This window comes from Arvicanthis niloticus, chromosome 12, assembly GCF_011762505.2.
Source record: "Arvicanthis niloticus isolate mArvNil1 chromosome 12, mArvNil1.pat.X, whole genome shotgun sequence".
NCBI classification, from domain to species: Eukaryota; Metazoa; Chordata; class Mammalia; order Rodentia; family Muridae; genus Arvicanthis; species Arvicanthis niloticus.
The window spans coordinates 33807286-33878511 of NC_047669.1; the positions used below are offsets into that span (position 1 = coordinate 33807286).

The window sequence follows — 71226 nt, forward strand, 5'->3', positions numbered from 1 at the left end:
TTGATCCTTCAGCCTCAGCCTTCCTGTAACCAAAATTACAGGCACATGCCGTCAGCTCATGTTGCAATTCGTATTTGTAATGGAAGATACCAGATAGAAAGAAGAAAATACCAAAACTCCCTGAATTTAGAATGGCTTATTAGTTACATCAAGTAATTTCTTTCTTAGCCGAAATTCTGTTGAATATATCACGTAGGCTTCACTGGACATTTGAAAACATTTGTATATTCAAAATATTAAGTTCAGTGTGGCGGTACATGCCTGTGGTTGAGTATTCATCAGGCAGAAGTAGAATAGAAAGATCAAAGCCAGCCTGGGCTCAACAGTGACACTGTGTCTCAAAAAACACTTTCCTTTTCCTTTCTTTGTTTCTTTCTTTGTTTCTTTTTTAATCCCCCTGAGGGGAATTAAGCCTAAGGCTTTCTTTCCACGTGCTGGGTAAGCACTTTAAGCACTTTACCACTAAACTACAATTCTATCCCCCAAATTCTGTTTTCATATGTAGCCCAACCATTGTTCATTTTTATATTCATTCTCTCATTATCCTACAGAGTGCCATTTGGGGAAAAGGGAAGAATAGTCTTTTTTTTTTTTTAAATCTTCATTTCCTTTATATGTTCATATTGTTCTGAATATAAGCACCATTACTTGTAATTTAAAGGAATGTAGAATACTTTCCAGACAACTGGCTTTTCCCTTTTGTTTCCATTTTAATTGTACTGCAGTTAAAGTCTGTAATGGGAGAAGAACTGCATCCTTTAGCCAAATCGCTCACAGGAAAGATGGGCACTGGAGTGGAAGCCTGGAAAAGTGCGTGAAAGTCACAAAGCAAGTGTGCAGCGCACTTGCTTGGATTGGCTGTTTGGTTTTAACTAAACGCAGAATCATGGGTGATGTCGGAAAGAGGGATAAAGAAGAAGGAACAAAGAAAACACACACACACACACACACACACAGAGGAAAAGACTGAGGTTTTCAGAACAATCCACAGACCCAGAGAGGCTAAGTAACAAAGAGAGCTCAAGGGCAGATGCATGGATCTCCCTGGGAATGGGAAATAGATCTTACAGGTGGATTGGGGGCAGTGGGAATCAGAACAGGAGAAATGAGGGTGTGAAGGGAGACTACTGGGATAATGTAGCATGGAGGGAGAGTACTGGGAGGCACAACTGAAATGGGAGGGGTGCATTTTTAGGGTAGAAATCTAGTGCAGTGGAAACTTCCTGGAATCTACAAGAGTGGTCCTAGCAAAGACTCCTAGTAATGGGGGATATAGAGCTTGCACCGACCATCTTTGGGACTGGGACATCAACCCAGCCACAAAACCTTTGGCCTACAATCTGTCCTGCCTGCAAGATGTGCTGGGAATAGCGGTGGTGCAGAGCTTGTGGAAGTGTCCAACCAATGACTGGCCCAACTTCTTGACGGCCATGCAATGAGAAGGACCCCATGTCTGACACTGCCTGGATGATCAGCAACCAGATGATCAACAGCCCAGAGACCCAGAATAGAATCAAACACAAATGGAAAAAAAAAAAGTCAGCATGATATTCTGTTATACTCAGAGATCCATGCCTAGCCCAATAATCATCAGAGAGGTATCACCCAGCCTCTGGATGGAAGCAGATGCAGAGACCCACAACCAAACACTATGCAGAGCCAGAGAACCTCAAAGCACCAGTCAGGAATCAGGGAACCTGTGTGAGTCTGAGCTAGATCCTCTGTGTATACATTATGGCTATGTAGCTTGGTATTCTTGTAGGACTCCTAACAGTGGAAGTGGGAGGGTGGGGGGTGACATTTTTGCTTGTTTGGGGGACCCTTTTCCTCCTGCTGGGTTGGCTTATCCAGCTTTAATATGAAGGTTTGTGCCTAGTTTTATTGTAAATTTGCTATCCTGTATTTGGTTGATATTCCTGGGAGGCCTGCTTTTTTCTTTTTTCTTTTTTTCTTTTTTTTTTTTCTTTTTTCTTTTTTTAAGGGAAACAGGGGAAGAATGAACTTGGGAGAGGGTGGATGATGGGGGGCATGGAGGAGAAGGGAGTGGAGAGAGAGGACACTGCAGTTGGGATATATGAGAAATGTATGAGAAAAAAAGGATTTTAATTACCATGTAACTCCTTAATGCTCCCCCCCCCTAAAAAAAAACTGGTAAAAATGGTAAAACCCTCCCATCTGCACAAGTGTGTGTCATCCCCTATCTTGCTTTTTATCAACTCTAAATTCGCCTGCTGTTCTTCGTGTCTAAGAGGAACCACTAGGCCTTATTCCCATTTAGAAAGAGACAATTAGAGACTTACAGGGCAAAATCAGTTAACCACAGCAATTTATCACATATCACAAGAGAAATAAAAGGCAGAAAGGCTGTATGGTTAATGCTATCTAAGGAAATAAGAACTACAGTGAAAATTGTAACAGGGCCCAGACCTAAGTAGACCCCCAAACCTTAGCACAACTGACTCCATGATGAAAATACCATCGAGTCATAAAACTCAGCATGTAGACAGTACCATCTTGTAAGAGGAAAACAAAGAGCTATTCCATCAAACTCCACAGTTCTAGGAAAGTCTCTGAATGTACTAATCTTGCTTTTTGGCTTCTATACTTTTGCTTCTGGTTAACTGTTTTTTGTTACTAAAGTATTTCAGCCCAGAACATGGTTTTTGTGGTTAGAAGCTCATCCTGAAAAAGTCTGTAGGCTACACCAGAATCCCAAACACCCAATATGGTCTCTGGCAATCAAATAAAGATTCTTTATTGGCTTAAACCCATATCCAGGTACTCTTCTCTGGTGAATAACCCACAAGAAAAATGGCTTTTGTTTTGTTTTAAAGGTTTATTTATTTTTATTTTATGTGTATGGATGCTTGCCTGCATGTATGTGTGTATGTGCATCACATGTGTGCCTGATATCCTATGAGGACAGAAGAGGGTATCAAGGTTCTTGGAACTGGAGTTACAGAAAGCCATAAGCTACCACATAGAGGCTGGAAACTGAACCTGGGTCCTCAGCTACAGCAGTAAGTGCTCTTAATCACTGAGGAATCTCTCAAACCTGTCTTCTGTTTTTAATGTGATATAATTTACAACTCAATATGGCTAAACAGATCATAAAATGTCAAACCATTGTAATATATGCAACATAGTCTCTCTCTCTCTTTCTCTGTGTGTTAATTTTGGGTTGTTTGATTATGTTTTGTTCTTGTTTGGGGGAGTTGTTTGTTTTGTTGTTGTTTTGAGAGTGTCTCTTTATGTAGCCCCAGCTGTCCTAGTGCTCTCTGTGTAGACCAGGCTGGCCATGAAATCACAGAGATCACCTGCCTCTGTCTCCCAAGCAAGAATTAAATGTATGTGCCACCATATCTGGTTCAACATGCGCTTTCCATATCAAGAAAGCGGTAGGACATTAAGACTTGGTAAGAAATCAGTAGAATATGCTTTGACTAGGAAAAGCTAATTGGCATCCAGCTTCAAGTTCTTAGGAACTGAGCCCACACTGCCAGACCTTTAGCTTTCAGTAAGAAACACTGGGAGACAGAACAGATGGACTTGAAAAGGGCAGAAGTTCTGTTCATTTTTAATGAGAAGTTGTGATGACCTTGTAAATTACAGGCAGTTCAACTTTGCTTGGAGCCCTGGAAGAGCTGGATTTATTCTTCATGTTATCACTGCAACAAAACAAGACCGAGCGTGGGAGAATGTTCCCTGCGGCTCTGGGAACTGCTGTTTCATCAGACCCAATGACTCCTCCATGTCAGCCTTCTCAGACAGAAGAAGACTTGAAAGCAACATTTCAATCTGTGACTTGGGATTTTTCTCATGCACAAAATGGTTGTAGCATAGCATCTGTAAACCTTCGTAATCACCATATCCAAAGTATTCAAGAGCTTAACAACTCAGTTTTGCCATCGACGTGTAAAAGAATAGCCCATTTATTTCTTTCAGTTTTTGTTTTGCTTTCCCTGTTTGCATTCTGGAGCAGTGCTGAACTCTAAAAGGTATCCTTGGATGCAGCCCCTTCATCATGTCTCTGGATCCCTTGCCTTGCCTTGTTTTTCTATATGATGTTAGAGGTTATAATTTTTCTCATTTCAACCGCTTTGCACTAGGATACAGTTTCCAGCACAGGTCTTTCTGTCTGTTCATTGTGATATCACCTGCACCTGTCATGCCTAATTAATCATGAGAGTGTTTAGTAAACACTTAATGAAAGAAGAAATGTATCAGACCAAAAGACACAGTGGAGACAAACAAAATGAGTGTTGAGGGGACAGAGGAAGATGTCCTTGTTATCAAAAGGTTGTAAATGATCCTTACCGTGATAACCAAAGTCAGGAAGCAGTCACTTAGGACTCCTTGTCCTTGACATTGATCTGAGCCTCACTTGAAGGCACCAAAGTCTCCCGTCTTCTTTCTCCATCGGTTCTCCTCTTTGCTCTACTTGAATAGCTAACACCCAGACCATTGCTAAAGCAGTGTGCCAAGTTTACCCTCTACTGATGTGCTGCTCAACAAGTCTGGGAAACCCACATGAACTGGGCACAGGGGATCTACTCCTTATGACCTAAAAGCAGTATTCTGGTTAGAAGTGCACCAGTGGAAGAGGGTGCTGAGAATGTATGAGGCTCTGGATTCACTAATCTGATGCACTCCACAATGGACGTGGAAATGTGCACGTATCAAACACACACACAGAGGGTGGGAAAGACAGACAGAGGAGGAAGGGAGAGGGAAGGGGGAAGAGAGACAGACAGAATGAATATGGGGCAGATTTCCAGGACATTTCCACATCTAAAAGGTCCAACTCCAAACAAGTTCCCTCCTCCCCCAGGGGAAGAGGGGAAAGCAACAGAAAAGTTATCCCCATGGTTTGTGTCTTGGGTGTTTCCACAGTGAAGTCGTTATCACACTGGCCTAACTAAGGTTTGAGTCAGCCATTCTAGAATGCAAGGTGTCCTCTACTAAGAAGGATGTACATTTTCTCTATTTTACCAACACAAATTTTCTTGATTGCCTTCCATCTTAAAATTAAAAAAAAGAAAAATAAGAACCTTTTCCTTGTCCTCCCAACTCACCCAGTATCTTGCGTTTCTCTCACAAGCATTTTGGTAACATGCCCAAGTCACCTGTCTCACTTGCTTTATCCAAATTCCATTGCTTCAGCTGGCTTCTGTCCAGTCTTCCCCAATGCAGTTCCGATCTTACTGAGCTCTCTGAAGGGAGCTGACCCTTCACCTTTTCCTCACACCCTTTTCGTCATGCCCCTTTATGGACAATGGTGTTGTCTACTTTCCAAACTTCTAGAATTCATGACTGCGGCTCAAATCACTCTGCGCATGGTCAACTACACCTAGGTCACTCCTACATGAGCCATAATTAAATGTGCAAAGTAAGCAAAGATATGAACAGGCATTTCTCAAATAAAGACATGCAAAGGGCCTACAAATAAATGAAAAATAAATAAATAAATAAATAAATAAATAAATAAATAATGAATGAATGTTCTCCATTCCTACTTAAGACCACAGTGAGCCTGTGGGGATCATAACACCCAGCAACTGCGTACAGGTAGACCAGACTGTCCTCAACTCACAGGGATCCACCTGCCTCTACCCTCCAAGTGCTGTGACGACAACTACATGCCACCATGCCCTGCTGAGTTAATATTCTTAATGCTAAACTTCTTACCACTTGTCTTACTTCTCAAACTGTCTGGTATATCTCTGTTCCTGTTTCAGCCTACTTATCCTCATTAATGCAAATTATTCACTCTAGTCACTACTGTGAACTCATAACACTAGAACTTAGTCCTTCTGTCTAACAAGAACCTTGTATCTACTGACCCATCTCTCCTCGTCCCTTTCTTCACTGTTTAAGATCAGTGTGTGTGTGTGTGTATGTGAGAGAGAGAGAGAGAGAGAGAGAGAGAGAGAGAGAGAGAGAGAGAGAGAGAGTCTGTACGTCTGTGTGTGTGTCTGTATCTAAACACAGAGTGTTTGCAGTCTGCCCTAGTGTTCAGTTTTGTGCTAAAATTTCACATTTGCACACTGTTTGTTCCCTGTCCTAACCAGAGCAAGCTCCAGCCCTGAAAGCTACATCATGGCAGGCTGGTAAGTGCCTTGTACAAGGAACCAGGTGTTTGGTGAGGGGGAGTTGTTCTGACTTTGTGTGGTTTTAGTTTTTGTCTTTTTCTTTTTCTACAGTCTGTTTACATTTTTGTTTTTTGTTGTTGCTCTTGTAGACCCAAAAAGGCCTCAAACTCACTCATAATAATCCTCCTGCCTGAACCTCCCAAAAGCTGGGATTTTACGTGTGTACCACCATGACTGGCTATTATTACAAGTGTGTATGTCTTGCCTCAACCCCTTCACACACACCTGTTTAGTTTTTCTAAAAATGTTTCTAGGTTTCTTTTCTATTTTTTAAAAGTTGTTTGTTCAAAGCTAAACTACAAACAAGCACACATCAGCCAAGGCCTCACAGGGTCAGAATAATCAATATTACTGTCCACATCTTGCCCTGCTGGAGAGCCCCAGGGGCAGAAACACACTCGGAGTTGTCATCCCCATAATAGCAATGTTTTCTGGAATATCTCCTAAAAGGCCTGCCTGGGGCTGACTAGTCAGGTTTTTTTGTAAGTGAAAGGAATTCATAAAATAACAGTAGAAAGTATGGTTAATACAGTAAATGCATAGAGAGTGACACATTGACATTATGAAGCACTGTTTACCATCTGGTTTTTATCATACTTTGATTTTTATCATACTTTGATGAGACTGGAAGCACAGGAGCTCAATCACACCATCACCACAAGCAACACTAGGGCATAGCACTGTAATGTATGATTACTATACTTTCACTGGGAATGAACAACTATCAGCTCCATCCTCACTACATGATGCAACTGTCTTGAATGTGCCTTGTTGTGGGGAGCCAATAGAAGGCGGCTATCATCCGAGCAGCCATCTTGAGCCATATACCCTGACAAGAGACTTGATTACAATAGCCTACAATAGCTGAGCATAATCTGATAACATCTTGTTTTAGATACCCAGGATTATCCCTTAGGTGTGTGAGACTTAAAGGTGTGTGACTTAAGGGCATGATTTAGAGATCAGATTTAGAAACAAGACCTAAGGGCATGACTTAAAGGCATGGCTTAGAAGTGAGATATATAAAAGGCGAGAGGCAGACAGAAGAAGTTATTATTAAGTATTAGGCATTGGGCCGGGTGGTGGTGGCGCATGCCTTTAATCCCAGCACTTGGGAGGCAGAGGCAGGCGGATTTCTGAGTTCAAGGCCAGCCTGGTCTACAGAGTGAGTTCCAGGACAGCCAGGGCTACACAGAGAAACTCGAGACAGGCAACTAGGATTAGACACTTGTACTTGGGTGAGACTCGAGACTAGAACTTGGAACTTGGAACTTGGAGGCACTAGGGACTAGGAACTAGGGACTAGGAACTCAAGACTTGGGACTTGGACTAGGAAGAGAGACTGAAGAATAAACAGGATTGAATCACACTGTCTAGTCTCCATTCCTCATGTCCGTCCTCACTCTCTCTCTTGCTGAACCCCGACCCGCTGACCGGAGCAGCTTGGGGCAGTATGGGCTCTAACAATTTAGCCCCCAAGGCTTTTGGCAGTGCGGATTCCAACATTGACAGAGCTGTCCAGACATTTTGGCCCTCAAGTGTGGGGTAGTGTGGTTCTTTACATTTTTGGCACCTAATGTGAGGCAGCTCGGGACACAACACCTCATGGTTGATCCAAACATTGTTATAGAAGCCAAGTGTTATGTCTCATGCCTTTAATCCCAGCACCTGGAGGGCAGTGGTGGAAAGATCAGAAGGTCACAACTATCCTTGCCTACATAGCAAAACAAGTTAGGCTGAAATACATGAAACGCTCTTTCAAAAAAAAAAAAATCATCTTTGTCATGGTACTTCCTGATGCCTGTGTCAAGATGAAGTTAAGTATCTCCTTACCAGCCACAGGCTGTGAGAAACTCTTCCAAGTGGACAATGAATACAGACTTCATGTTCTTTATGATAATCACATGACCACGGAAGTATCAGCTGATGCTCCGAGTGAAAAAGTAAAAGAGTTACATTGTCCAAATCGGTGGTGGGATTGGTAAATGAAGCAAGATACCTTGACCTGTGGCAAAGTACACCTGATGTTGAACAAGGCACATTCTTGGTATAGAAAAAGCACAGGAGCTAAAGAGATGGATCAGTGGTTAAGAGCACTGACTGCTCTTCTAGAGGTCCTGAATTCAATTCCCAGACAGTGTACTCACATGAAATAAATAAATAAATAAATAAATCTGAAAACAACAAAACTAAAAAACAAAAAGAACACTCTATGGACGGTGGTGGCGCACGCCTTTAATCCCAGCACTTGGGAGGCAGAGGCAGGTGGATTTCTGAGTTCCAGGCCAGCCTGGTCTACAGAGTGAGTTCCAGAACAGCCAGGGCTACACAGAGAAACCCTGTCTCGAAAAAAAACAAAAAAAAAGACTGTGCTGCTTCTCCATTTTTCCTTCCTTGTCCACAAGGACTTCAATGCCATCTGTACGAGCCAGGAGTAGATATACACATATACAGATAGTCTAAAATAAATAAAAACTAATTGTTTTTTTAGGGAGGGGCTCTGTTCTCTGTGCTACATGTTCAGTGGTAGTCTAGGCCTAATATACTTGTGTAAAGAAGCAATACTTTACATGGACAGCCTTCTCCCAGGACAGTTGCTTTACTTCCAGTTGAACATGTCTTGTCTGTTTAATGAAGTTTTTATTTTTCTGTTTTCAGATTTTATTCATTTTTATGTATATGAGTGCCTGAGTCTGTATTTAGGCATCCACATGTATGCAGTGCCCACAGAGTCCTGAAGAGGACATCCAATCCCCTAAGACTTAAGCCACAGCTGGTTAGAAGCCTCCAATGTAGATGCTGGTAAATGAGACCATGTCCTCTGTCTGGAACAGCAGCCCAGGCTCTTAACCACCAAACTATCTCTCCAGCCCAAGAAGATGATGGTTTGTTTTGTACTTTTTATTTGGTTAGTTGGCTGATTTTGTTTTTTTTTTTTTTTTGTTTTTTTTTTTTTTTTGTTTTTTTTTTGTTTTTTTTTTTTTTTTTTTTTTTTTGAGACAGGGTTTCTTTGTGAAATAGCACTGGCTGTCCTGGACTTACTCTGTAGACCTAGCTGGCTTCACACTTACAAAGATCCACTTGCCTCTGTGCTGATATTCAACACATGTGCCACCATGCCGGGCTAAAGATATTGATTTTTAAATGGTACCTTTTTTTTTTTTCTTCTTTCTTTCTTATAGATCATGACTTATTTCTGGCTGTTACATTTACATTTATCCTCCTTGCTGGAAAACACAGGTATCATCTGTTAAGTAGGTGACTCTTTTGCTTAGCTGCTTAGACATCTGGGCTGACTTAAATGCACTGGTTGGCAATGTAGTGCTTTCTGACCCATCTGTGTGCTGATTTCTTCGTCTGTATCCCCAGCTGTATTGTTCTCTGCCTCCTCATATAAGTAACATCATTCAAATTCCCCTCCCCCAAATGTGCCACTTCTTCGGCCTTTTCTTCCTTGTCCCCAAGGACCTCAGTGTCATTGGTGCATACCACTCAGGGCCTCCTCATTTGGCCCACACATTATTAAAAGCATCCCAGTGACATTACTGAGCTCCACCTGTATAGCGGCAGTTCTGAGGCAGACTAAGTGGGACTGGAGCCTCTAAATCCATCTAGTCACCAAGAGCTTTAGTGCACATAGGCTTTTCTCTCTTACAGAACGCATTGGATGACTGAAGAGAGAGACAGCATCAATAATTGATGAAAAATTTGTTTGGTTTGGTTTGGTTTGGTGACAGTCTCACACAGCCCAGGCTTGAAGCTCACTCTCTAACTTAGGCTGGCCTTGAACCCCAGATCATTCTGCCACCAACCCCTCACGGGATTTCAGGCATGCACCACTAGGCTAATCTATAAGGCACATATTTTAACTGCATTTTCCTGGGATGGAGCATTAGCTCAGTTGGTTAAAAGCACTTAGGCCTCTTGCAGAGACCCCAGGTTCTGTTCCCAGCACTCATGTCTAATGTGTTGCCTGTAACTCTAGTTCCAGAGGACCTCTGGGATCTGAGGCTACCCACACATAGATGGTGCACGAAAACTCATGCAAGCACACAGACTGGCAGACAGACAGACAAATAGATGAAAGAGTCTAAGCACCAAAACCTATCATCAAGTGTTTGATTTTATTAGCAAATATTGTTTAGTAATTTTTGTGGGTTTAAATCAATGGTTAGAGCTCATCACTTTCAAAAGAATTATTTAGACATGATTGCTATGATTAATTAATCTCTCCTTTAGGACTTCTCAAGCTGAGCTGAGCTGGGAACATTCCTGTGTAACCAACACTTGGGAAGTGGACTAGGAGGTCATCCTTGCCTAGAGGACATCCTGAGATTCATAAGCCCCTATTTAAACAAAAAGATACATGCAAACAAACAGTAAATAGGACGGTGAAACTGCGAGGAAAAGTGACCCTTGGTCCTCTGGAAGAATAAATGTATTTACATAGTAATAAAATTATAAAGGTACAGATTGGTGACTATGTATCATTTTCTTCATTCATAACTTCATTTTCTTCTCATGTGGACCCTGGGGTAGATGTTGTCTTTTACGTCCATCTAACAGAAGTCTGGATATGGCTTTGCCTAGCGTGTACGTGACACAGCCTCAGGGGTGTGAGGCTAGCAGGGCCATATTAGTGAGCCCCTCAGAAACAAAATAAGGAGGCTGTGGAGATGGTTTAGCAGTTAAATATGTTTGTTCTTCTTCCAGAGTTCAGTTCTCAAAGCCCACTTTGTGCTCCTCACAACCACCTTTAACTCAGATTCAGAAAATTAAACACCCTCGTTTGATCATATCATGGAGATGCATACATAAAAATAAAATAATAGTGTTTAAAAAGTAATTTATGTTAACCAATCATTTTCTTTATATCATTCATTCTCCTTGTCCCTGCCTCATAAGGAAAATAACTTTTGGTTACTTACTTAGGGTGTGTGTTTGTTTATTGGTTTTTCAAGCTAGAGCTTCTCTGTGTAGCCCTGGCTGTTCTGGAACTTGCTCTGTACACCAGGCTGGCTTCAAACTCAGACATCTGACTTCCTCTGCCTCCTAAGCACAACAGGCTCTTTAATTTTATTTCTTTATTTATTGATCAGACTTCTGAGGTTTAAACCTAGTATCATACATATGCTAGCCACTTCTTATCCTGTTGCCTGCCACCTCCAGAATAATTCTAATTACAAGCATGTAGTTCGAGGCCCAGACTTTTCCTCCTCTCCGACTTTATGTTTTGTGGAGGTTTTTCTTGGGGTGTTGCTACTGTTTGAGACAGGCCAACCTAAATGCAGCTGAGGATATGGACCAGGGTGACTTGAACACCTCTCTTCCTCTTTTCATTTACCTCTACTTTCGTTATCAAAGATTCAATTAAAATCGATCCTTGCATCAATAACAACAGCTCATGCCAACAAGTGTTCCCGGAAATGGCAGTACATACCTGTAGCCCAGCAGTTTGGATCCTCAGCGACACACTGAAAATATCCTGCACTGAAGGAGGCCTTGCCTTGAAGACAGTGTAAGCAAAACTGATAGTTATTAAGAGCTGAGACCACACAAGTCCTGGATGAATCCTCCTCTCCGAATGCCTTTAATTGAGATGTGACAATACCGATGCCCCTAGTACCCAAAGTTAAACTCCAGCAACAATGTTCAGTTCCCTATATCTAGTAAGTTCTTCTCCTGGGATTTTTACCCTTTCAATGTCTCACATGACCAGACAGGCATCTCTCTCAGTCACACTAAAATCCCTCGTATTCTGGGCTCCGTGGTCTCTAGCATACAGTCCCACAAACACACCCTTCACAGAGTGAAATTCCTAAAGTCTAACTCCCATCATGCAACTCTCTATAACACAATCACTTAATTCCCATCAATGTTGGCCCATAGCAGTCAACGCAGTTTGTAGTATCTGACCCTTGGCCCTTGCTAATGAACTTGCCAACCCAGTTTGGTTTCAGACTTAGGGAAAAAGTGAGGTACATATTTTACATATCAAAGCAGACCTGGCCTCCAGGTACTCCCAGCATTCCTCAGTACCTACCTGGCATATCCTGCCCACAACCTTGAACTTTCCAGCCTAGGGGCTGGACTGCCTTTACCCCAGAGATTCTTCCCTATTTAATCTGGATATTTTGGTCTCTCTTGCTCTCTCTCTCTCTTGCTCTTCTCTGTCTGTGCACCCTTTCTCACTGTTTTCCCTCCCTCCCCCACTCTCTCCCCATGGTGACTTCCCTGGCCTCTGGGCTTGCCCACTGGAGAGACGCTTCCCAATCAACCTGCATATATATCATCAGCTGCTCCATAAGCTAAGACAGAATGGTCACAAGTTCAAAGACAGCCGATCCACAGAGTAAATCTAAGCTAGCCTGTAAAATTAATGAGGCACTTGTCTCAAAATAAAACATGAATTGAAGATATATGTTACTGGTAAAACACTCACCTAGCATGATCCAGGAGGCTATGGGTTAAATCATTAGCCCTGGGGAATAAAACAAAACAAAACAAAACAATACCAAGGGACTGAGTGTTACTCAAGGTGGAGTATGCTCTTGGTCTTTGTGAAATTCTGAATTCACCCCCCAGTAACAACAGGTGCTAAAAATGGCCATCTACACCATTTTGTGGTAGTGACAGTGTTGTGGTAAATCTCCAACCCAAATAAGTCCGGTCAAGCAAAACACAACTCAATATTTATGGATATAAACTGGAGGCCTAGATTGGGCAGATTTACCACTGCACTACTCTATTCCCCAGCTGTGAGATCCCTTACAACTTGTGGTTTTTCCAGGCCATGTTCTTCTCCGTTGTCCTTCCACCTCCAGCTCGCCTGTCTCCTCTCTGTCCCTTGACTTCCTCTTCTGACTCCTCCTCTAAGCCTTTTTCTCCACCTCCCCTTCTACTGCCCAATCACTGGCTCTAGTCTTTATTTTACAAATTCAACTGGACAGAAGGTTCACAAGAGTACTGATTCACTCCTCCTCTGCAGCCCCTCCCAGGAAAGTGGATCTACCGTCAAAACACGATGCTGGGGCTACCCACAACATGACAGAAACTGACATATTCAAATATTCCCATCCTTTCTTGTGAAAACTAACCTCTGGCCTGGACAAAGTGACAGGCTGTCTGAGCATAGTCTCCCACAGAAGACCAAACCTACTCCACACTTTTATCTGTAGTCTTGGTACCAAATGTTTCCAGATTTTTACATCTTGCTCAAAGGAAGGAAACACAAAACAGATGACCAAAGAATTTATCCCTAAACAAAACCAAAGTGCAGAATGTGTGTTCTGCAAAAAGGCATCTTGGTAGCTGGGCAAGGTGGTGAATGCCTTTAATCCCAGCACTCAGGAGGCAGATATCTGAGGCCAGCCTAGTCTACATAAAGCATTCTAGGACAGACAGGGCTACACAGAGAAACCCTGTCATGGAAAAACAGTCAGCAGGCCCTGAGTAAACTCCCTCCCCTGTCCCTCCTCTTCCCCCTCTTTCCCCTCTTCTCCCTTCTCGTCCCCTCCTCTTCCTTCTCTTCCTCTTTATAACTCTGGCTATCCTGGAACTACCTTTGTAGATCAGATTGATCTCAAACTGACAGAGATCCACCTGCCTCTACCTCCAAGTGATGGGACTAAAAGCATCCACCATCTTATCTGGCATGAAAAGAACTTTTTCAAAACAACATTATGGGCTAAAGAGAGAATTCAGTACAGTTAAGAGTACTTGGTACTTTTACAGAGGATCTGAGTTGGGTCCCCAGCACCCACACAGGGTGGTTCATAATTACCTGTAACCCCAGCTCCAGGGGATCTGAGCCCTCTTCTGGGCACCTGTGCACATGTGCACATACACACAGAAATATAAATAAAAATGTAAAACTAAATCTTTAAAAAGGATGCCTTTCTAGAAGCTGGGCAGATGGCTCACTCTAGATCCCAAGCTGGACTGAAACTAACGTTGTGACTCAGACAAGCTTGGACATTTCTTGTTTATGTTTGTCTAGTTTTGTTTGTTTGTTTCTCTTCTAATGTTTATTTTATTTTATGTGTGTATTTGCCTGTGTATATGTGTGTATGCAAGTCCATCCTGTGTGTCTGGTGCTCTTAGAGGCCAGAGGAAGGTATTACATTCCTGGAACTAGAGTTAAGTATTGTAAACCCCCATATGGATGCTGAGAACAATACCCAGGTCCCTCAGAAAGAACAGCACGTGTTCTTAGCCACAGAGCCACCTGTCTCAGCCACCTAACAAGCTAACAAGCAGGGACTACAGTCACCTGCCACTCTATCAGCTTGTACCTTTTTTCTTTTTCTTTCTTTCTTTCTTTCTTTCTTTCTTTCTTTCTTTTTTTTTTTTTTTTTTTTTTTTTTTTTTTTTTTTTTTTTTTTTTTTTTTTTTTTTTTTTTACTGAAACAGGTTCTCTGAAGTCCTGGCTATCCTGAAACTCCCTATGTAGACCAGGCTGGCCTTGAACTCAGAAATCCACCTGCCTCTGCCTCCCAGGCACTGGGATTAAAGGCGTGCACCACCACTGCCTGGCGTATATATATATATATATTAGATTTCATCTCATTTTTATTTGTGTGTATGTAGCAGGATAGACCAGAAAAAAAAAGCTAGAGTTAAGGCAGTTGTGAACCACATAGTTTGTGAGATAACTGATGTGTAGGCTGGGAATTAAACCTGGGTCCTTGGAAATAGTAGCAAGTGTTCTTAATAGTAGCAAGATGTCCTCTGAGCCATCTTCCCAGCTCCTATGTTTTATAGCATGAGATTGTTGAAGCAGGTGGAAGTCCTTCTGTCTCAGTCTTTCAGGTGATTATGATTATAAATCTCCCTCCTGATTACAAGTATGAGTCCTGATGTCTGCCAAACTACCCTACTTTTTATAAAACATTCTGTCTTAGTTACTTTTTCTATTGCTGTAAAGAGATCTCATAACTAAGGCAACATTTAGAAAACAGAGTTTATTGGGAGTTTATAGTTTCAGAGTGTGAGTCCATGACCATAATGGTGGGGAGCATGGGAGCAGGCAGGCAGACATGGAACTGATAGCTTACATCTTGAGACATCCCCTGTCATATATTTCCTCCAACAAGGCCACACCTCCTAATCCTTCCCAAACAGTTCCACCAACTGGGGACCAAGCATTCAACTATATGAGCCTGTGAAACCATTCTTATTCAAATCATCTCACATTCTAGGATGGTTATCTATGTAAAGGATTCATTTAGTTGGGTTTTTGTTTTGTTTTTGTTTTTGTTTTTGTTTTTGTTTTTTCCTGTTCTCTTCACCATTGCCATTTTTAAACCAATGGGACTCTGTCTTAGTTAGAGTTTTACTGCTGAGAACAGATACCATGACCAAGGCAATTTTTATAAAGGACCACATTGAATTGGGGCTGGCTTACAGGTTCAGAGGTTCACTCCATTATCATCAAGGTGAAATCAAGACAGTATCTAGGCAGGCATGATGCAGGCAGACCTGAGAGCTCTACATCGTCACCTGAAGGCTACTAGTAAAAGACTGACTTCCAGGCAGCTAGAGTGAGAGTCCTCAGCCCTCATCCAAAGTGACACACCTACTCCAACAAGGCCACACCTCCTAATAGTGCCACTCCTTGGGCCAAGAATATACAAATCAACACAAAATCCAAGGGGCATCACTCACATCAGACATGTGTCCGTTGAGAGCAGTATTCACTGGGAAGATTGGGAAGAGGCAAGACTAAATGAAGGCCCCAGTCTGGTGACACATCCTGTCATTCTGAGTGTTTGGGAAGCTGAGGCATCAAGAGTTCAAGTTCAAGATCACCTAGAGTACACAGCAGAACTTTATGACTATGGGAGTCTCTGTAAAACAATGACAACCACAACAAGATACAAACAAAACAAAAATAAAAACAATCAAGCAAATATTCTGCAAACAAAAATGACTCTCCCAAGTAGCTTAGTTGTGTAAGTATATGAGTGTATAAGTTGCTTGGGACATGTATACACCACACACACACACACACACACACACACACACGCACACACATACATAGGAGCAGTAAGGGAAATGAAGAGAGAGAGAGAGAGAGAGAGAGAGAGAGAGAGAGAGAGAGAGAGAGAAAGAGAGGGCTCTGTCAAGGGTCACATAGCCACTCACAGAGCCCTGTGGTATTATTCAGTTGAATCTACCATGGATGTTTTCTAATTGGTCCACTTAAGTTCTCATTATAGTGTGTTAACTACAAGGTGACATCTTTCCAAATATTTACAGAATCTTGTCTGGTGCTAATGATGGCCCTAGGACATACAATTTCTTTGGCATTTAGCACTTTGGAGGGTCAGAAAGTAAAAACAGAAGGCCTGTGGAGTGATTCCCCCAGAGGACAATTAATTAGGAGAGCAGATGCTAACAGGGAGAGTGAAAAGCAGAGCAGAGCTCAGGGAGCAGCTAGGTAGAGGGTGTGGGGAGATCCCCACTCCCCCCTCATCATACCCCCACCCCCTACCCTCCCCATCCCACCCCATGCCCTTCCCACTTATGTTTAAGTTTTATATAGATAATATATATATTACATATATATTCATACATAATACAGAGAAATTTATCTTGGAAACAAACAAACAAAACTCCACAAGATCACACTATTTCTAGAGAAAATGTGTAAAGAGGGCCAGAGCAGGCTGTTGTCCTAACAACTTGAGTTCTACCCAGAAGTACCATCCAAATAAAGGAGAAGCAGAGAACATATTCCATAAAGTCGCCGTTCAACCTCCATATATATATTTTTGTGTGTCTGTGTCTGTGGTGTGTGTGTCAGTGGTGTGTGTGTGTGTGTGTGGTGTGGGTGGGGGTGGTGTGTGTGTGTGTGTGGTGTGTGCGTGGGGGTAGTGTGTGGGTGGGTGGTGTGTGTGTCTGTGTTGTGTGTCTGTGGTGTGTGTGTGTATGTGTCTGTGCTGTCTGTCTGTCTGTCTGTCTGTCTGTGGTGTGTATATGCTACAGCATACATGTGGAAGTGAGAAGACAGCTATGGAGAGTTTAGTCTTTTTTTCCATCATGTGCTCCCTGGGATCAAACTCAGATTATAAGACACCTTTCCCTGAAGAGCCAGCCATCTCTGTGGCTGCTCTCTTTTTCTTTCTTGCCACACTAGGTGTTGAACAAAGCCCTCAAGCATTGCTAAGCAAGTTCTCTACCACTTAGTGATAACCTCAGCCATCTAGTTTGTTTCTAAGACAAAGGCATCCGCTTACTATGTAACAGAGGGTCATATTGAGTACCTCTCAAGCGCTGGGATATTACAGGAAATAGCCATCCCACCTGGCTCTCCACCCCTTTCTTTAATTTTTAAATTTGTGATAAAGTCTCCGTAAGATGCTCAGGCTGAGTGTGAACTTGCAATCCTCCTGCCTCAGCCTCTTGAGTAACTTGAAAGCCCTGAGTCACCAAATCTGCCTCCTTATGCATCTCCCTTAAAGTCACACACGTAGCTGAGGGTATAGCTCATCTGGGAGAGGGTTTGCTTGGCACATATGTATCTCTGAGTTCTTTAATGAAGATCAGCATAGATGCACACAGATAAGACCTTATTTCTTTCAACCTTCATTCATTCAAGACTTTATTTCTAAAAACCAAATAAAGTGTAGAAATCCGTTCTAACTAGGGCAGATGACACCTCACATGGGAGATGGAGCTTAATTTCTGGTTCTTGACCATACTACATTAGCAGGAGGTCCTGTCAGAGGTGTGGCAATCCTGGAAACTCTGCATTTATTTAAGGGGAACCTGGTAGCAGGGGGCTTTGAAAGGAGAGGGAAAAGCTTAGGACCTCCCAGGGCTGCCATTCAAGGCCAGCCTGGGCTGTTTAACCAGATCCTATTTCCTATAACAGCAAGTTGAACAAAGAGCTGGGAATACAGGTGGAGTGTCTGTAAGCAGGTGGCTTGCACTCAACCCCTGCTACTGGGTGACCAAACTTGATGACCTGAGTTCAATCCCTGGGACCAACCTGGTGGAAGGAGAGAACTGACTCCCAAAAGTTGTTCTCAGATCTCCACACATGTGCTACGGTGTGCACACACACACACACCCAAAATAAATAAATAAATAAATAATAAACAAACAAATGGATGCTTTAAAAGAATTTAAAATTTAAAAGTAAAAGAGCAATGGTTTTCTTCTATACGAGATAAGAAAAGGTACAATTTCTTTTTTTTTTCTTTCTTTCTTTCTTCTTTTTTTTTTTTTTTTTTTTTTGGTTTTCCCAGACAGGGATTCTCTGTGTAGCCCTGCTTGTCCTGGAACTCACTCTGCAGACCAGGCTGGCCTCAAACTCAGAAATCCGCCTGCTTCTGCCTCCCAAGTGCTGGGATTAAAGGCGTGCACCACCACCGCCCGGCACAGGAATTTCTTTCAACTACATATATTTACTTACTGTGTGTATGTATCACAATATATTTATGTGGAGGCAGGACAATTTACAGGACTTAGTTCTCTTCAGAAAGTGGGGTCACAGGGATCAAATCGACATCAAGCACCTCAAACCAAAGGTAGAATCCTGTTGCTGTTGATGCTGATTTTGCTGCTGGTTTGTTGTTGTGGTTGTTTCGGGTTTTTTTTTTTTTTTTTTTTTAAAAAAAAACAGGTCTCACTGTGTAGCTCTTACTGACCTGGAACTCACTATGCAGACCAGGTTGGCCTCAATCTTACAGAGATCTGACTGCTTCTGCTCTCAAGCACTGGGATAAAAGGAATGTATCAGTATGCCCAGCTCCAAAGGTAGAATTTTTTTATGAATAAGATGGGCCAGACTCTATTGTGCTTGTTAAAATACCAAACCCCTTGAGAAGCTGTTCTTGACTTTTGCAGATCAATGAAATGATCTCTGTTGACATATCAGATAAGCCTAGCTTTGGACCAAAGCCTTCTAGGAACACACAGCAGAGGTTAAACAGTATCGTAGCCTGTCTGATAGAACAGACACAAGTTTTACCCAGTTTCTCCATTCAGAGCCACTTGTCAAATGGCCACACACAATACAATAGGCTTGGGAAAATTCACCTTCAGGTAAACTGAGTATTCATTCACTTCGTTAACTTCATTCACTTATTTTACTAGTATTTATTTAGCCATGCATGGTTGTTCATTGTATGCCTGTGTCTAGCACTCGGGTGGCAGAGACAGGATGGATGATGGCTACAAGTGAAAGTTTAGCCAGGACCATATAGTGAGAACTAGACTCAAAAGAAGAACAGCAACAAAACAAATCAATAAATAACACCTTTTCCAAAGAGCTGGGCTTGGAGACATGTATGTACAGTTCAAGCACTTCCAAAACTAAAGAGAATTGCTTAAGCCCAATAGTTTAGCCGTCCCAAGACTGGTCTCAACAATACAGGTCTCTCTGTAAAAAGAAAGAAAAAGTAATAATAAAGGAAAGAGAAATGCTCAGAGTTGCACTCATGTTTAGGAGATTTAGGCATGAAAATAAGGAGTTCGAGGCCAACCTTGGTTACACAGCAAGTTAAAGATGAGCAGCTTAGGCTATAAGAAACCCTATCTCAAAACTAATAAGCACAAAGCCAAGGTGGACGTAGAAAAACACATCTGTGATCTCAGCACTTGGGAGAATAAAGTTCAACTGCTATAAGTTTAAAAAGTTAAAGACCAGACTGGTCTACGTATCAAATTCCAGGCTTATAAGGAGACCTGATGCAAAAAAAGAAAAAAGAAAAAAGAAAAAAAAAGAAAAAGAAAAGTCAAGAACAAAGGAAAACAGAGTAGGAATTCTAGGAATTCTCCAGAGCACTTATCTGTATTCTACCTCTTTTATACTAGTGGAAGCATCTAAATCTGACATTGCTCCAACTTATTCTGCTGTGAGAAACATTGGTGGCCATTTGTTGTTGTTCAGTTGCTTTTTTTGTTGTTTTTTTGTTTTTGTTTGTTTTTTTGTTTTTTCGAGACAGGGTTTCTCTGTGTAGCCCTGGCTGTCCTGGAACTCACTCTGTAGACCAGGCTGGCCTCGAACTCAGAAATCCACCTGCCTCTGCCTCCCAAGTGCTGGGATTAAAGGCATGTGCCACCACCGCCCGGCTTGGTTTTGTTTTTAATACCTGTCTGCAGGTATGCCCACCTGCCAGAAGAGGGCATCAGATCCCAGTATAGATGGTTGTGAGCCACCACTTGTTACTGGAAATTGAACTCAGGATCCCTGTAAGAGCAGTTAGTGCCCTTGATCTCCAAGCTATCTCTGCAGCCTGTTTAGTTGCTTTTGAACCGTCGTCTAGACGTGTAGCTCAGGCTGGTCTCAATGTCTAAAACTGCCTGTCTCAGCCTTTGGCAAGCCAGCTTTCTTGGCGTGCCCCACTAGGATGCTGTTTTCTTAGGACACACAATCAATCCCTTTGAGAAAGAGCTATTGTTGTCTGTCCGGGTTACCCCTGTTTTGCAGAGAAGGGTCCTCTCACAATGTTTGATCATGTCCTGGGGCTCACAGCTGTTAAGGGAAGGCTGGACTTTACAGTCTGCTTCTTACCATAATCCCCACAACATCTCTGTGTCCAGAATCTCTACCCACAACCACCTCAGCCACATTGCCTGCCCACTCACAGATCCATGTCTGTGTTTTCTTCCTTTTAGTTGGAAGGTCCTTATGAAATACCCACCTACCCAAATGTGGAAATAGACTTTCAATGGACAGCCTTGCTAAATGCATGCCCTGACCTGAACACAAGCTAAACAAATAAATCTCCCTGTTTCCAAACTCATGTTTTTTCCAGTTACACTCAGAAAAAAAAATCTATTCAACAAGAACTTTCATCATCATCATTATTATTATTATTATCATTAGACAGAATTTCTCTGAGTAGCCTTGACTATTCTGGAACTCACTCTGTAGATTGCATCACCAATGCCAGGCAAACTTTCTTTTTTTTTTTGTTTTTTTTTTTGTTTTTTTTTTTTTTGTTGTTGTTTTTTTTTTGAGACAGGGTTTCTCTGTATAGCCCTGGCTGTCCTGGAACTCACCCTCTAGACCTGGCTGGCCTCGAACTCAGAAATCCGCCTGCCTCTGCCTCCCAAGTGCTGGGATTAAAGGCATGCGCCACCTCCACCCGGCTGATGTATTTTCTAATAATCTTGACTAGTAAGTCTTAATAGTTCTTATCCAGAGATAAGAGTGCTGGGGTGGGGAGTGGGGAGGTGAGGGTGGGTAACTAACCTGGGGATTGAACCTAGTTCATCCAGTCTGTTAGTCAAGTACTCTACCACTGTGTGGTATCCCCTGTTTACTGCAGACACTCTTACTTTGTGTAATACAGGTTAGCCTTAACCTGAGATCCATTTCCTTCGCCTCTCCATCACACCAGTTACAGGTAAGTCACAGGTCTTTATGAGGTGACAAATGAAGATCTGCATCCCACAAATTACTATTTCTAAGCATGGTCCTTCACTTCACATTTCTGGTCTCTTGCAGAGAATATCAAAAAGGAACTTTTTCTGTTTGTTTGGTTGGTTGGTTGATTGATTTTATTGTTTTTATTTGTTTGTTATGGGAGATGGTGGTGCTGAGGGCATTCTCTGACATCATAAGAGACTTTTTTTTTTTTTAATGACATTATTGACCTGAGCCAAGTGGTTTTTTTTTTTTTTATTGTTCTTGTTGCTGTTTTTCAGAAAGATTTAGTTATTTATTTTATGTATGAGTACACTGTTGCTAGCTTCAGACACTGCAGAAGAGGGCATCTGATCCCCTTACAGATGGTTGTGAGCCACCATGTGGTTGCTGCGAATGGAACTTAGGACCTCTGGAAGAGCCGTCAGTGCTCTTAACTGCTGCACCATCTCTCCAACCCCAGGAGAAAGTCTTGATCTTTATTTTAAGCCAAGCTTGATGTTCAGTTACCGGGCAAGCAAGTCACCAGTATAGCTTTCCTCAAACCTTCATCATCTACAAAACGGGAACCAAAAGCAACTGAATGTTATTGCCAAAATTCACATACTCAGTAGAGTAGACTTTAAAAACCTTTTTTTTTTTTTTTTGGGGGGGGGGGTGTCTGGTGGTGGTACATGCCTTCAGTCCCAGCACTCAGGAGGCAGAGGCAGGAGGATCTGTGAGTTCCAGGCTAGCCTGGTCCAGGACAGCAGGTTACACAGGAGAAACCCTGTATAAAAAAACCAACCAACTAGCAACAACAAAACGTTTTAACAGTTGGCAGTTAGAAAGCTATGGTTTTAAGCCAGGCTTGGTGTCAAAGGCTAGAAGATCAGAAATTCAAACCCCGGCTGGCCAGGTGTGGTGGGGCACAACTTGAATCCTAGCAGTCAGAAAGCAGAGACAGGAAGATCTCAGAGGGCTCCAGCCGGGACTTCTATTATGAAGAGTGCTCCAGCAGGGACATCTATTATGAAGAACTGGGGGGGGGGGGGGGGTCAGGGGGAAGAGGGTTGGATGGGGAGGAATTACAAAAGTTGTAATGTTATGGGCTGGGATTGTAGCTCAGTGGTAGATTGATTTGTATGCAGAAACAAAGCCCGGGGCTCTAGCCCCAGAACCGCAAAAACAATACAACCCCCACCCCTGTGGTCTTATAAAAAAGAAATTTAAGAGTAACAAGAACTGGGTAATTTTCACTCATGTCCAGGGTGCTAACTCCATAGATAAATTTGCAGTCTACTCATACAGCTTGTTTAGAATTCTATAGGAACTTCATTTTCCTTAGCAATAATTAGAGTTTCCTTCCTTCCTTCCTTCCTTCCTTCCTTCCTTCCTTCCTTCCTTCCTTCCTTCCTTCCTCCCTCCCTCCCTCCCTCTCTTTTTGTTTTTTATTTTTAAAGATAGAGGGTCACTATGTAGACCATGCTGGCCAGAAGCTCAGAGAGACCCACCTGCCTCTGCCTCTCTCGAATGCTGGAATTAAAGTGTGTACCATCACGCCCGGCAATAAGTACAGTTTTAAATTTCCCACATCTACTGTCAGGAGCAGGGTGTGGCAGCTCACAGCTCTAAAGAGCCGTATTCCCGAGGCTGAGACAGTACAATATACATAGGTATATAGTGCATTTCAGGCCAGGCAAGGAGACAGTAAAACACTGCCTCCAAAAACAAAACAAAACAAAAAAAAAAGGTTCAGAGGAAAAAAACCCTAATAATTAAACCACACAATAGTAGCTTTACTAAAATGAGCCACAAACGAGATTTTAGCATCACAAATATGTTGGGGGTGGGACCAAGAGGGTAGGGGAACGGAAGAGGGCCTCAAGACAACAGGAAGTAGGAGGAGATTTTTTTAAAGCCGACTGAGGCCAGAGGTCTTTTGGAAGCTGGAGGAACTTTCGGAGGTATTCTGTAATCTCAAGATGGAGACTGCTGGAAGCAAGAAGGTGAGATCTGTTTTTACAGTTCAGCTTTCTAAGCTGGTGAATCTAGGGCCTCTCTCTTTTGAGTATACCCAGCCTTTGTTTGGGGAAGAAAAGAATGAGCATCACAATATTACACTTTAATTGCGGGGTTTTTGGTGGTGGTGGTGGTGGGGTTTTTTTTTGTTTGTTTGTTTGGTTTTTTTTGTTTTTTGTTTTTTGTTTTGTTTTGTTTTTTTTGCAGGTGTGTGGCTTAGCCGGCCCTCTCGACTTGACCTTGCACGAGGCCCTGGGGCCTGGTTGTAGATGTGGATATGTTTGGAGAGGAAGTTGTGATTTGGAAGGGATGTTTTGTCAAGAAGGAATTTAGAATACCTGTAGTATAACCACAGTAGCCAGACTCCTGAGCAATTTCCAGGACTCCTTCCCAAGAAACCGCCAGCCATTTCCACCTTGCTCTAGTGTAGGAATTTTGTTAGGTTCAAAAGTGAATAGTTTATAAAGAGGTTATGCAAATAATTCTCCTGGTCCAGGTGAAGCTAGTTCCTATTGTGATGGGAAAAGTAATGAGGTGTCAGGTAACCTGCAAATGTTAATTTGTCACTTACTCCTATTGTTGCGGGGGTGGGGGGTGGATAAGACCTAGATTTTCCGGAGCCAAGTGACTTGTTGGTTTTACTTCTTTAATGAGTTCCTCCCCCCACCCCCACAGGATTTCTCTGTAGCCCCAGGGTGCCTTGGGACTCTAGGTTGGTTTGCCTTCCCCGTGCCACCCTCTCCCGGCTTTTTTGTTTATTTCTCATCTTTCTGAAACAAGGTTTCTGTGTAGCCCTGGCTGTCCTGTAACTTACTCTTGTAGTCGAGGCTAGCCTCAAACTCAAGAGATCCGCCTTCCTCTGGGATAAAGGCATGTGCCGCGACCACCCGGCTTTAATAAGCATTTAACTTTTGGTCTTCCATGTTGAAAAAGACGGTAGTAGTTAGGAAGTTATATAAAGATTAAATGAAGGTAAGGAATGTGTTTAGTCTTGTTTCTGCTGGAGGAGGGGTAATACTTGTTAGTTTTTTTTTTTTTCTGTGCTTAGGGATTGTGTTTGTTTTGAATTTTTTTTGTAGTCTTCCTTACCTCTTTTTTAAACTGAATATTTATTACCCATTGCTATCGATAAAAGGGGAAAGGGACACCTCTCTACTGGAGTTTAAAATCAGATGGAATCAATTGACAGGTGGAAATGAGGTAATATGTGGTAGATTTTAGAGGTTCCAGCAAAATAACCTTTGAATTGAGACTCGGCGGCAGGGGGAGTGGGGGGAGGTGGAAGGTGGAAGACCTGAAGGAAAATGGGTTGGTGCTGACTTGTCACCAGGCTGTTGTAACACTTGGAAAGTTTCCCTAGGCCATGTCTGAGAGGCTCTGAAGGGAAATCAGCCACGGAAGTGATACAGTGTCTCTGGTACATCACTCTGGCTACAAATTCTTCTGGTGAAACTAGAACCAAGGACTTGGGGGAAAATAATCTTCAGGGTATGAGAAGATCTCAGAGTAAGGTCTTCTTCCTCCAAGAGCGGACTATTTGATTGCTTTCATTATCTTCTGTTGCTTTGTTCATATCAATTTCATCTTTTAGTTTTATCCTGGAGCCTAAGCTTGGCTGTAGGCTCATCACACCCTTGGTGACTCCCCTGCATTCACTGCCCAGGTGCTAAGATTACAGCTACTGCAACGGTTTTCCTTCCTTTAAGATCGCCCCACAGGGGGGCCGGGCCTGTGGCTCTAATCCCGGCACTTACAGGAAGCAGGCTCTGAGTTTGAGGCCAGCCTGGTCTGCAAATCTAATTCCAGAACAGCCAGGGAGGCTATATAGAGAAAAATCCTATCTCTAAAACACAAACACTAAGCTAAAGATAGTCTTACAGGCCTGGGCTGGCCTGGCCTTGATCCTAGACTACAGTTACAGTTGTGTGCCACCAAGTGTGTTTTTCATGTTGACTCTCTCTCTTTTCCCCAACCATTGCTTCCCTATATTTATAACTCAGGTTGGTTATTCAGATGATGCCCCGTGAGAATGCACACTGGCCATCATGTGCGCTGACCTCTTGGGGGGGACCTTAGATGTGAGTTAGTTTAGAGTAAATAAAGGGGTATGCTGGCTCAGAACACCAGATAATTCTGTAACTCACTTCCCTGTCCACAGCAGAGCACAGAAGAGCCAGGGGAAGAAGTGGAAGGGCAGATGTCTAGTCAACCGAGCACGTCTACTGGGAAGACTAAGGCAACGGGGAAAAAACAAAAAAAGTCAGAGAAAGACAACGGTAAGTCTATAAAGGCTTAAAGTCTTTCTAAGAAACTTAAATTTCCCCTAATTGTTAAAAAAAAAAAAATGGCCAGGAGTAATTTAGCTCTGCACTTCCTCTGTGGTCTAGCAGGGTTCTTACTTCATTAAAAACAAATAAACGACAACAAAACACAAGCAGGCAACGTGCTTCCTGCTGCCATAGCCGGTTTTTTCTATTATCAAATTCCCATGACTACCTGGGTAGTCATTGTGCTTTGGGGTTAATAAGCAATGAGAACAGATTACATCTGTTATCCTCAAACTAAGTGAGGACCAACCTAATCTTGGTAAAAGGTGTGTGTGTGTGTGTGTGTGTGTGTGTGTGTGTGTGTGTGTGTGTTTGTGTTGGGGGTGGGGGGGCCTGTGATCTGCATAAAACTCTAATGCTGCTTACTATCTGTACAGTCTGTCTGTCCTTGATCTGTTCTAGGAACCGTACAGAGTCGTAACTGTGTGAAGCACAGAGGGTAGACTGCTGCTATGGCTGGGGCAGTGCACCTTCTCCTGTGGTAAAAGCGCTAGGCTCCTCTGAGTTGATCAGCTCAGATCTAAGGTGTTAGTCAGTTTCCTGGGTTAGAATGGTACCTAACCATTTATTGCAATCTTTGTTGGAAAATCCTCAGAGCAGCAAGCCTAGCCTTAGTGAAGAACACTGGGATTTGAAGAGTTCAGGCTTTGGGGTCTGTCCCCTGGAGTCTATATGATCTCTTTGGTTGATCATTTAAACTCGTACCTCTACATAAGAGGGTTGCTATATACATACAGAACTGAAAGGGATTGTGGGACTCAAATGCTCTACAGCTGTGCAAAAGTTGTTCTAGCTGTATTCCTTTTGTCCTGCAGGTTGTAAACCAAAGGAGGAAATAGCACAAGACACTGAGACACCAGGACACACTCGTAGGAAGGTACCAGTTCCTCCTTTTCCAGAGCATCTGCCCCCAGTGAACCTGATTCACCGAGATGTGTTGCGGGCATGGTGTCATCAGAAGAATCTGAGCAGCAAAGGCCAGGTGGGGGTCCAGAGGGGGCCTCTTGCTGAGCAGCAGGGCAGGAGTACAGCGTACAGAATCTCACTAACAACTCTTTTTCTGTTGTTTTGTTTTGTCTTGTCTTAGAAATTAGATGCTTATAGACGACTCCTTGCAAGGGCTTTCCCAAAGCAAATGGTAACTATATTTTTTTGGAGACTATTTAGTATCAGTCCAGGCTAGCCTGGCAGGCGATCTGTGAAAATAAAGTAGCTTTAAAACTCAAGGTCCGCCTATCTACCTCTCACTGGTAAGACTGTACATGTGCACTTCCCTCCGATCCCTGCATGTAACCTTGCACTTTAAGGGATAGTGGCAGAGGGGACGGTTTGGCTCCTCTAGTAACTGGCATATCAGAATAAAGTTGAGAAATTGTCTTGACCCCCTTCTTCCCCCTCTATCCTCAAACGGATGAGCGGACATGAAGTAATAAAACGGGGTAAGGTGGGTCCTTTTTATTTTTGGTGCTGGAAAAGAAATCTAGGATATTAATGCATGTTGTACCACTGAAGTGCACGCCAGTCCCTAACCCACCCCACCCCCCACCTCCCGTTCCTTTGTTTTTGTTTTGTTTTTGGGGGGTTGTTGTTTTGGGGGTTTTTGTTGTTTTTGGTTTTGGTTTTTTTTGGGGGGGTGAGGGTAGTTGAGTCTATATGTAGCCTAGGCTGGCCTAAGAACTTCAAGTAATTCCTTTCTCTGACTCTTAACTACAGGTGTGTGCCACCATACTTGACTAACTCTTTTTTTTTTGTTTTGTTTTGTTTTGTTTTGTTTTTGTTAATTTGTATTTTTGAGATAGGGTTTTGCTGTGTAGCCCTTGCTGGCCCAAAACTTGGTAGCAAACTAACTGCCTCTGAATCCTAAGTACCTGGCCAGCATTTTGATTTTTGAGACTAGGACTTATTCTGTTTTCTAGGCTAGTCACGAATTACTAAGGCCAAGTGATCCCTTCCCCTCCTCAGTAACTGAGACCAGAGGCATGCTGCACTGGGCTCAGGGGAAGTACACTTAGAATCTGTGAGTGGGGATGGTGTATTCTTGCTAACTCCCATCATCCTGTTGGCTCATCTCCTTAAGTAATGAGCATTGGACCTGGCCTTGCCAAGTGTTCTGCTAGATCTTTTGTATTCGTCCTTTCTGTCTAACTGAGTCTCTACTATTACCAGAGAGAACCTCCTCCCCCAAGGACACATCATTTCTCTCTCTCTCTCTCTCTCTCTCTCTCTCTCTCTCTCTCTCTCTCTCTCAATTTAGGTTGTATGAGTGTTTTGCTTTGCTTTCATGTGTGCTACATGGGCTCCTGGTGCCCTCAGGCCAGAAGAGGGCATGGAATTCCCTGTATCTAGAGTTATAATAGTGAGCACACCATTCAAAAAGAAGCCATGTTCTCTGCGAACGTAGTAAGTGCTTCTGACCTCTGCATCATCTCTTCCCCAACCTTGCTCACAGTTTTCTACGTGTGTGCCTATGGGAGCGCATGTGCTACGGGGAGTTTGTAGAGGTCAGAAGACAACCCTGCCTTCTCCGGGTTAAGATAGAGTCCCTGTTGCTTCCTGATGGATATACTGAACTAGGTGGCCAGGAGTCTCTGGTTCCACCTCCCGTCCTGTTACAGGAGCATTAGAATTACAGATGTGAGCCACTTGGTGTAGCTTTTCATATGTGGATTGTGGAGGTGTGAGGCCAAGTCTTTCACAGTGAGTGCTTTACCCGCTGACCTGTCAGCTCCTTATGTTTCTCATTATGTATAATACCCTAGCAGGAAGAGTTGAAGAATATTCCTGACTCAGCCAAAGATGCCAGGTTGAAGGCATCTAGAAAAAGAATGAAGACCGAACCAGGGGAAGAAGAATCTCAGGTGACAGTTCCCCTTGAAATTGTCACTGTACCAGAGGAACAGGTACCCGCTCTCATTGATCCTCCTGTGCTCTATGAGGAAGTCAGCACCACGGTTGTGACTACTTCCGCCTCCGAGGCAGTGTTGGCATCTTGGGCCAGAATTGCATCCAATGCTAAGAAGCTTGAGGCGGTGTCGTCCAATGCCACATCAGAAGTCAAAGGTTAGAATCGGTCACAGCGACCAGTAATTCCTGCTGTGTTCTGAGTTCCATTTTGGGCAGGGCCTGACTGAGAACTAGTATTATTTTCATTGAGAAGAATCTTCATTGGCTTTTTGAGATGCGGTTGCTTTGTGTATCCCTGGCTGTCATGGAACTCACTCTGTAGATCAGGCTGGCCTCGAACTCTCAGATCCTCCTGCCTCTGCCTTCTGAGTGCTGGAGTATGCACCACAATCGCCTGGTGAGACAAGAAAGAATCTTGAGTCTAGCACAGGCGTACCACCTTTTTTTTACCTTGAATTTTTATCAGCTACTCAGGCAATAATGAGGTTGTTGATCCAGGAAGTCACGCTTTAAAAATAACTTCAAATTATTCACTCACCAAGCAAGAAGGCACGTGCTTGGTGTGCTTTCTTCCTGTATTTTTCATTTGAAGTACCGGGCTGAAGATGGGGATCCCTTGGCATCTGTTAAGTTGCTGATGTTAACAATTTACAGTTTCTTCGTAATAAAATAAGCATAACCAAACATGTCATAAGCCTATGATCCCAGTGTCTGAGTAGGCGGATGGGAAGTTTGAATTCAACCCAGGCTACATGAGACTTTCAAAATAATAAGAGAGCTTGTGTTTGTAAGAATAGCAAAGAAATTCAATAAAGGAAAATCATGCTTAGCGTGATAGATGTGGGTGATTCTAGGGCAAGAAAGATGGCTCAGAGGTTGAGAGTGCTTCTTACTGCAGAGGAATCAATCATTGCACTTGGGAGACAAAAGCAGGTAGATCTCTCTAACTTGTAGGGCCCCACCACGGTTGCATGGTGAGACCCTATTTCGTGAAAACACCTTTAATATTCTGGGAGGTGGTTTTTTTGGTTTGTTTGGGTTTTTTTTTTGTTGTTGTTTTGGTTTTTTTTAATAGGGTGTATTTTGTTTGTTTTCGATAACTCAGGTCCTGGAACTGAAGCTCTGTAGATTAGAGCAGGCTGACCTCAACCTGACAGCCCGCCTCTACCTCCTTAATGCTGGGATTAAACCACCCAGTAATTTTCTGGGAGTTTTGTTTAGTGTATGTGTGATGTGTTGGAATCCCTCATGCAGGCTAAAGCAAATACTGTACCACTGAGCTATATATAGCCCTAAAGCCTGAAGGTCTCTTGTATACTTTCATGATAGGTAACAAGATGGATTGAGATGAAGGTTGGTGCCAGGCAGTGGTGGTGCACACCTTTAATCCCAGCACTTGGGAGGCAGAGGCAGGCGGGAAAAAAAAAGAAAAAAAGAAAAAAAAAAAAAACAACAGAAAAAAAAAGCATCAAGTCTATCTGAGACTGTGGTGTGTTCATTCATGTTAAATCTATCTCTTTGCTTTCACAGGGGAAATGTGGTGTGTGATTCACGGGACAAGCCTTCCTTCGAATTCACGTGGTTGGGTTCGGCTGCAGTTCCATGCTGGACAAGCCTGGGTACCCGATAAGAAAGGGAAAGCGACTGCCCTCTTCCTGCTTCCAGCCTGCACATTTCCACCCCCACACCTGGAGGACAACATGCTGTGTCCCAAGTGTGTTCATAGGTGAGTTCTTTGGGCGCTTTTAAGTTGCCTGAGGGAAAGGTTAATATTATTTTATTTATTTTACTTTTGGTTTTTCTTTTTTTTTTTTCTTTTTCTTTTTTTTTCTTTCTTTCTTTTTTTTTTTTTTTTTTTTTTTGTTTGTTTTTTTTTGAGACAGGGTTTCTCTGTGTAGCCCTGGCTGTCCTAGAACTCACTCTGTAGACCAGGCTGGCCTCGAACTCAGAAATCCACCTGCCTCTGCCTCCCAAGTGCTGGGATTAAAGGCGTGCACCACCACCGCCCGGCAAGGTTAATTTTAATTAGCTGTGTTTGACTATTATTTACTATGCTCATGTAAGTATACTTCCAAGGAGCCGTTACAGGTCTGAAGCTTTCTGTAGATTGTGCTCATGCGAATCTCAAACTTTGAGCACAAAAGTCTGCCTGCCTCTGCCTCTTACCTGCCATTAAGCCACACTAACAGGTTTTTGATTACTTTTGGAACCAAGGCTCACCTAGATCAAACTCTCACTATTCTGTCTCCACTTTTCTGAGTGTGGGATTGAAGGTGTGCCCCCCAGGTTTCCAGGGGGTGGAAATGAATAAACCCTGGTTTATTCAGTGCTGGTGATCAAACTCAAAGGTTCATGCATGCATTCCCATCAGAATGTGTGTTTTAAATCTTAGCGCCTCTTCCTGGTTCTGATCTCTGTTCTGTGTATGACACACCTTGTAATCCCAGCACTGGATGTTGTGTAGACTGGGATGTATGATTGGGAGTTCTGGGCACGCCTGATCTACCGGAGACTTTTATCAGAGGTGGGGAAGGAAGAGTGAAGTGGGGAAGGAAGACATAAGTAAATGTGTGAATCCATGATATAAATTTGTTTTCTAGGAACAAGATCTTATCTAAGAGCCTTGAAGGATAAAGAACAGATCTCTCAAGTTTGGGCTAGCTTGCTGGCATCACTCACTCTTGTGGCATGATGAGAGCCACAGCTGACATTCATATTGATGGAAATCCACCTCTGCCTTTGAAGGTGCCTTTCTCACCCAGAAATGATGGGATATTGCAAGTTGATGCTTAAGTACAAACAGTTTGGAAAAAGCCAGTGAGGCCAGCAAAAGCTCCACCTCTGCTCATTTTGATGACTGAATGCTGGGAGTGACCTCCTACTCTTGTGTGAAGATAAAAAGTGTCCTAAGTGTTTTGCTGCAAGTAAGTCCTGGGGCTTACAACTCCAGATACAACAGTTGCTAGTTCTGTCACCAGCACAATGGCATGAGCCAGTTCAGTGCTCAACTGTAAAGACTTAGCTTGTACCTATAGCCTTGGCATGTCCTCTTCCCCAGGTTCTATAGTGTGTTTAGTATAGTTGTATTGTTAGTGTTTAGTACTTGGGTTTGTTTGTTTTCTGCTGTTGTAAAATATTACACTAAATCTGGTTTGTGGCTTTTATTTCTGTTACCTGTTTGATTGGTTACTCTTCCCCTGAGTTCCTTCTGCCCCTCTCTGGACACCCTGTTTGAAAGGATTTAGAAAAATGCTTGTAGCAGAGGGAGGTAGGTGGGACATGGTCCCAAGCCAGCAAGAGCCAGTCTGCTAACAATCCATGTGTTCAGGGTGTGAGGAGAGTGAAGGCCACCATCACCACTTTATGTCCTCTGTGCCAGCAATGCTCAGTTATTCCTTAAAGGTGTTGAATGAACAGGAACGTGCTTGCTTGGATCCTTTGGGGGGACTGAGTATATAGGTTAGGGCAGAAGCTTTCTGTGAGACTGCTAGGCTTCCCCGTCTGTCCCAGTGTCATCTCCTGACCGACCGCTGCTGTTTGTATTTGATGTTGTACACTCAAACTACCAACCTTGCTTCTGCCTCCCTCTCTTGTCTGAAAAGGACATGGAGCTGGAGGTTAGTCCTACAAGTGCCTTGGATGAAGTCCGCAGCAGGAGGATGGCTGGTGTGGCGATCATGCTCCTGGGGAGTATGAAGATTTGCACTTTACTTTTCTAGATGTTTACTTTTCTAGAGTCCAGCCAGAATTCAGTCCTTGCTTACAAGTGTGTGAGACGTGCCTGCATGTAGATTTCAGTAGGAATCATGGCATGTGTATCTCTAGACAGCCCTCCATTTTTCTTCTAAGAGGGCATGAAAAGTTCCAAGTGTAGGTACTTTAGTCAGAGGTCTTGCCAAACCATTGTTGGTAGAGAGTCCACATGAAGCAATCTTGTGTCCTCCCTGAAAATGGTGCCTGTGAGTGTCTCTAAGTGTTCCTAGTCAGGAGTGGGAGAGAATGGTGAGCAAGGCGTGAAAGTTTTTTAAGATTACAATTGAATTAAATATCCAAGATCATGCCAAGAAAATATCTTTTTCTCAGATGGAGCTTTTCTACCAAAATTAAATGAACTGGGACTAGTGATGAGAGTCTAAAATCCCAACAAAAGGAAGGTCATGTGTGTTCAAGGCCTGCCTAGGTTATATGTCAGACCAGCTGGGTGAATATTGTGAGATTGTCTCAATGAAAGGGCTGAACAGTAAAGTAGAGCCTTAGTATACACAAGGGCTTAGATTCAAACCCCAGTATCACTAACTATCCAAAGAGTGGGTTTCCCTAAGTCACTTTAAGCATAAGGCCACATTAGTGGGAATGGTTTAAAAAAAAAAAAAAAAAAAAAAAACTCACTAATGTGATACAATGGGACATGCAGTTATTACTGATAATTGCTTTGCCAGAAGAGATTTAACATGAATCTAATCATGAAGAAGCAATCAGTCCTGATTGTACCTGTGGTTGGAGTAATTACTGAGTGAGCCTAGTAGGCTCCCCCCCCTTTTTTTTTTCTGTTCTGAAATTCTTAAATAAACCCACATTTCTGAAGGCAAGTTAATAACTGATAACAACCATCACACCATTCAAATAGTTTGTTTACCTCCTCTCGGATACAATCTCCCAGGTTCTTGGGAAAACACCATATCCCTATGTAAAACTCACAAAGCTGCAACAGAAAAAGTTTGTATCTTCCATGCCCATTTAAGTTATGTGGATGTGTGCCTGTGTGTTGTGGATGCCCACAGAAGCCAGAAGAGAACATCAGATCCTCGGAAGCTAGAGTTATACAACACAGGTAACTGTAAACGGCCCAGCATGGATGCTAAGAATAAACTTGGGCCCTCTGAAAGAGCAAGTCTCTATAGCCATTGAACCATCTCCTGCTCATATACTCATTTTTTCCCTCTGTCTTGAGATGTTTCACTGTATCCTAGGTGTCATGAATCCTAGCTCCAGACATCCTGAAACTCAGCAGCAGCCTTCTTGCTTCTGTTATAGCAGTGAGGTGTCATAACCCAGCTCTAAAGTCTGGAATAATACATTTCTCCAGATAGGATACTAGGGAGAAAGGCTCAGGATGTAGTAGTGCATTGGTGAAGTGGTGTCTAGCATGCATGAAGCCCTACGTTAAATCAGCCTTCAAGAAATGGACTACAGTGACCCTCACCTGTAGTCCCAGAACTAATACAGAAATGTCAGAAGTTCAAAGATATTCTCAGCATGGTTATAGAATATATAACACAGGATAGCTTAAAACATTAATATTGGGCCAGTGAGGTAGATTATCAGGTGAAAGTACCTGTCACCAAGACCTAACTGCCAGTGTGTCCGATCCCCAATACCCACATGGTAAAAGGAAAATATCAGTGTGTGAGTTTTTCCATGGCTGGTTGTGGCTAGCCTGACCTACATAGTGAGTTCCAGCCTGGTCTACATAACTAGTTCCAGAACAGCAAGAACTATTTACAGAGGACTTGTCTCCATTTTTTTTTTTTTAATGACCTCCCTATATACACTACAGCACATGAAAAATTTGCAAATAAAAACAGCATTAGTAATTGGGTAATGAGATGCACAAATTATTTACAGTTTTGTTCTAATGGATAGTAATTGGGAGTGAGGGTGAAACAGGTTTCCCTGTGTAGCCCCGAGTGTCCTGGAACCTACTGTAGACCAGAGGTTCACCTGCCTCTGCCTCTCGTGCTGGGATTAAAGGTTTGCTCTATTACGTCCAGCAGAATTTTTTTTTTTTTTTTTTTAAAGCTTGGGGAATACACACAACTGAACACAAGATCCTCTGGAAATGAAGTCTGGCTGTGCCTGTAGTCTCCTAGAGCTCATTCCATCCTGAGAAAAAGGCAGATCTCTCCAGATGAGCCTCAGGCCTTTTCTCTACCTTTTTCCTCCAGCAACCCTGCCCTTCATTTCTTACTCTGAACAAACCCTCCCACTGTAGAGCCTTAATCTTATTCCTGGAATGCCTTCTTCCAGAGTCAGTTTGATTGACTTGTTTTAAACTTACAGGCCTTGGAGATGGCTCCTCCTGGTGTTAATGTTTCAATGCAAGCCTGATGCCTAGACTCTTTCCAGTGGATCCTGGAGCCCAGTTGCACTGACACTTTACACTTTTACTGCCTCAGGTTATTGTTGGACTTCCTCCTCTGAATGTAAAGATGAAATGTTTTATCTTGAGTCCCAGAACAGAAACTTGTTTGTTTGAGATAAGGTGTATAATCAGGGAGAATGAATGACCTTGAGGTAGGTCCTGATTGTTCTGCCTGCCACACCCGTGTGCAGCTTCACTTGTAGCTCTGCCATTTCCCCCCATGGTGCTAAGGATGGAATCCACAATCTTTTTTACAAGGCAAGTTCTGGGGACTCCTCCTAAAACCAAAGTTCTATCTTGTATTTGCTACTTAGTATATGTTGGTTCATTTTTCCAGCACTGAAAATAACTATAAATTCCCCCCTTTAATCAAAATGGCAAAGAATAAGAATTGTAAATTACTTAGAAATCAATCGGCATTTAAAACTTCTGGGGAGGGGGCAGGAGAAATGGCTCAGGGGTTAAGAGCACTGGCTGCTCTTTCAGAGGACCTGAGTTCAGTTCTCAGCACCTGTCTGTAACCTCAGTTTCAGGGCACTCTTCTACAGACATACATGCAGGGAAAACACCAGTGAACACACAACAGGTACCTGATGTCCCAAGTTTGGTTCCTGGAACCTGTATAGAAGAAGGAGAAAACTGATTCCCATAAGTTATACTCTCACCTTCCCAGTTCACTATGGCATGCACAAACAGGCACAATAATATTTTTTAAATCTTAAGCTTGAATAGTGACACACACTTGTAATTCCAGTTCTTAAGCTGGTTCAGCCTGGGCCACATATGTAGCTAGTGGGAAATTTTCTCTAATATCACACACACACACATATTCGAGAATACATTTTTTTTTCTTTCTTTTTTTTTTTTTTTTGGGTTTTTTTCGAGACAGGGTTTCTCTGTAGCCCTGGCAGTCCTGGAACTCACTCTGTAGACCAGGCTGGCCTTGAACTCAGAAATCCGCCTGCCTCTGCCTCCCAAGTGCTGGGATTAAAGGCGAGCGCCACCACTGCCCGGGGAGAAAACATTCAAGAATAAACATTTAAGTGTGACAGAAAACTTGTGCTTGGAAGCTGGAAGAACGATAAAGTAGTCATTCTGGAAAGCACTGAAGGTTTTCCTTTCCCGGCTGAGTGAGTCAAGAAAGCTAGTCTTGCCTTTGGGATTCCTGTGTGGATGAGGTGGAGTCCTGAGAGGAGAGAGCAGGGAAGATACAGATGTCTGTGGAGCTTCGAACCAAGGAGTCCTTACAGATGCTGCTGCTGATCTGCTTGGTCTCCAGCAGAAAGACCTTGAGGCTTGTGACCATTGACTGTTACAAAAGCTGACACTTCATGGGTGTTTGCTCACTGAATGCACAGACTATGTTCAGTCCCCAAGAGCTCAGTGCAGCCAGCGTGGTACCCATGGTTCTCAGTTATTCCTGGAGTGTCATGATTCATGACTAGTAGACTCTTCCTGGCTGGAAGCTCCACCATGACCCATATTCATGGTGATAGGCTTTACTAGGACCCTCTTGGCAAATTTCTGAACTTTGGCATGGTGGTATTCGATAAAGAGCGCAGTTTGCCATTGACCCTTGAAGTAGGAAAACATGGTGAGAATGTCAAAGACCTTGTTCATCATATGGTCTGCCTCTTCTAAAGCCAAGCAGCAACAGAGATGTAGGCTGACCAATTTCTTCTACCAAAAAATTCCTTAATGCTCCAAATTATGGCCACCATTATGTGCATACAGTATTGGATGATCTGCATCTTCTCTCTGATGGACATGCCTCAGATTTCTTACCTCGTGGTAATATTTCAGGATGCTAAGGGTCTGCTTGGCCAATTCTCATGAAGGGCAGATAAGTCCTATCTTAGTGATCTGTTGCTGTGAAGAGACACCATGACCACTGTAACTCTTATAAAAGAAGGCCTTTTTTTGTTTTGTTTTGTTTTGTTTTGTTTTTGAGACAGGGTTTCTCTGTGTAGCCCTGGCTGTCCTGGAACTCACTCTGTAGACCACGCTGGCCTCGAACTCAGAAATCCACCTACCTCTGCCTCCCAAGTGCTGGGATTAAAGGCGTGCTAAAAGAAGGCATTTAATTAGAGCTTGCTTATAGTTTCAGATATTTTCAGAAATCGAGTCCATTTTCAGCATGGTGGCATGAAGGTAAGACTTGGTGCTGGAGAAGTATCTGAGGGGATCTACATCCACATCCTAAGGTAGCAGGGAGAGACAGACAGACAGAAACTAGGACTGGCTTGGGTTGTTGCAACCTTAAAGCCCTGCCCCCACCTCCACCCCCAGTGACACACTTTGTCCAACAAGGCTACACCTTTTATTTGGGGGGGGGGGGGTTTCAAGACAGGGTTTCTCTGTGTAGCCTTGGCTGTCCTTGAACTCAGAAATCCGCCTGCCTCTGCCTCCCAAGTGCTGGGATTAAAGGCATGCGCCACCACCGCCCAGCAAGGCTACACATCTTAATCCTTAATAGTGCCACTGATGACTAAACATTCAATAAACCACCATAGAGCCCTTTAGACCTCGAGAATGACAATCATGTTTTCTGTCCCAGACCACACTATGAAAGCCAGTGCAAACATCAGTGTCTAACCTGAGCTCACAAAAGCAGTGTCAGTTATGTCCTATACTGACAGAATGGTGGGGTGCCCTGGATTACAGTGGGTGTTAGGTTGAGAATGCCTTTCTTCTTGAGGCCCCAGAGAATGGCTTCAGGAAACATCATTTCCTTTTAAGTTCTTAGTGGAAGTGGATACCATCTCTGTCTGTGGAAGGTGCTCTTCCAAACTTGGTCTTGCTCAAAATGTGGGTGTTAGGCAGGTGTGATAATGCATGCCTTTAATCTCAGCACTTGGGAAGGAGAGGCAGGTGGAACTGAGTTTGGGGCCAGCCTGGCCTTCAGAGAAAGTTGCAGGACATCCAGGGCAACACAGAGAAGCCCTATATCAGGAGTGTGTGTGTGTGTGTGTGTGTGTGTGTGTGTGTGTGTGTGTGTGTGTGTGTGTATGTGTATGTGTGTGTTTGTGTGTGTGTGTGTGGCGGGGGAAGGTATGATGGAGGGCCAGAGTCCAACTAGTATTTATTAGGTCACCATATGTGATGTCCTTGTTCATTTTCTTCATGGACATAAAGATGGACACTCAGCCACATTCCATAGAATCTTCTCTTCCCTCAGTTTCTTCTTGGCAGAGTCTGTGAGTGTTCCGCTCCTGTTGACCTAGGAATGCTGATGCCACTTCTCTTTAGTGCCTCTGTCCTACTGCCTCCCTCTTCCCTCCACAGCACTCTTGGATGTTTACTGCAGTACTGTCTGCTCTAAAGCAGTAGCCACCTGTAGCAGTTAACTCTCCTGTTGCTATGGTAAAACACCATGACAGGGATTGCCTAGAGAAGAAACGGTTTATTGGGGTTTATGGTTCTAGGGGGGATATGAGTCCATGACAGGCAGTACAGAATTAGAAGGCATCTATCTCAGACTGCAAGCAAAAAGCAGAGGTGGGGGGGAACTTTCAAGAGCTCAAAGCCTGCCTCTCCTTCACCCCTCCCCCTGTCAGTGACAACACACTTCCTCCAGCAAGGAGGTTTAAACATACGAACCTATGATGGACATTTTCATTCAAGCTACTGCCAATGCTGCTGCAATGGCACACGGGGTACCCCATCCTGGCTTTCATTCTCAGAGAAGCTCTGTCTATGAGTCGCCAGTGTCCACTAACCGTATTCTGATTCCTGATATTTTTGCCTCATTGACCTCAAAGGTTTTTAGCTCCAACTTTGCCTGAAGTCCTCGATGCTGATTGGCAATGCATCTCCTGAGATGATTCTGAAGTTGGCAGTGTATTTGAGGCTGCTCTTGTATATCTTCGTGTATATCTTGGAGGGCTTCATTCTGAGCCAGGCAAGCACTGGGACTTCACTTGGCTCGGGTTGTTCACACACCCTTCATCTAATACATCCAGCACCCCAACCCTCCTAAATGTGCATGTGCTTCCCGCTGCAAGCAATAGAATGACTTATTCCCTCCTAGAAACTTTCAATCACTAACTCCCCTTTCTCTGATTCTACTCAAATGTATTCTAGGACATACCTGGGTTTAGGGGAAGGCAGGGTGTTACTCTAGTCTGAATTAGTTCTGAGTGACTGTACAGTAAGTAAGATTGTATCCTTTGACTGAACTTTTAGAGGAAAATCTCATTTCTTACTTTATGGCTATGCAAAATTGGACTTGCATCCTGGGAAAGAATGTGCATTTGAGCAAAAGCATACCTAGTCCGAACCTTCCAGTCAAAGTAAAGAAATTGAGGTTGGAGAGATGGATCAGAAGTTAAGAGCATCGGCTGCTCTTCTAGAGAACCAGGATTAGATTCTCTGCCTACTGGTTCTCAACCCCGTGTAACTCCAGTTACAGGGAATCTGATGCCCTCTTCTGACTTCCCCGAAGCTAGATGCATTTGTGATGCATAGACACATGTAGTCAAACATATAATAAGAAGTCCCAAACAGTGACTCATGCCCTGAGTACACTAATTCTATGAACTCCTGCTGGCTTGCACCATATCTGATCTGCTACCATCACTTCGGTTTTGAATAAAGTTTTTCCTTGCTATTTTGCAACCTTTGTGTGCTTCTTTAGTTCCTTAACTAAGATGCCAAGAAACTAGAAATACCCATTCTAGAACACCGGTAACAATTCCCGTGTGTGTGCATAGCTGAGGGATTTTCCACACTCCCCACACACACACTACTCCACTCTCCTTGCTCTCCCCATTAGTAGTGACTGCATGTGCTGCAACTCTAATGGAGAAGTTTCTTGTTCCCTATGCTGATTGTAGGGGTCTACTTGGTGGCACCCACATGTGATCATCACATACCACTATCCACATTACCACAGCCACTATCTCTCCGGGTGCTTCTTGAAGAACCCATGATGAAAGTGTACCTAAAGCCATGAAGATGCTAAGCCTTGAAAAACAGGAAAACATCTGGATTGCAAGGCAGCTGCTGTCCTATTGCCAGAAGCTTAGAGCTTGGTTCACAGCACCTATGTAGAGGCCCACAACCATCCATAATTCTAGTTCCAGAGTACCTACACAATCTTTTGACCTCCATGGCACCAAGCACACATGTGATGCACACAGATACAAATAGGCAACACAGACATAAAATAATGAGATAATACTTTTAATTAGAAAACAGAAAATAACAGTTTTGAGTATTTATTTATTTATGTATTTGTTTGTTGGTTTCAAGACAGGGTTTCTCTGTGTAGCCCTGGCTGTCCTAGAACTCACTCTGTAGACCAGGCTGGCCTCAAACTCAGAAATCCACCTGCCTCTGCCTCCCAAGTGCTGGGATTAAAGGCATATGCTACCACTGCCCAGCATTTATTTTTATTTTATGTGTATACATGTATAGCCTGCATGTCTGCCTGTGCACCACGTGTGTGCAGTGCCTGAGATGGATACTGATAAATGACGGTAGGGATGGAGGTAAGTTTGGCAGTAATCATCAGTGAACTAGGTAGCAGAGGCAGAATAATTCAGAAAGTTAAAATAGGCCTGCAGGGATGGAGATAGTAAGTGTGGTCACATCTGTGAAGGGATGTTCTTTGCACAGCCTCATAGGATGAAGTGCTGAGAGAAGGTCTATCAGGAATGTGCTGGCCAGGCAGTGGTGGCGCACGCCTTTAATCCTAGCACTTGGGAGGCAGAGGCAGGCGGATTTCTGAGTTTGAGGCCAGCCTGGTCTACAGAGTGGGTTCCAGGATAGCCAGGGCTACACAGAGAAACCCTGTCTCAAAAAACCAAAAAAGGAATGTGCTGGAAAGGGGCACAGCACATCGGAGAATGTTCTCTGATGGTAGGTGTGGTAGTCATGGTATTGGGCCATAATATCAGTTGGAGAATAACAGGCCCTGAAATAATACAACTAGATTATGGCACTTAATTACGATACACTAGCAGCCTACAACTACCAAGAAGACTGAATGGCAGCCAGAGGGCCCTGGCCTCAAGAACAATGAGGCTGGGGTCCTTGTGGGCAAAGCAGACAGGCAGTCAAGAGGCTGTAGCCCAGCATCAACAAGCTAAGAAGTCAAGAAGAAGAAGGATGTAGTGTAGTGGTTAGAGTGCCTGCCTAACATCCCTGAGACCCTGGGTTTGGTCCCTTGTGGTGCATAAACTGGATATGGTGGCACATACCTGCGATCCCGGCTCCTGAGAAGCAGAGGCAGAAGTTGAAGATCATCCTTTGTCTCTGCCACATAGTAAGTCAATCTAAGCTCCCTGAGACTCTGTCTCAATAAAACAGAAACAGCAAAAAACAAGTCAGACGCTAGAGGAGAAAGGGATCTTCAAGGGCAGTCACCCAGACTAAAAGACATGATCCAGTCTGCCAAGGCGGATTGATAATTCAAGGCTAGCCTGTACTACACAGTGAATTTCCACCTCAAAACAAACAAACAAACAAACAAACAAACAAACAAACAAACAAAAAAAAACATGTAACACATGATGAGGCAATACAAGAACAAAGTGATTTTCAGCTGAGTCACTGAGCCAGAGAAACTGGCATAATTTTCCTGAGAGGAAGAGGTTTGGCCAATCACAATCCTTTGAAGTAAGCGTAGCCAATTATTTGAGCCACTCACAGTCTTGCCTCTTAGCAACAATCACAGCTATGGAAGCTTGTGTTTTGAACCAATCATAACTTTACCTCTTAACACCAGACATCCATCTGCTAGACCACTGGCCAGGCAGAAATGATTCCAGAGTCATCTAGCATCCATTTGGCAGGAACTATGAAAGCAAAAGTCTATAACCAGCTGTTTTCAGCTGGCTGTGGTGGTACAGGTCTTTAATCCCAACACTCTGGCCAGAGACAAGAAGCTCTGTGAGCTCCAAGGCGGCTTGATCTACATAGTGAGTGACTTTCAGGATAGCCAGGGCTAAATAAAGAGACACTGTCAGAAACAAAAAAAAAAAAAAAAAAAAAAAACAGAGACAAACTGCAGACATTCTGTCTCAAGGTATGAATGTTCCTATATGGCTGGTGCTGTCCTAAGAGTATACTACTGATCTATCTGTCCTTTTGCCCAAGGCATCCAGGACTGTAAGGGAGAACCCAATAGCTGCTATTTGGGGAGTGAAGTTACTCTTCCAAAAACCATCTTTGTTTATTTCAGGAAAATGATTATCAGGAGTGCTTACAAATGCAAATTTAAAGAACTAATGATGAACACTAACACTGGTGAAACTTAAGCCAATCTTACCAATGCTTAACACCTAACAAGTACTGTAGAGATGGTAGTGGGCCCCTTCTCTACCACTAAGACACATCCCTAGCCTAGTCTACAAGATAGTTGTTGCTTTGAGATAGCCTCTCCTGTAGTATATTTGGCCCAAGCTGGTGTGGAACGTGGGTTCATGGCTGAGTATGACTTTGAACTTCATACTTTGACCTGCCCAGCATTGAGATAGCAGGCTTCTGTCACTACAAGCTGCCCCCAGCACACCTGCTTTACAAGGTAATGGGGGTTCAAGCCAGACCCTCGTGCATGCTAAGGCAAACACCAGGTGAGCTACAGTGCCAGAACCAACCTAGGAATCCTTAATACCCAAGTTCAGCTACATCAATGGGACTGAATTCATCTTTCTGTTCTAGCCTGTTTAACAAACTGTTCTCTTTCATAGGAAACATCTTGAGGAAAAGTTCTAAATATCAAAAAAGTAAAAAAAAAATTCCAAATACCAAATAAAGGGAGGGAGAGAAATAAAAAAAAATTAAAATGAGCTCATTGTACATTTCCTTCCCTCCCTCCCTCCATCCCTTCCTCCTTTTATCTTTTCCTTACTCCTCTGCGCTCTCTCTCTCTCTCTCTCTCTCTCTCTCTCTCTCTCTCTCTCTCTTGTGCTGAGGATCCAACTTGGTGCCTTAGACATGCTAGGCATGTACCAGTGAAGAACATACCCAGCCCAAGAACTTAATGTGTTATTTCTTTGACACAGGTCTCAATATGCCGTCTTGGCTGACCTTATAGACCAGAATGGCTTTAAACTCTTAGAGATTCATCTGCCTCTGTCTATTGAGTGCTGGGATTAAAGGCCTGTGTCACCACTATAACCTGCTATGTTTATTTTTAAATGTTTATTTTATCTGTCTGTCTGTCTTTCTGTCTGTGTAGTGTGTGCATAAGCTGGGTCTCATGGACACTAGAGGTGTTAGATCCTTAGACACTGGAGTCACACATAAATGATCATGACCCACCCAACAAGAGTGCTAAAAATCCAACTTTGGTCCTCTAGAAGAGTGGTACGCTCTCAACTATCACCTGTAGACCCAAGAAATCAAGTTTAAAAACCTACATTTTTAGTCTAGAGTGGTAGACTTTAATATAATAAAGATAGTCTTTAATTCCAGCCAGGATAATCTTGCCCTTGGGAGACAGAGGATGACCAAGGGTACATAGAGAGACCCTGTTATATTTGGGGAAAAAAGTTATGTTTTTAGTTTGTTTGTTTGTTTGAGACAGAGTCTCACTTGTAGGCTTGGCTGTCCTAGAACTTGCTCTGTAGACCAGGCTGGCCTCAAACTTACAGAGCTCCACCTGCCTCTGCCTCCTGAATGCTGGGATCAATGGTGTATGCCCCCACCACCTGATTCAGTTAAAGTTATGGGCTTTTTTTTTTAAAAAAAAAAAAAAAAAAAAAAAAAAAAAAAACAGACTTGAATGTAGTAGTTTACTATAGGCTAAGCCTTAGTTGGTTAATTCTTCCCCTGCTTCTTCTCACTAACCCCTCTCCATCCTTGCTTAGATCCTTTTGCACCCAACACTGCTTTCTTTTACTTTCAGATCAAGTGTGTTCTGCTGAGTACTCTGCATCTTAAGGCCTCTTGCATCATCTCTCTCATATGAACCCATTGCCAAGTGCATGCTGGGAAAGCAGTCTACTGATAAGCTGCATCTCTAGCTGCCAGCACCCCTCTATTTTTCCTTCCTCATTTGAGGCATACATAGTCTTATATAGCTTGAGCTGGCCTTGAATTTCTGATTGTCCTGCTTCCATCTTTCGAGTACAAGGGTCTGGTCATAATCCTCAGGTACCACACCCGGTACTGTGGTATTGTTGTTTTGAGACAGTGTCTTATACTGTAGAACAGTCTACAGACTGGCTTCAAATTCCTCCTTTACTTTCCTTTCTCCTACTTATTTATTTATTTATTTATTTATTTATTTATTTATTTATTTAAGCCAGGGCCTCAGTATGTAGCTTTGGCTGGCCTGGAATTCCCTTGTGTAGGCCAGGTTGGGTTGGAACTCACAGAGATCCACCTTCCTCTAACTCCTAAATGCTGGGATTAAAGGTGTATAATGCCATTCCCACTTTTATTATGGTTGCTGTTTGGTGATGCTGGGAACCAAATTCCAGACTTGGTGTGCACTTGGCAAACATTTTACCAGCCCTACACGCCCAGCCCCAAATCTTACCCCTTGTTGAGGGGTGGAAAAGGAGGTGTTTTATGAGGGCTTCTCATGTAACCCTGGCTGCTGTGAACTATACAGACCATTCTGGCCTTGAACTAGCTGTCTCCAACCTGTGCCTTCCAAGTGCCGGGATTAAAGGCCTGAGCTGCCCCACTTAGTTTAAGAGGGTTCTTGTTATCTGGGAGTGGTTCCTACCTTTAATCCCAGCTGAACTGAGAAAAGCTTGCAGAACTATGTGAATTTTAGTCTACATATCAAGTGCCCCCAGTCAGGGCTATACAGTGAGGCCTGTTCCTCCCAAAAGAGAGAATGTTTTCTTGTTTTTTTTTTGTTGTTGTTGTTGTTGTTTTTGTTTTTTAATTTTAATTTTTTAATTAACCAGTCTTGAACGGCAGTCGTGAATGCGATTCCTCTAGTCCCCCATCCTGTCAATCATTTCTTTTTATATTTGCCTTTGTCCTTCTCCAAGTTGGCTGGCTTTTCCATTCCAGAAAGGGTTTTTTGTTGTTGTTTGTTTGTTTCTGTTTTTGTTTGTTTGCTTGCTTTTGTTTCCATTTTTGTCTTTGTGAACTTTAGCCTGGTGATAGTCACCTTGCTGGGGTTTATCCTAGGGTGTTGGATTCCCTGGAACTGGACTTGACAGTCGACAACACTAAGCTACCATGTGGGTACTGAGAATTGAACCCCAGTCCTTCAGATGACTACTTATAACCACTGAGTCATCTCTCCAGGCCCTGAACCAGGTTCTATGGTACATGCTTCTAATCAGACACTTAGCAAGTGCGGGCAAAACAACTAAGATCTCAGGGTGAACTACCTACTGAACTGGGCAGACTGGGCCACATGAGGCTTGAAAAAAATGCTTGCTTTGTATTTGTCGGTTTGCTTGCTTTGTTTTTGTTGTTGCTGCTGCTTTGGGGGGATTGTTTGTTTGTTTGTTTGTTTGTTTAGAAAGAACCAAATGAGCCCAAAACAAGAAGAAATAAACATAAGACTATAAAATTGAATAAATAAAAAAAAAATTTTTTTTGTTAGTGTTTTGTTTTTGAGACAAGGTCTCAATTGTAGCCCTGACTAGCCCAGAACTTGGTGGTGTAGGCCGGACAAGTCTCAAATTCAGGGATCTGCTGGCCTCTGCCTCCTGCCTGGAGACTAGAACTAAGGATGTGTGCCATCATGTCTGACTGATTTATCTTTTTTTTTTTTTTTTTCAGATTTTCAGTGTTTGTCTTCATTTCCACTGCCTGCTCATTAATCCAGGCATTTCATATGTTCCCTGGCTGTCTAGCTGGTTGTCTGTCCTGCCCTGTTTGTGTTGATATAGCAGTGCCTTAGAAGGTGATCACAGAGCTTTAACATTATAAACCCGCCTAAACTATTTTGTTTGTCTCAGACAAGTCTCACTATGTGTTCTTGGCTGACCTGGAATTCTTGCAGACCAGGCTGCGGTCTGCCTTGGCTTTCCAAGCATTGAGCTTAAACGTATGTGCCACCACACCCAGCTTTAGTGAAAAGGTTGTTTGTCTTTTAAATTCCAATTTAAACTTTATTTTATGTATAGATTTTTTTTCCAATATGTATGCACATACGTACCACCAAGTCCCCTTGGAGGTCAGAAAGTCTCACTCAGAAAGAACTCTAGCATGTGAATGGGGCCTATAGGCTCCTGTCAGTGATCTGGGTACTTGGGAGGCTGAGGCAAAAGCATTGTCAAAAGTTCAAGGACAACCTGGGCAACAACACCAGGCATTGTCTCAAATGCCACCAGACTCAGGACCTTAGGTCACTTTTCTTAATCATCCAAAGCAGGAATATTGTACCCACGTGGAATGAGGAGTCCTTGCCTGTCATAAGTCCCTGGACATTATTCCGTTTCTTTCCCACAAGGGCAGAGCAAGGATTGTCTGCTATTATTGACTTACCTCTAAAACCAGTGTTACTAGATTGTAGAAGAAGCACCTGAGGGGATCATGGAAACACAGATTCCTGGGACACACCCTCAAAGGAATGATTCAGGAGATAAGCACAGCTTTTTAATTTAGATTTCCAGACAATTCCTCAATAAATTATAGATTCCTTTTTTTTTGGGGGGGGGGGGGGCTGGGGGTTCGAGACAGGGTTTCTCTGTGTAGCCCTGGCTGTCCTGGAACTCACTCTGTAGACCAGGCTAGCCTCGAATTTAGAAATCTGCCTGCCTCTGCCTCCCAAGTGCTGGGATTAAAGGCGTGCGCCGCCACTGCCCTGCTTGAGCTTAGATTCCTTTTTTTTTTTTTTTTTTTTTTTGAGGCTGTCCTTTTCTTTCTTTCTTTTATTTTATTATTTACTTTTTTTTTTTTGACACCCTGTAACCCAGGCTGAGTGAAAAAGTTTGCTTTTCACTTTCTCAAGGTTTCCTGTCTCTGGCTTGGTAGGAATTGTTGGGGTTTAAAGCCTCCAACTTGGAAGTTTAAAGCCTCCATCTTTCCTGGCTCAGCCTCCCCGGCACTGAAATTACTAACATGCACCACCCTAAGGGAGGGTCTTTCTACGTCGTCCAGTCAGAACTCTAGGTCATGACTCTCCTGCTTCTATTTCTGCATCCGGAGCACTGAGGTCACAGACATTTGCCAGTGTGACAAGCTCAAAAGTCTAAATTTAAAAAAAGGAGGAGGTGAGGCCGGCTTTTGATTTACTCAGGAACTCAGCTTTGATTATCTACTGAGACCAAGAGAACTGATAAAATCGCTGTCAAAGAGAAGAGGGTGGAGATAGGAGGAGGGGGAAGTGCTCAACTGGGCGACAGGAAGACAGGAAGTAGAAGGAGTCATTTACCTATAAAAGAAGTCGGCATCCATTTACCTGCTGCCTTTGTCGTCTCCCAAGCCTGCTTGAAAATGTCATGCTTCGGCCTGGAGGCTTACAACCAGGTAACTTTTCTTTCTAAGAGAATTGATTTTCTCTTGGGAGTTCTTTTTCGCTCTTTCTAGGTCTCCTGTCTCACTTCCGAGGAACTGCGGGGGTGGGGGTGGGGTGTTTTAAGGCCTCAGTCTTGGAATCCTCTCTGCTTGTTACTTCCCCCCTCCCCCCTCCCCCACGCTTGACACTATGTTTCATGGGAGTAAAATGAAACTGTTTCCTAAGCCGGGCGGTGGTGGCGCACGCCTTTAATCCCAGCACTTGGGAGGCAGAGGCAGGCGGATTTCTGAGTTCGAGGACAGCCTGGTCTACAGAGTAAGTTCCAGGACAGCCAGGCCTACACAGAGAATCCCTGTCTCGAAAAACCAAAAAAAAAAAAAAAAAGAAAGAAAAATGTTTCCTAGATAAAGTACTAAATATTCCCAGACAAGGAGTGCTGTAGCTAGGATAAAAAACCTACTGGAAAAGTGAGCTAAAATTAAGTGGAAATTTTTGATAATATATACATTTAAAAAATAAAGTAACCATTTTTTTTTTCCTTATGAGAAGTAACCAGTTCCCAATACCTCTATAATGCCTGGTTGGTGGGTTTCCCCACCTGGGATTGTGTGATTCTGGGCCAGATAAGAGCCACTGTACCAAACTAGATGATAGAACTGGCCAGGCCAAGCCAAGCCATTACTGCTTTTAGGCCTCATTGTATTGGTTTGGTTTAATTTAGTTTTTGGGTTTTGTTGTTGTTATTTTTGTTTGTTTGTTTGTTGTTTGTAGTTTGGCTTTCCGAGACAGGGTTTCTCTCTCTGGCTGTCCTGGAACTTGTTCTATAGACCAAGCTGGCCTAGATATGCTTCCCGAGTGCTGGGATTAAAAGCATTTGCCGTTACCAGCCGCCCACCCCAGTGTTGATTTTTGTGGTAACAGAAATGGATTTGTGTCTGGAGAACTTTGAAAAGGCGCTATACAAATGGAAAAAGAAATCATTATTTCAAGTTTGAAAGTACTGGTGGTGGAGAGATAGCTACAAGGGAAGGGAGTGGACCAAAGCTTCAGGAACTTCCTCAAGGAGGCGCCACTCCCTAGTTTTTGCATTGCTTTTCTGAGCCTTAGAAAGCACGTCCACGGGGTAGTTTCCAGCATCCTGCTCCCTGATGTTGTCTTTACTTCAACACTAAGACTCTGATGGTAAATGAATTCAGCAGCCTTGCCTCAAAAGTAAGCAGAATCCCACACTTGCTTCTCTTTGCAGAACCAGTCTGAGGGAGATGTGGATGAAGAAAGTGTGATTCTAACGCTGGTCCCATTTACTGAGGAGTCAACCACAGAATATCCTACGGAATCAAATGTTTCTTCAGTCATAGACCACAAACCACCAGGTATCAAACTTAAGAATCTTGGCAAAAATAGTGTAGGTTTGAGATGGATTTCTCAGTAAGACTCTGGAAAGCCAAGAACAAAAAAGTACACTGTTTTGATACAAGGGTCATTGTGTTGCCTTGGCTGGCATGCTGCTCTCTAGACTAGGCTGGCCTCGAACTCACAGAAATCCTCCACTCCCTCCACCCTCCAACACACCTTCGGTTTTAGTTCCCTGGTTCTGGGGTTAAAGGCGTCCACCTCTTAAACCTCACTGAGATTCTTCAAACTTCGTCCATCTCCGTTGTTTAGCCCCATGTACTACTATGTTTAAGGTGGGAGTTAAGCAAGGTATGAAGGAAGGCGTGTAACAGGAAGCTGTTACCCAGCAGCAGGGCAGAATTCAAAGACACCAGCAGTATGACATTTTCTCAGAAAAATGAACTTGAAGGATGGGGGTGGGGAGGCAGGACATTTGCCTAACATCCAAAAAAAAGTAAGTTTGAGCAACACCACTGCCTTAAAAAAAGAAACACACTGGGCATGGCGTCTCTGCCTTTAATCCCAGCACTCAGGAGGCAGAGGCAGGTGAATCTCTGACTTTGAGGCCAGCCTGCTCTACAAAGTGAGTCCAGGATAGCCCAGGTTCTGTTACACATAGAAATCCTATATCATGGGGGAAAAAAGATGAACACATTCTGTACTTATGAAAACTGAACACTTTGAGGGTGTATTCAATATTTTTCGTACTGAAAGGACATGGTAGCAAAAGCCTGTAGTCCCAACACTTCGAAGGCAGGAAAATCAAGTTCCAGGTCTTCCTCAACTGCATATCGAGTGAAGTCAGTGTAGGCTGTATGTTTTAAAACAAAATAAATAAATGACCAAACCAAATACAACATCAACAACGAAACCTCAGTGTTTCAAAGAAAGGCATTACAATGCTAGCCTCAGAGCAGCTGGGAGCTGAGGTGTGCTATGTACAGAAAATGAGACGTAGGTAGAGTTCTGGAGCATTGTTGATTTGGGGTGGATTTTAGATGTGGTTCTTTTGATTTTGTAGAAACAGCTGGACGGCTTCGGGGTGGGCTGAGGAGCACTTCTTGTTTTGTTTTGTTTTTCGAGACAGGGTTTCTCTGTGTAGTCCTGGCTGTCCTGGAACTCACTCTGTAGACCAGGCTGACCTCGAACTCAGAAATCCGCCTGCCTCTGCCTCCCAGAGTGCTGCGATTAAAAGTATGCACCACCACTGCCTGGCTGAGTAGTGCTTCAGAGTCTAGATTTTTGGGCTCATTTTTGAGTAATTTTTTTTCTCCCTCAGGGCAAGGCGTCTTGTTTAGTCCTGACCGTCCTGGAACTCACACTGTAGAAAAGGCTGGCCTCAAATTCCGAAATCTACCTGCCTCTGCCTTTAAAATGCTAGGATTAAAGATGTGTACCACCATGTCTGGCTTGCTATTGGACTTTTTATTTAGTTGAGGATGGACTGAACTGACCCTACGCTGTAGGTACTGCCATTATATTCTTTTGACACTATGTGAAGTTTTTGGGATGCCGGGAATAAAACCCAGCCTGCTCTTGCAGTAGGCGAGCCTCCAACCGAATGACATTGATAGCCCCTGAATCCAACACAGGATAAACCGAAAAGTATTTGTTCCTGTAGTCGCTGAAGCCAATAAAACAAGCAAACAAACATGCTAAACACGCCTTTAATCTTAGCTCTTGGGAGGCAGAGGCAGGCAGATCTCTGACTTTGAGGCCACCTTGGTCTACAAAGAAAGTTCCAGGACAGCCAGGGTTAAACAGAGAAAGCCTGTCTCCAAAACAAAACAAATAAACTAACTAATAAAAATGAGAGAAAGAGAGAGAGAGGGAGTGGGGGAAAGGGAGAGAGAGATTTCAGCTGTCTAGAATGCATACTGGCCGATTCACGAACATATGATTAAAATAAGAATTTTATTTAGGGTTTAGAACGTAAGTGTGGGTTAATGTCTTGGGTCTCCTATTTTAAAGGGTGTGTAATCTTGGTTAAGAGAATTCCTCATTTTTTTTCCCCCTCATAATTGGAGGAAAACAAAAAGAAGCTATCTTTAATTGGAGGAAAACAAAAAGAAGCTATCTTTAATTGGAGGAAAACAAAAAGAAGCTATCTTTATGTACGAAGTGGTTTGTGAGAATAATCTTAAAGCAGTCACCAAACTATTGTTTTCTCCCTGTTCTTCTCTCAGCCCGTTCTCTGGTGAGGTATGAGGGAATCAAACACCCAACAAGAACCATACCGAGCACCGCTCCTCCACGCACTCTGCCTCCTATTAATAATGTGTCCCGGAACGAGCTTCGGGAGTGGTGTCGTTATCTTAACTTGAGTACAGATGGCAAGGTTAGTGCCCTCCACTTGGATTCCCTGTTACGTGGACTACGTATGGACAGTTTGGTCACGTTTTAACTTTATTTTTTCTTAATTTCCTTAGAAAGTTGAGGTTTATGTGAGACTTCAGAAGCATTCATATGCTAAACAAGAATGTGTAAGTGTTGGTTATGGTGATGGGGTGGGAGGTGGGCTCTCCCTGTGGGGTGAGCTGTCTTATTGAAATTGTTATCTGTAATCTCCCTTGAAGGTAGGATTACTGACATTGGAGAGAACCAAGTACATGGTTTGAACTCAGAAGGCCCCCTCCCAGCCCCCCATCTTTAACCATTTATTTATTTATTTATTTATTTATTTATTTATGCTTTTTGAAACAGGGTTTCTCTGTATAGACCTGGCTGTCCTGGAACTCTGTAAACCAGGCTGGCCTCGAACTCAGATATCTGCCTGCCTCTGCCTCCCAAGTGCTGGGATTAATGGTGTGTGCCACCACTGCCCAGCCTTTAACCATTTTTTGATTTTTTTGTTTGTTCATCTGTTTTCTTTTTTGTTTTTGAGACAAGGTCTCATTGTGTAGCCCTGGGCAGCCTGGAACTCAGAGATCCAACAACCTCCTGGCAGACCTCCTGAGATTAAAAATGTGTGCCAGCATAACTAGCAGGATATCTGGGAAAGGTCTCTAAGTGTCTTAGGCTGGCTGTCAACCCCCCCCCCCCCCCCCCCCCCCCCCCCGTGTAGCTAAGCAGATGTAAACTCCATCTTCTACCTCCCAAGTCCCTCAATTACAGGCATGAGCCATTGTCCCTAGCTGTAAGCTGTGGAGGCAATCCTTTACCATGTGGTCCTCCCGCCTCAGCCTCCCCTGTCTAATAGCTGGGATTACAGGCCTGCATCACTCTGGCCCCACATGAATTATGATTCGAAGATAGTCCATTAAGATTATTAAGTATTTAAACCCATCCGAGCCCCCTGAGACAACAGCAGTTTTCCATCTCACTGGGGTTTTTGTTCGTTTCAAAACTGGGTACAACAGCTGAGTAAGACACACCTGGGATCCCAGAACTGTGGATGTGGGGAGCAATAGGGTCTACAGTTCAAGGTCTTCCTCAGCCACACAGTAAGCTCTAGGTCACCTCAAGACAAAAGGAGGTAGATGGGTGGCAAATTTCAATCCCAGTACTCTGGAGACTGAAGCAGGAGGGTGGACAGCAAATCCAAGGTCAGCCTGGGCTACAAAGTGAGAGTGAAAACAAAAAACCAAACCACAGGCAGAAAAGGGAACAAAACAAATCCTCCCCAAACAAAGGAGTGATTGGGCTCTTATCACATAGTCCAGCCTGGCCTTGAACCTGTGATCTTGATCTTCAACTTTTGTGCAATGTGCAAGGCATGTGCTTGTGTGCATGTGGAGACCAGAGGAGGTTGCTTGAATCCTATCAGTATGTCTACTCCTTTGCGGTGCTCAATAGTTTTCTCAGCTATTCTGAAAGCCAGCTAGCTCCAACAAACCTGTCTCCATCCCCTTAAGGAGCTATAGTTACAAGCATTTGTTGGGGACACCCAGCTGATTACACATTGTTGCTAGAAACGTCCTCACTGAGCTATCTGTCCAGACCAATCTGTGCTTGTGGTTTTAACTGCCAACATTCTCTCCCCTTTGAGAACCAACACTCTAGAGAGAGGTAGTGTTTCCAAAATTGCCACCCAGTGTGAAATTATGGTGAAGTTTGCATACCAAGCCTGAGCACTTTTGAATACTGGTGAATTTTCCTTTGCAGTATATTCCTAACACATCTCGTGAGGCCAGACTGAAGCTGGGTCCCAAGAAATCTAAGATAGTCTTCAGAGGAATCGGGCCTCCCAGCAGCAGCAAAAGTCAGAAGCAGGAGAGCGGTATCCTGGAAATTGTATCTTCACCTAACGTTTCCACACTTGCAGCCTGGTCGAGAATTGCCAGGAGAGCTTCTCTGTCCATGTCTGCGAATCGATGTCCTCTTCTCTCTAATGTGGAGGCCTTTCTGCCAGAAACCACTGGTAAGACCTCTGTAAAGGTGTGAGTACTACTCTTAGAAGCGTGGTTGAACATCAGCACGAGACAGAAAGACTAAGAAGTCATAAGGGTTAAAGTCCGAAGACTAACCCGGTAGGATGGTGCATATGTGTAACCTCAGTACTTGGAGGTGGAGGCTGGTGGGTCAGTAGTTCAGTGTCATCCTTCATTGTATGGTGAGGTCAAGCACACACCTGGGTAATCAAAGACGTCTCCAAATGAAGAGAATCTAGAACAGTGGTTCTCAATCTTCCTAAGGCCACAGCTTTTTAGTACGGTTCCTCATGATGTGGTGACCCCCTACCCATACTTTTTTTTTTTTTTGAGATAAAAGTTTATCATAGGGGTCAAGATTGACAGGTTGAGAACCACTGATGAGAGGATAAACTCGATTCACCATGTAAGACTTCATTTTTAAGCTGGGCCTTGCAAAGACAGGTGGATCTTTGTGAGTTCAAGGCCAGCTGGGTCTACAGAGTGAGTTTCAGGACCTCCATAGTTACACAGTAAAACCCCATCTCAAAGAAAACAGAATAACAAACCAAAAATCTGGGTGGTAGTAACTACACAGGTTCATTATGTTGGAGTCTTCTGTTCCATCAATCTATAGGTCAGGACCTCGGCACCTTGGGTCTCTTGAAATCAGATCTCTCTAGAATCATTCTTATTGTTTAGGGTTGCATTGTGCATTGGCTCTCCATCTTTCATTCGCCCATGTGATTTGTTGTTCTTGATTTTCTTTTTTCTTTTTTTTGGTTTTTCAAGACAGGGTTTCTCTGTATAGCCTTGGCTGACCTGGAACTCACTCTGTAGACCAGGCTGGCCTTGAACTCAAGAAATCCGCCTGCCTCTGCCTCCCAAGTGCTGGGATTAAAGGCGTGCGCCACCACCGCCCGGCGTGATTTGTTGTTTTTAAAGTATGGGAAGTATATTGAGCCTCTGGTTTGCTTTTGAGAAGACAACTGTGTTGACAATATTGATCTTTCAGTCTAAGACTGTGGGAGTCACATCATTTCACTTTCTTGGTTCCTTTTATTCCAAAGTATGTATGCATGTATACATTGAAGCAATCGTGTATTAAAATGTCCCCCCTTTGATTTACCAGTCATGACTCTTTTAGTTAGATCAGTACAAAGTAGTGTACTACAGACAAGTACACTCTGAATCAGAATACCTGTGTCAGTTCATTGGAGAAAATGGTATTTAATACCATAAATACTGGCTACCTCTACTGTTATATGGAAAACACTGGTTTGTGGGGCTAGGCTCAATGCTAAGTCTTGCCAGCATTTGTGAGGTCCTAGATTTAATCTCCAATATTGGGGAAAGAAAAACAGAATATAAGTATTAACAATAATTATGTATTAATATTAATATATAAACTTTTAGTGAAGTCTTGAGCACAAAGCATTCGGCAAAGTGAGAGGTTCTTGTGGTCAGAAACTGTCATCTGACCGATTTTCCATTCATTGCACCCAATTTATTTTGTTCAAACACTTAGTTTTTCAATGCACATTACATAAAGAGTTTTGACAGTTTATGAGCTAGCAGAAAAAGCGTTTGACTTTTTTAGCAAAATATAAGAGAGCAAAGTCAAGAGCTTACTGTCCATGGTGGAAAGTTGTCCTGATTGGCTGTTTGTTGCTTGTTTCTACCCCTCAGGATTCAGATGGTGTGTTGTCCATGGCAGGAAGTGCCCTGCAGATAAGAAAGGCTGGGTTCGCCTGCAATTTTACGCTGGTCAGACCTGGGTTCCAGACACTCCCCAAAGGATGAATTTTCTCTTCCTGTTACCATCCTGTGTTATCCCAGAACCAGGAATAGAAGATAATTTGCTATGTCCAGAATGTGTTCACAGGTAACTCCTTAGTACCTCTTCAGGCATGGGAAACTGAAAAAGATGTCTAGGTGAATTTCTGAATGACTGAACAGAAGCCAGTGAGCAAACACCCCATTTTTCTAATTTCTCATCTTTATCAGGTGAAAATAGGAAACAGCTTTGAAGTGCATAAGTGTGGCTTATTCTTATAAGTTTGAACAATGTGCCTGACAAGTGTGGAACCTAGTCCAAAATCAAGACGGTTAAAAGGGGCTGGCAATGTAGCTCAGTGGGAATAGCGCTTACCTGGATTGAATAAGACTCTCGATTTGATTCCACAGTATAGAACCAAAGGTAGAGGCCAGCCTAGGCTTTGTGAGACAAAGCCACAATAAAAGTGTATATTGGCCTTGTAAATACTGCTTTTGATTTGTGTTATATTGATTTATTTTGTTGGCTCAGATTACTGATTATGTTTGAGGACACAGGCATGCCACAGCATAAGTGCCATGGTACATGTGATCACGATCAAACCGGGTGCTCATGCTCCCTCGTAGTGGGCATCTTGACCTGTCAAGATGTCTGCCAGCTCTGAATTAGACTTCAGAACTCAACATCTATCCATGTACAAAACACCTTCTGCACTTTGAGACAATTTGGGCACGTGGAATATGTGAACTCAGAGAATGGAGGCAGTCTTTACTGAGCTCCTCATCAACCCCAGCATTCAGGAAAACCATCTCAGGGACTCCAGAAATGGAAATGGGTTCCTTATTGTATGTGTTCATTTTGTTTTGTTATTGAGTCAAAAAGTCTAGGCTGGCTTCAAACTCAACAGAGATCCATCTACCTGCCTCTGCTAGTGCTGGCATTAAAGGTGTGTGCACGCCACACCCAGCTTTATCTTTGTTAAAAGAAAACTCTAGATTCTCTCCCTAGAACCTTTTTAAAATTTTTCTAATATTTGTCTTACAGCAACAAGAAGATCATGAGAAACTTTAAAATTAGAAGCCGTGCAAAGGAAAATGCCGTACCTCCAAATATGCCGCCTTAGACAATATCACAGTTTTACTCTGATCTGAAGGGAATGGAAGAAGCAAAGGAAAACATTCTGTGATCCCTATAATGGAAAAACAAAAACAAAAACAAAAACAAAAAACAAAACAAAACCCTGGACATCAGTCTTCAGAAGCCCCTCCTCCTGTCTCTTCTGGCAGAGCAGAGAATCTGCAGACAAGTCAGCATCCATCACTCTAATCTTACCACCTGTGGCATCTCCTCATGGTCTTGTGCTGGATTTGCTAAATGCTTAGCTAGCTGAGAAATGATTTTGGTTTAGTGGGTTTATTTTACTGGGCTTTTTTTTTTTCATAGTTTTTTTTTTTTTAGGGGGGAGTTGGGAGCAGTTTCAAATTAACAAAGCAGAAAGTAGTTTTTAAAATAGTGGGTTTTTTTTTGTTTTTCCGAGGCAAGGTTTCTCTGTGTAGCCCTGGCTGTCCTGTGGAACCCACGCTGTAGACCAGGCTGGCCTCAAACTCAGAAATCTGCCTGCCTCTGCCTCCCAAGTTCTGGGATTAAAGGTGTGTGCCATCACTGCGCGGCTTAAATAGTTTTGTTTTGTTTTGTTTGTTTGTTTGTTTGTTTTTTGTTGGTTTTTTTTTTTCTTTTGAGGAAGACTTTATCATGTAACTTTAGCTGGCCTGGAAATTCTAGATAGACCAGAAGCTTGTGGTTTTCCTAAGTGTTGGGATTTACGTGCGTGTACCACACTGCCTAGCCAGTACTGATATATTATTGACATATATTATAGAGTTTTTTGCTTGTCCTAAACAATCTATGGCTGCTGACAAGTGTCTAGAGTTCCATACATTTGAAATCATGTAGTATGCTACCTTCCAGATTGGCTTTTACCTAGCAATATGCATGTGAGAAATATTCATGTCCTCGATTGATTTTTCTTTTTAATGCTGAGATTCAATTGTCCAAGATGTGCCTTATGAGTCAGTGCTATTACTGGTGGATACCTAGGGGGTTTTATATATTCAAGACAGGGTCTCTTGCAGCACAGGCTGGCCTTGAATATATTCATTTTTTTTAAAAAAAAAAAAAAACATTACTTGACATTTCCCACTCTGATCACACTCATCATCCTTGTTTTGCACATGTAGCCCCACCAATCCCGCCTCTAGGGCCACTCACATAGACATGAATAAAGTGTATTCACCGGCCACTCAAATAGACATGAATACAGTATTCACCAGTGTACAGGCAGCTCACCAGTCACTAAACTAACTACTGATGGCTCCCCGTGCTCCAGCAGTCATCAGCTGCCAGTAGCTCCCCAGGAAGAGCATGGCTCTCACAAACCCCTCATCTCTCCTTGTCTGACTGTTAATGGGCTTGATTGATTTCCAGGCCTTCCTTTCCTAAGTGCTGAAGTGTACCACCATGTACAGTGCTGGATATTCAACCCAGGGCTGTGTGGTGCAAACTAGCAAGTCCCATATCTTACACAGCTACATTCCCAGCTGTAAATTTATGGTAAGGATAGAGACTCTCTGTAGAGCCCAGGCTGGTTCCCCAAATTCACAAACATGCCTCAAGTGTCTATTCAGTCTTGCACATAGGTCTGAGACAGTTGCATCTTGTACCTACCTCGGGCATGGCTTTAGGATGTTTAACCAAACTCTTGGTCTTGCAGAGGCTTCTCATATCACCACATTTAAAGCTGTGCCACTACACACAGATTGCAGGCATGCACCAGTGATACATTGCTAGGATTAAACAGTGTCTTTCATAGTTCTGGGTGGCTTTGACATTTTCTTGCAGCTAAGTATTAACTTTGAAATTCTGAGCCCTTTCTCCACCAACCTAGTGCCAGCATGGGCATGTACCGCCATTTCCACTATTATGAAATGTTCTTAAAGTTGTGTGTATGCTCCTAGAGCAATTGATATATTAGACTATATCCCCTGCCTAGCATCTGCCCTTCTGTTTGTTGAGCGCAGATTTATGTTGTAGCCCAGACTGGCCTTGGAACTAATTCTACCTCGGCCTCCTCGGTGCCCTTATACAGACTAAAATGCACAGAGAGTACAGGTGTGTACAGATTCTGCAAGTCTGCAATCCCAGAACCTAGGAGGTGGAAGCCAGAGGGTGAGGAGGAGCACAAGGCCACCCTTATATATGGCAAATGACAAGTTGAGGCCAGATTGGAGTACATAGTAATTTTAGGATTTTGTGGCTAGACTGTGCCACGTGAGAACAAACAACAGAAAGAAAAAGAAATTAAAAAAAAAAAAAAAAAGAATGGACAGAGAAACCAAAGAAAGAAAAGAGAATGAGAAACTCAAGTATCATGTGTGTGTGTGTGGGGGGGGGGGCGGAGAGATATCTCAGAGGTTAAGAGGAGGTTGCTCTTCCAGAGGTCATGAGTTCAATAACCAGCAACCACATGGTGGCTTACAACCATCTATAATGAGATCCAGTGCCCTCTTCTGGACTGCATGCATATGTGCAGGCAGAAAATTGTATACATAATAATTTTTTTTAAAAAAAATTATTTGGGCATTTAAAATGGACTTAGGCCATAGTTACTCAAGCTTTCAGTCTGCCTTTAGAATTGCGGTGCAGACACCCAGACATCTGTCTCACTCCCCATGCAAATTGAAACATTGTTACATTGTTAAGCTATGTAGATCTTTGTAAATAATGGATTCCTCTTCCCTCAAACGAGGCAGAGACAGCACAGAATTTTGTCCTGATTCTGTCAAATCAGGAATGTGTGACTGCATTGGTTATATCAGATAACCTAAGGTATTTTTTGATTTCAAGAGCTTCAATTTGCTAAGCCTGGTGGCACCTTGCTGAGCCTAGTGGCACACGATTTTAATCCCAGAATTTGGGTGGGAAGCAGAGACAGGCAGATCTCTGAGTTGTAGGGTCAACCTACCTAGGCTACGGAGTTTCTTTCAGGAGAGCCAGTGCTACACAGAGAAACCCTGCTTGGAAGAAAACAACGAAAAATCAAGCGATTCAATTCAATCCAATTTTCCAAGTCTCTTTTGCCGTCTAAACTATCTCCTTCTCAAGGCCCAAAGAACAATTTGGAGAAAAAGATATGATAACAAAAATAAAATCCCTGTCTTCAAACAACTCACAGTCTCAGAATTTACGGACAGTACCTACATGAGACCAAGAAAGAAATTTCTCATAGTGTAGGTCCAGAAATGAAGCGGTGTTTAGTGTTTCCAAGATGGAAAGAAAAATAGAGGGTGCTTTGGTAGAAGGAATAGCATAAGAAGGCCTGGCCATAGGAGAATGATGTTTGTTTCAGTAGCTCTAATGAGATCGGGGCTATTCTCAGTGCAAGGAGACTAAGGTGATCCAAATCATAATCTACACCCGATCCCCTGGCTAATTTCTTTTTCTTGTACTAGGGATAAAATCAGGCCTTGCAAGCAGGCTAGGCTACTCTGAACCTCTGTACTGACAAAGTATTCCTGGGTTTTAATCTGTATGAAAGGTGTACAGACGTCTTTCCTTATTCCCTAAACAACCCAGTTTGTTATCTACTTACCAGCCTTACATTGTACTAAGCACCACTCATAATGAAAGTGAGAGTGTAGAGCCAGGCATGGTGTCTGCCTGTAATCCTGGCCCATGGGCGGCAGAGGCAGGTAGACATCTTTGTGAATTCCTGGCTAGCCAGAGATACAAGGTGAAGACATGTGTCCGAAGGGAAAAAAAAGGGTGAGATACAGAAGCATGTGGTTGATGTAGACTTAATCATTTTTGCTTAGGCTTCAGCATCTTGAGAGCTTTTGTGTGTGTGTGTGTGTGTGTGTGTGTGTGTCTGTGTGTGTGTGTGACCATCATGGATCCAATCCCTTTGCAGACAATCATGGTAAACAATAAGACAATATACAAATCGGTTTCATGCTAGCAGTTTCACTCCTTTCTAGTATTTGTTATTGTTTGTGTATATGTTTGTCTCCATGTATATGGAGGCACCAGAGGCCAGAAGGAAGTGTCGGAGTCAGTAACTGGAGTTGTAGATGGTTGAGAAGTGTTTAATGTGGACCAGGCAGCCAAAACTTGGGTCCTCTTTAAGACCCATAGGAAACAGTTTAGCAACCTGGGACTCCATTCAGTTTGGGCAATGCAAACACCATTTTAAACAACGTACTTTGACAGCCTAGGACCCTTGCCCCCACATACACCTCTTTCTGAACTATGCACCAATATGTTAGCAATCTAGAACCCCCCACCCCTCCCCCACTTCCCTTTCTGGTGGTTGCACACAAAGGTGTGTGAGGGTAAGAGGGCCAATTTAGGCGTGGTGGTAGCACGCCTTTAATCCCAGCACTTGGGAGGCAGGAGGCAGGCGGATTTTTGAGTTCAAGGCCAGCCTGGTCTACAGAGTGAGTTCCAGGACAGCCAGGACTACACAGAGAAACCCTGTCTCGAAAAACCAAAAATTAATAATTAAAAAAAAAAAAAAAAAAAAGGGCTAACTTGGGGAAGTTGGTTTTCTCCTTCCATGTGGGAACTGGGGATCAAATTTAGGTGTTATCCTTAGAGGAGCGTGCCTTTACCCCCTGAGGCATCTCACAGGCCCCATTTTTGTTTATAAGCATAATGTTTCATTGTGTATATGTACCTCATTTCCTTTATCTGGGCTGTTTCTGTCTTCCAACTATTGTGATTAATGTAGTAGGGGACACAGATGTACAAGCATCTCTGCAGTTTACTGACATAAAATACTTCAGGTATGTACTCAGAAGCTGGGTACCTGGGTCATCTGGTTTTGCAGTTTGAGGAACCCCCATACTGACTTTCCTACTGATAGACTTATGTCCCCCACAGCAGTATACAAAGATTCCCTCTCTCTCCACCCTCCCAGGCGTTTGTTGCCATGTTTCTTCTGGCTGGTCGCCATTCCAACTGTGGTGAGCGGCAATCTCAGTTTAGTCTAATTTACATTTGCTTGCTGGCCGAAGATGGGGAAGTCTGTTTCAAGAATTTATTGAGACATGGTTGTAAGGCCTTTTGTTGTAATTTAACGTTGCATTAGAAATGTCACTTGTCTTTTCAGTGGCGTATTTCATCAAGATGGTGATTATACTCTGGTGTAGTTTGTGGTTCCCAACCAGGTTGTTAATATCTGTAATTCATGTTCCATGGAGAATTCTACAAAGGAAGTCTCTGGGGGCAATTATCCCTTCACTGATAATTTTGATAATGTAGCTAAGAAATTAGAGTTTTCTTTCCCTAATCCACACGGCCCTTGGTTCCCTCAGCTATTTCCTGCCTCAACTACTATTGTCTCCAAGTGATCATTCAAAGGGTAATTCTATCTCCTGCTGGGCATGGTGGCTAATGCCTGTCATTTTAGCACTCAGGAGGTGAGGCAGGGGGTTTGCTGTGTGTTTGAAGCCAGGTTGGGATACAGTAAGATTATTACACCCCCCCTTGCCACCCCCAAATGATAATTCTATTTCCGGAATCCTTTCTGTTGGGTAAATAGCTTCTTTTGGCTGTGTGCTTATTAAATATATTTTAATGTAGGCTTAATCATGAAGGCTAAGAAAGAAAGAGAGATTAAAATGAATGGAAGACATACCTAAGGACACAGTATGAATGTCTCTGATAGCTTCCTCCTGCCTCGACTCCCTGAGTGCGGAGTACTAGGATCACAGGTGTGAGCCATTCCACCTCGTTTCTGTGGTGCTCGAGATCTCACCCATGGCTTTGTGCCTAGTAGCTAGCCAAGCGCTCTAACAGCTAAACTCAATACTGCAGACTCTGTCTTTCTACTCTGTGATCTCAGTCATCTGGCTTCCCATGATCCTTTACATTGGACACCATTTAAATATTGTCTTTGAATTGAACACACGGATTCCTATGCTTATTCAGTTTTCAGAAGTGACTCACGTTTGATGTGAAAAGTACCTTTAGTCCTTGTACTTCAGGGGTTGGAGTAGGAGGACCAGGAAGTCAAATCTGACTACACAGAACATTCCAGTTCCATCTAGGCTACTGGAGACCCTGCCTTAAGAAAATGTAAGAGAGAAGAAAAGTACCTTCAGCTGGTCTAGTAGGACACACTTGCAATCCCAGGATCTGAGAAACAGGCAGGAGAATAATAATGAGTTCAAGGCCAAACTGGGCCATTTATTGAGACCTTCTTTCAAAAATGCAAACAGCTGGGTGGTGGTGGCACATGCCTTTAATCTCAGTGCTCTGGAGGCAGAGGCAGACAGATTTCTGTGAGTTTAAGGCCAGCCTGCTCTACAGAGTTCCAGGTCAGCCAGGGCTACACAAAAAACCGTGTCTCAAACAACAAACAAAAAAGTTGACTCAAGTAAAGCCTAGTATTCAGTTCTTACAATTCTATTTCATTCTTTTAGGAATGTGGAGTTGGCAAAGAATGCTAGACACAAATGTTATCATTGAGCTGGTTGGTGATGGCATACACCTTTAATCCCAGTACATGGGGGGCAGAGGCAAAATCATGTTGTTATTCTTACTTTTTAACCATTTTTCCTTTTACTGAAAATAGATGTTTTCTCACATAATATATCCTGATTATGGTTTCCCTTCCCTCTCCACCTCCTACTTCCTCCCCACATAATTATTGAGATAAGATCTCATTCTGTAGCCCTGTCTGGCCTGACAAATCACCATGTGGATAGGCCTCAGGCCTCTGAGATTACAAGTATGAGCCACAATGCCCACTTTACTATTTGTTCTAAAGGTACCAGTGGTCCGATGGCTTCTGAGAAAAGCTGCATAGTAGTTTTGAGGAATATGGGCAGGATGACAATAAAACATTTTCTATTTATACCGAGTGGCTGACCCACTCTTAGAAAAACAAAAACATAATCTGTACTTTTTTCGCATGCAGGTCTTTTAAATGTTTTTAGTTGTGTCTGTGTGGGTTTGCCTAGGGGAATTTCCATATAAAATGTGGGTTCAGAATGCTCGTGATCCCCTGGAGCCTGAGGTACAGGCTGCTGTGAGCCACCTGTGGATGGTGGAAAGAAACAGGGCCTTTGCAAAGGCACAGCTGTTTAACTTGAAGGTGAGAAGGAGGTTGCTGGGGGCAGAAGGATGACTGGGGTGGGTGGGGGTGAGGGATGGATGGTACCAAAGCTGAGCAGAGAAAAAACAAAAGTAAAACTTGTTTGAAAAATGCCACAATGCAGGCTGGAGTGATGGCTCAGTAGTTAAGAGCACCGACTGCTCTTCCAAAGGTCCTGAGTTCAATTCCCAGCAACCACATGGTGGCTCACAACCATCTGTTTGGGATCTGATGACCTCTTCTAGTATGTCTGAAGACAGCAACAGTGTACTCATATACATTAAATAAATAAATAAATAAATATTAAAAAAAGGAAAAATGCCACAATGCAACTTAATTCCTTGTAATCTAATAAAAAAAATCAACCAAAACCACAGCTATATTCAGCTTTCTCTTAAGTGTGCTGGAGCTAAACCTCCATTGGTGTGTTGAGTGATGTGTAGATTTGCACACCATTTTGTGACTTTGTAAGTCGGTTGGAGCTTGGTATCCATTCGTGCAGCCTTGGCTGTCCTGGAACTAGCTCTGGAAGATTTGTTTTTGTTATTTTAATTGTGTGTGTGTGTGTGTGTGTGTGTGTGTGTGTGTGTGTGTGTGTATGAATGCAAGTGTCCACAGAGGCTGAGAATTCAGATCCCTTGGAGCTGGGGTACTGGGAACAGAACTTGAGTCCTCAGGAACAGAAGTATGTGCTCTGAAGCACTGAGCCATCTCTTTTAAGATGGTATCTCTTAGAGCTACGTGTCTCTACCCTCTCAAACCGCCATCCCACAAACATGGATCAGGTAATGCAGTTTGTTGAGCCAAGTCGGCAGTTTGTAAAGGACTCGATTCGGCTGGTTAAAAGATGTACCAAACCCGACAGAAAAGAATTCCAGAAGATTGCCATGGCCACAGCAATAGGATTTGCTATCATGGAATTCATTGGCTTCTTTATGAAACTGATCCATATCCCTATTAACAACATTATTGTGGGTGGCTGAGTCCTTTCTCATCATGTGTCAAGTGAACCAATCAGGGGGGACAAGCTCACGAAGTAAAACCTTGCATGGATGCTTTGTGTTTTTGTTTCTTTCCGTCTTTCTATGAAGTTTTTTTATTTCTAAATTAAAATAATTTCAAAATAAACACTTTTTCCATAACAGACATTTATCAAATTTTAGTAAAAGATGATACTAGAAAAAAAAAAAGATGGTATCTCTTTCTATGTAGCCATGTTTGAACTAAAATTTGCTATGAAGACCAGACTGGCTTTGAATTAGCAATTCTGCTGCCTATACCTTTCTGATGTTGGTTGTTGGTTTGTAGAGACCTCTCTACACAGCCCTGGTTGTCCTGGAACTCACTATGCAGACTAGACTGGCCTTGAACTCAGAGATCCACCTCTCAAGTGCTGGAATTAAAGCTTGTCCCAGAACATTTAGCCATTTGCTTTTTTTTTTTTTTTTTTTTTTTTTTTTTTTTTTTTTTTTTTGTACAGGGTTTTCTATAGCCCAGTGTGGCCCGGAAGACGTTAAGCAGCAGAATTGGACCTTGGGATTCTGATCTTCCTGCTTCCACCTTCCAAATGTTATGGGGATAAATGCCAGAGATGAGCACATAATAATGTAGCACCTCAGTTTACGTAACCACAACATGGCTCTCTCTTTTTTAGTATTGTTGATATCCCGTTATCTTCAAGGCCACCAAATATTATTATCCTTCCTAGACAGTTGTAATATATATTTTTTAAAGATTTATTTATTTTATATATGTGAGTACACTGCCACTATCCTTAGATACACTAGAAGAGGCATCAGATCTCATTACAGATGGTTGAGAGCCACCATGTGGTTGCTGGGAATTGAACTTAGGGCCTCTGGAAGACTAGTCAGTGCTCCTAACCTCTAAGCCATCTCTCCAGCCCAACAGTTGTAATATGTTACATGTTTTAAAACTCACCCTCACCGGGCAGTGGTGGTGACGCCTTTAATCCCAGCACTTGGGAGGCAGAGGCAGGTGGATTTCTGAGTTTGAGGCCAGCCTGGTCTACAGAGTGAGTTCCAGGACTGAGTATCCAGAGATACACAGAGAAACCCTGTCTTGAAAAAAAAAAAAAAAAAAAAAAAAATCTCACCCTTACTTGAGGTGTCAGGGTGGGTTAGTACACAGGGAGACCTCACCCTCTCAGAGATGAAGGGGACAGAGGGAAGGGGAGGGGCTACATGTGTGTGGGGATCAGGAGGAGAGGTAGAGGGCTGCAATTGGGATGTAAAATGAATAAAAAAAAAGAGAGAAATAAAATCCTCACCCTTATTTCCTGAGCCCGTTGCCCTTTGAGAATATGTGTATTGTTTCAAGGTGTGTTACATCTATTAATACCTAATCTCTTTCAGGTGCTGGGCTGACTTTTGTGGTAGACGTCATCTAAGAACACAGGCAAAAGTGTGTCTTCATAGGAGAAATTTGCTTGGTGTGGTGGCATACCACTGCAATCCCAGTGCTTACGAGGCAAAGGCAGGAGGATTTTTAGTTTAAAACTAGCTTGATCTACATAGTCAGTTTCTCACTAGCTATGACTAAATAGTGAGACCTTGTTTTTGTTTTCAAAAAAACATACAAACAAAATAACCTCCCCCCCCCAAAAAAAGGGAAAAATATATAGAAAAAGAAAGTATTATAATAACCAAGCATACTAGAAAGTATGTCAAGCCAGGTGTGCTGGCACATGCCTTTAATCCCAGCACTTGGGAAGCAGAGGCAGGTGGATCTCTGAGTTCGAGGCCAGCCTGGTCTACAGAGTGAGTTCCAGGACAGCCAGGGCTACACAGAGAAACCTGGTCTCTACCTCTCCCCTCTCTATATATATTGCCCCCTGAAAAAGGTGGGTTACAGGTTAGGTTTGGGAGTTGGAACTAATCTACCGGGCAATTCATTATTTAAATAGTTGTGTGGGGGGAAATCTTCATATAGAGCAAAATAACTATTTTCTGAATGGGTGTCCTTGTGCGTATACACACACACACACACACACACAGAGAGAGAGAGAGAGAGAGAGAGAGAGAGAGAGAGAGAGAGAGAGAGAGAGACCCTGTTAGCTCCGAAATGGACTCTTGGAAGGATTAATCACCAATGATAAATGTTCACTGTCCCATAAGAGCCGGATTCATTGTGCTATTTTGAGCAAATCCTATTCGTCAGTGTCGACCCGTAATAGCATCCATCTGTTACACTGTTTGAGATCTGCCCATGAGGTCAGCCTAATGACCTGCTTGGCTCCAAATGACCACAGGACTAACAGGCCTGTGGCTATCACCAAACAATCTTCTTTGACCACTGCTGCTAAAGCCCAGCCTCACTTCTTCACCCTAATGTAAATGAGAAACCAGGTGGGGTGTTTCCTGTTCCCAAGTCTGCTCACCAACCCTACTGGGGAGAAGAAAGCACAGGCTTTCAGTGTCATCGATTCCTGAACACAGACAGAGTACGGACTTTGTAAGCACACTGTTTGCATAGTTAGCAATATAAAGATACACAGGCACAGGATCTCATCGTTCAAGAGCTTCCTTTATGATTATTCTTGACAATAGAAATGTCCCGAAAATTTTACTATGAGTGACACACCAAGTTGTGTTCACTTTGTGGATTCTGTAGCTAGGGAAAGTAAAGGTCATATAATAGGCAACAATACTGTGTATTGAGAAAAGGAAATTAGGCAACTCGGGAGATTGAGATGGACCAATGTGTAAAGATGCCAAGACTGGGTAACCTGAGCTGTATCCCCAAGAGCCACATGGTCGAAGGAGAAAATTCACCCCCCTCTACTTTTCCTCTGACTTCCATATTCACTTAGTGGGATGTGCACACCCCCACCCCCACCCCCCCACCCCCCACCCCCAGTAAATAAATATACTAATACTAATACAAATCAAACCAAAGTAAGCAGTAAGTTATATAGTGAAGATTTATGAGAATCACATTTTTGAGGCATTTATAACTGGTTTTATGGTCATGTATAAATAACCTAAGGTAGAATTTGTTTTCTTAAGATAATGGGCTGGAGAGATGACTCAATGGTTAAGAACACTGACTGTTCTTTCAGAGGTCCTGAGATCAATTCCCAGCAACCACATGGTGGCTCACAACCATCTGTAAATGGGATCCAGTTCCCTCTCTGGTGAGTCTTGGAATAGTTACAGTGTACTCATAAATAAATTATTTATTATTATTTTTAAAGATAATAGCTCATGTATTGCAGGATATCTTCTAATGACTGATCCTACCAACTCTAACTCCCAAATGTCAGCATTAGTACACATTCAGTTTGCTGTTGTTGTTTGGGCTCCAGGGATCAAACACAAGTTTGTGTGACCAGTGCTTTTACCCAGTGAGCATCTCCCCAGCTTCAATTTTTCCTACTAAACATTTAATTTGGGATCTAGAGAGATGTCTCAGTGATTAAGAACACTAGGGTCAGTGGTTAAGAGCACTGGTTAACTTTTTTTTTTGTTTGTTTTTGTTTTTTGAGACAGGGTTTCTCTGTGTAGCCCTGGCTGTCCTGGAACTAACTCTGTAGACCAGGCTGGCCTCGAACTCAGAAATCCGCCTGCCTCTGCCTCCCAAGTGCGCCACCACCACCTGTCGCACTGGTTAACTCAGGATGGATTCCCACAGCAGGTAAAAATTGTCTACAACTCCAGTGCCAGAGATTCTGATGCCCTCTGCTGGCCTCTATATGCACTGCATAGACATAACAGCTATGTAGGGGCAAAATTCCTGTAAACATAAAGTACACATATTATCTTTAAATCAACTAATTAATTTGATTGTTAGTGTGCAAAACAATAGCTTTTTTTATATAACATTTTGTCTTATGTATATTATTGTGATGGTTTGTATATGCTTGGCCCAGGGAGTGGCACTATTAGAAGGTGTGGCCCTGTTGGAGTAGGTGTGTCACTGTGGGTGTGGGCTTTGAGACCCTCATCCTAGCTGCCTGGAAGTCAGTATTCTACCAGCAGCTTTCAGATGAGGATGTAGAACTCTCAGCTACCCCTGCACCATGCCTGCCTGGATGCTGCCCTGCTCCTGCCTTGAGGACAATGGACTGAACCTCTGAACCTGTAAGCCAGCTTCTGTTGAATGTTGTCCTTTATGAGTTTCCTTGGTCATGGTATTTGTTCACAGTAGTAAATCCCTAACTAAGACAAACATAATACTTAATTCATATTCACCCATATCACTCTTTCTTGTCCAATTCCCTCATCATCTTGTAATATTTTATTCTTTTCTGTTCTTGGTACTTCCTGGTTAATTATGGGTTTAACCAATCTTCCCACTCCCCTTCCCACCCCAATGCTAAACCTAGAGACTCTGCCATACTACAAAAATATTCTCCCATACTTAAATTTTATCTATCATCTGTCTGTCTGTCTGTCTGTCTGTCTGTCTGTTTTTGTAGAATGTGATGGTGCTTACCATTAATCACAGCACTCTAAAGGCAGAGCTAGGCAGATTTCTGTGAGTCCAGGGCCAGCCTAGGCAGTGAGACTGTCTCAAAAACAAAACAACATTTTTGAGATAGAGTCTTACAAAGAAAGACCTTATTATTCCAGCAGTCTAGCCTTGAACATGCAATCCTTTCAAGTAGTTGAGATTACAGTTGTCCACCTGTACGGTAAAATATGAGATGGCTGGGTGATTCCAGCACTTGGGGTGGGGGTAGGGGGTGGGAGGATAAGAGAAGAGACAGGAAGGTCTTTTTGAGTTTGAGGTTTGTATGCTATATAGTGAGGTTCTTTCTCAAAAAAAAATGAGAGAGAGAGAGAGAGAGAGAGACTGAGAGAGAGACTGAGAGAGAGACTGAGAGAGAGAGAGAGACTGAGAGACACACACACAGACACATAGAGAGAGAAACTAACTCTAGGTGTTACTTATCAAGTGTGGGCTGGGTTTATTTGGAAGGTTTTGATTGATCCTGTCTTAATCAGGCAGCCGTCTAGTCTGAGAGAGCAGCAGTCCTAAAGAAAATCTTAGCCGGGCAATGGTGGCGCACGCCTTTAATCCCAGCACTTGGGAGGCAGAGGCAGGTGGATTTCTGAGTTCGAGGCCAGCCTGGTCTACTCCAGGACAGCCAGGGCTACACAGAGAAACCCTGTCTCAAAAAACCAAAAAAAAAAAAAAAAAAAAAAAAAAAGCTTAGGGAACAGCACTGCACACAAGACAACAGAAAGGAAGATGGGTCTTCCATCTTCATCTTTTACAGGAGTCTCATAAGGGAGAAGCTGTTTTTCTGGCCTTACTGACCCAGGACAGCACACAGTCAGATTTTACTCTTCTGTACCCACGTATTGTTTCCACTATATGTAGGGGGCAGACATTGTTTTCAATGCCTTCCTACATTCAGCACATGGTCTTAGACCAGGACATCACATCTCACACACTTCGTTCTGAGTCAGGAGTATGAGTGAGTCATGAAGAAATAGGAAACACAGTGCGTCAGAGGCTGGGCATTGTTAAGCTTGTAGGAGCGGATTACATTGGAAGTCCAAAATATAGGTATAGTGAGACTGATTACAATATTGTCCATAGAGGTCAGTTAATTTTGAGTAGATTGAGTACATAGTATGTAAGGAGAGGATGTGCATAGTTACAAACAAGCTTAAAGCACTATTACCTTGGTTACAGGTTGAGTGAAAGCTTGATTTATAAGGTCCAACTTTAAAGAATATTTCTCAGAAGAACCAGGTCCACAGAAACCCAGATGATGGACGAAGAGAACAGACAAGTTGTTCTCTGTGCAAAAACAGACAGAAAAATAAAATAAATAAATAAATAAATAGATAAATAGTAAATAAACAAATAAAAGTAGAGCCATAGTAAAAGCACTTGTCTAGTACTTTTTGTTTTTCGAGACAGGGTTTCTCTGTGTAGCCCTGGCTGTCCTGGAACTCACTCTGTAGACCAGGCTGGCCTCGAACTCAGAAATCCACCTGCCTCTGCCTCCCAAGTTCTGGGATTAAAGGCGTGCACCACCACTGCCTGGCTGTCTAGTACTTTCAAAGTCCAGTGTCTGTTCCACAGAAAGGAAGAGACAGACAGAAAGACAGCCCCATGAAATCAATAAGGAGTTATGTCTAAGATATTAAAGTAGTACTTTGCTGTTTTAAACTATTTATTTATTTATTTATTTATTTATTTAATTTTGCAGTATAATTTTTAGCTGGTAAACAACTTGAACATAAAAGTGGCCAAAAATGTTTAAAATAATAGCCATTTATCTTTTTTTTTTTTTCTTCTAGCAAGAACCCTGTTAAGACAGATGGGTGAAGCAGGAGATGGCAGCGTATGTTTTTAAATCCATCACTTGGGATTCAGAGGCAGGTGGATCTCTGAGTTTGGGGCCAGCCTGGACTACAAGATTGAGTTCCAGGAAAGTCAGGGTTACACAGAGAAATCTTGCTTTGAAAAAATCAAACAAACAACAACAAAAGACAGACTGGTGCTTGGTGCTGGCGGTATTCTTGGGCATGAAATCTGGGCAGAGTCATCTGCCCAATTGCTTAGACCTGGTCCTAGGAATGGGCAGTCCTAGTAGGGGCCAGTCTTTGCTGCTATACCCATAGTCATTCATTGTGTTTGTCTCCTGTGGTGGTGGCTTACTCAGAATCCTGGCCCTTGTTGACATTACTGGTATAGACCCCTGCCTGCCTGCCTTTTCACAGGCCACTTTCCTTCTGTTTATTCCTACTGAGATGGCCAAAAATTTGTGCAGCCACAGTTGTGAACATATACTGTCTGAGGTACCATCATGGGTTCAAATGAGCACTGCTGAGTCCTGGGAGCAGAGTGAGTCATGCGTCCAGGCGGCATCTCGAACCCAGTTGCTTTGTGTCTCTAGCTTCTGCTCCTCCGTTTGGTGTCCTTTCTCCATAGGTTGAGAAACCAATGAAATGATTGACACTTATCTTCCCACAGCCCTTCCCTGGAGTAGGTCAGCAGAGAGAGCTCAGCCCTACCACAGTTCCTGATAGCAATGATTCGGTCACATTCATGGGGGTGGATGGGGGAGGGGGCACACAGCACATAGAGTTGCTTAGCACTCATGTCCAGAGTGCACATGGGTCTTGTCTGGATTCCGTTTTCCTCCTTCCAGATAACACATTCTCATTAGAGAAGTAGGAAGCCAGGATACTGCAGTACATGGCATAGGCCCAATGACTTGTCACACTGACCCCTTTTGTCCCTGAGGGCAAGGATAAGGACCCACCCCCTGCTGCAT

General features: G+C 43.1%; 2 protein-coding genes and 1 pseudogene across 3 annotated transcripts; all 3 read left to right on the forward strand.

Moving 5' to 3' along the window:
• The first annotated feature begins 23498 nt into the window (after nucleotides 1-23498).
• Nucleotides 23499-31400, forward strand: Dppa4 (developmental pluripotency associated 4). Of its 2 annotated transcripts, XM_034515800.1 has the most exons (7): nucleotides 23499-23522; nucleotides 25694-25811; nucleotides 26678-26844; nucleotides 26950-27000; nucleotides 28625-28922; nucleotides 30297-30492; nucleotides 31367-31400. In XM_034515800.1, exons 1-7 carry the CDS (start codon nucleotides 23499-23501, stop codon nucleotides 31398-31400), a joined length of 888 nt encoding a protein of 295 aa, XP_034371691.1. The 2 variants fall into 2 exon arrangements, with proteins under 2 accessions (XP_034371691.1, XP_034371692.1); XM_034515801.1 differs by lacking the exon at nucleotides 26950-27000 and having other exon boundaries at nucleotides 26678-26739.
• A 15868-nt stretch (nucleotides 31401-47268) lies between these two features.
• On the forward strand, nucleotides 47269-55991 carry Dppa2 (developmental pluripotency associated 2). The gene is made up of 7 exons (XM_034514792.2): nucleotides 47269-47301; nucleotides 48537-48663; nucleotides 50872-51023; nucleotides 51115-51168; nucleotides 52790-53045; nucleotides 54724-54919; nucleotides 55856-55991. The coding sequence occupies exons 1-7, from the start codon at nucleotides 47269-47271 to the stop codon at nucleotides 55932-55934; spliced, it is 897 nt and encodes a 298-aa protein (XP_034370683.1). The 3' UTR covers nucleotides 55935-55991.
• Nucleotides 55992-63727: 7736 nt separating this feature from the next.
• LOC117718135 (protein transport protein Sec61 subunit gamma pseudogene) lies at nucleotides 63728-63992 on the forward strand (annotated as a pseudogene).
• Nucleotides 63993-71226: the final 7234 nt, after the last annotated feature.

What these genes read in the sequence shown, in the direction of transcription:
- Dppa2 (XM_034514792.2), top strand. Translation starts at nt 47,269, where the DNA reads ATGTCATGCTTCGGCCTGGAGGCTTACAACCAG. An exon ending in ACTTGAGTACAGATGGCAAG is followed by an intron (nt 51,024 to 51,114) that starts GTTAGTGCCCTC and finishes TAATTTCCTTAG; the next exon opens with AAAGTTGAGGTTTATGTGAG. An exon ending in TGTCCAGAATGTGTTCACAG is followed by an intron (nt 54,920 to 55,855) that starts GTAACTCCTTAG and finishes TTTGTCTTACAG; the next exon opens with CAACAAGAAGATCATGAGAA.
- Dppa4 (XM_034515800.1), top strand. Translation starts at nt 23,499, where the DNA reads ATGGAGACTGCTGGAAGCAAGAAG. An exon ending in AGACTGCTGGAAGCAAGAAG is followed by an intron (nt 23,523 to 25,693) that starts GTGAGATCTGTT and finishes CCCTGTCCACAG; the next exon opens with CAGAGCACAGAAGAGCCAGG. An exon ending in TGCCACATCAGAAGTCAAAG is followed by an intron (nt 28,923 to 30,296) that starts GTTAGAATCGGT and finishes TTGCTTTCACAG; the next exon opens with GGGAAATGTGGTGTGTGATT.